The sequence below is a fragment of the Ischnura elegans genome, chromosome 4, assembly GCF_921293095.1.
Source record: "Ischnura elegans chromosome 4, ioIscEleg1.1, whole genome shotgun sequence".
Classification (NCBI taxonomy): Eukaryota; Metazoa; Arthropoda; class Insecta; order Odonata; family Coenagrionidae; genus Ischnura; species Ischnura elegans.
Window position 1 is genome coordinate 7,046,624 of NC_060249.1, and position 72,089 is coordinate 7,118,712.

The window sequence follows — 72,089 nt, forward strand, 5'->3', positions numbered from 1 at the left end:
CACAAGTTGGAAGGAACGACCCATTCCGGCGATGCGTCGCGTTGCCATGGTGAGCGCTTGAATGGGAGGGAGGGAGGCTGTGGTCCATTGTGTCCTCTTGTAGAGAGAGAGAGAGAGAGTCCGAACGAACGCGGAATGCGTCTTTGTGAGTTTCCCGTGATTCCGTGGAGCCTTTGTCTCCGCCGAAGACGGAAGTTTCGCAAAAAAGGAAACATATTACGCCACGGATAAAAATGGAAAACACTCATCGAAGTTACGGAATCGAATTCCATGACGAATGCTGGGAGAAATGTCGCTAGCCATCAACGTCAAAATCCATTTACTTCTTGACAGCTAGAGACAACGCGAACGAAGGGATTTTTCATCTCGTCATTTTGAATGTGAGTTTTCATTTCTGTTGTGTCTCTCAGCGCTTCAAACTGCAGATAGATTTTTAAAAAGTGAAGGGATAGCTCACTCAGGACGAAACCACAGGTGCTTGAATTTAGTTCATTCAGGATGGACTAGTTATTTTCCCCAAGACACGTTACCATAGTGCACGATAATTATAGTTTGAGGCGTTTTTACATTCATTATCCGTGTTGATAGATGCATAAAAACATTCATTATCCAAATCTCTTCGTGTAGGCACCCAAATTTGCACAACTATGGAATAGTCCGTTCTAATTACGTGCATCCACTTATCCAGGCATGTCCTGGCACGGGCTAATGAATCGTGAAAACACGTATTCATAAACGTTCTGTGGCATAATCTGTACTTGAACCAAGTAAAAAGGCATAAGATTTTCCTAGACTTACTACCCGGTAAGGAAACTTGAAGGAAGCCACCTTATTTCAGCGGTCACCTCAAACAAGCCTTGGAGACGAGCCCGAGAAGTCCTTGCATATTAATTACCCGAAAAGTGCTGAATCATGCACGAGTACAAAAGTGACTGCCATAGAATGATTTTCACGATGCATGGGGGTATAAACGTCTTGTCCATTGTCCAATCCATTTATTTTTCGACTGAATTTTAAATAACTACATTTTCCAGCTTATTCCTATAAAAAACGGTTTCCATTTAATTTAATGGCTCAGTGATTAAATATTAAGGCTGGCTATCTTATTGGAGGCTATCTATGGCTCTACTCAAACTTAATGACAAAAGTTTGAGTTTCACGTACTCAAGAAAGGGCTTTCAGATTGTTGCCCTAGCTCGCCTCGCCCTGTGGGAATTGAACTTTGGGATCTTCGTATGGCTTTGGTAGAACCTCAACCCAGAGTACTATGCTCTGCAATTAATCGCCCAAACCCCCGAGATAACCACGCTAAACGCTTTTAAAGGTAAAATTTCAATCATTCCCGAGTTAAAATACACTTATAATAATTGCGTTAAAGCTAGGAACATGGCTGCCACCTTCGAACCAAACGCAACGAGTTGCGTGGTTATTGTTATGAGATATATCCTGTGGTGTTGTAAAAAAAAAAAATGTTTGTGACAGTTCAAAATGGCGTTCGTAATTTGACACCAGTAGGTAATATACTCGTAAAATTACTATTATAAGTTTGTTAACCATTGTTTAAGAATTATTCGTAAGGTATCGCTAAAAAAAACTCTTTGATAATTCATTAAAATAATTTTTTCTTACTTTAGGCTGACAAGGAAACGTAAAAAACGAGAGAGTTTCCTTTTCAAGATAGGTTTTCAATTTCATTTGCCTTCGAAATTCCATCACTTTCAGGCTCCGTAAACATATCCCTCGTCTCCGAATATCGTAAAGCAGCTGCCGGGCGGCGCGACACGGCGTCCCGTAGGGTTATTGTGTCACCGAGTAACCTTGTTACGAGGTGTGTGGGGAAGTAGGTGCCATCGAGCGACGAGAAGGGGTGCTTACTCTTCCATCTCAACCCCTTGGAGTGCAGACGGCGGTTTCTCATTACACACAGCGGCAGAAACGCCAAGAGGGGGGTTGCGAAAAGGGAAAGCACCTAATGACACACACCACAAGAGAGAGCGAAAGAAAACAAGCCCTCGCGCAAGAGTGGGCGAAGGAGTTTGCGAAGAAACATGAGCAAGACAGGCAAGAGAGGAAATGTGGCACGTGAAGTGAATACATTTGGATCCTCGGCACTTCAGCGTAAATAGCAAAATGGAAACAGATTCATTTAATAGAACGTATGCACTCCCACTTTTCCGATCGTGTTTTTTTCTTTCCTCGTGAAGCGTTTTTTTCAAAACTCACGCCAATCTTACGAAATTTCCAGAATGTAGGGAATAGATTAATTTCAACATTTAACTGTATCTCAGGTATTGCAATTTACATCTGACAATGAGAAATAAACGGAGGCGAGCTGCATGCGTGAAAGGGATAATACTACACATGATGAAAATACAAGAACAAATCTCAAGTTTTCACCATGTAATGCGTGACAAAGAGACCAGTCGATTGGGAGTGGCATGTCTTCTAAAAACATTTTTGAATATAATCGAAGCTGGAGCTGATGAAAACTGTTAGAGAAACTTTGGGCATTCAATATTATATATGTCCATTAATCAGCGATGGTGTGGTGTCTTTATTTTTATTCATCTCATAAACATGAAAACCACTTTTAAAAAGTCCCGAAATATTTAACTGTGGAAAGTAACGCGTCTATAGTTTTACGGCTCATGAAGCTAAAGTGAATGGCACTGAAGTGTAGGCAAAAAAATTATCAATGGTTCAGATGACATTATTAATTCCTAACATAAGCGTAAAGCGTTAGATAGAAATTTCCACGTTCAAGTTTTCATGTATTCCCTACATAAAATTACATAGACACATTTAAATTTCAAATAGCATGATTGAGTGATGAGCATAATTATGTTTTCCCGGCAACTTTGTAAGTTTTGATGGAGTCTGAGAAAGTAATGTAATATTCTCTCCATTTTTGAAAACAACGCATATGTATGCTACTTATTATACGTATGATACATGAGTTCCAAGCATGAACGCAGGAATTTGACCTTCCAACCAATGAAAATATATTAACCGAACGAAAATCCATATTATTGAAATAAATACGGTGACATTTAAATTATTTAAGATTCTGGAGATCCGGGTTTGAATTTTAGTCAAAGAAAATGAGTTTCCTTCCTTGCAAATTTCCGCCTCTGCCAAAGCTGTTTCAATGGCCGATGATTCCCCTTGTACACCATGGAATCATCCACGATATTGAATCGGGGCACAAACACTGCACGTCGGAAGGGAGTTAATGGGAGATAATCTTTGAAGCCATGAAGGGGTGGGCCATGTTATACATTCCAAACAGTGCGTGATTTGCTGAGAATATTGGACGGAGGGCGCTCAAAGGAGCACGTCCCGCTACTCGGCAGATGCCGGGCGAACGCGGATATTTCTCACACGGATGGACGCCAGCACCGCATCTCGGCGAAAGGGAGCACTAACCAAATGATTGACTTGCTTGTTTACCATGTTGCCATGGCGAAGCCAAATCCAATTCCTCGCGGCATCTGAGGGCAAATGAAATGGGAAGGAGAAAGAACGAGATAGGGTAAAAATCTACCGGAGAATATAGTTACTCGTAACGTAACTAGTGATACTAGCTTAACTAGTGATATTATAAATTTAAATTTAAATATGTTAATCAGAGTAATTATGTTTAACACATAGTTTTTCATAAAATATATGCACTCTGCTCATAGAACCTCTTGTCCACGTTTGTCCCCGTTATCACTTAGTCCACGAATGCAATCAATTCTGCGGTGAGTAATCTCTGAAATTAGGTAAGTCAAATCTGGTCCTAGACTCTAAACTTTTATGCCACATCAGGTGCCGTTTAAGTCAAAGTGAAGTTTCTTAAACAATCGATGTAATATACTCATACTTCTAGCAATTGATACCTGTGATCATTATTTCTTTCATTATTGCATAAATCAGCGAAAATCATATTATGACCTCTGTCTGTGGTGAATGAGTGTGTTTGTTTACTCACCTCCGCATCACATCACACTGTAGCAAATATCAGAACTAAACGCTGCGAGAGTACAATACAACTGAGTATTACATAGAACTAACGTTAGAGGTCGCGCGATGATAAAATGTCTCTCACACTATAACCGACGGCATTAGAAAAATCATTTTATTTCTTGACATTTTCTTGAAGGTTAGGTCTTTGAGGAACGATAAAAAGTCAGCTAAAATTGAAGAAACACATTTCTATACATGATTACAGTGTAAGCAAAAATTCAAATCAAGCGATAATATCATTGACCGATCAATAATGAATTATGCGTTTTGAAATCCCAACAGTCAGCATTGGCGTAACCGCTGTTTGCATACATGATTTTGTACTCTGTACTATACTCTTTTGTACTGTACTCTATAATTCTTTTTTTTGTAAGTAACGAAAAATATATTTATACTATTTCAATATGTCATTAGGCATCATATTAGCGATATTTTTTGCCTTACACCACATTAGGCACATCGCGAATTTAAAAAAAATCGGATGAACTAAGGACTGTTTCAGTTTCAGCGCACCAGGACATACAAAGAAATAAATCGTCAAAAATTAAAAAACGGAACCTCACAGTGGAATCCAATGCAACGCTTGTTTCTTACTGACAGTACGCTAGGAGACTGCGGAGTACTGGTGTAGTTTTGTTCGAACAAGAAATATTTATGACTGCCAATTAGAGTATTGCAAAATTTGAAATCCGTACTCCCTTTAATTACACCATAAGGCCATTTAATTAGTGGATGACGTGCGGGGAAATTAAATAATAATGACGCTCTTAGGACATCAAGAAGGGCAAACAAAAAGGATCTTATCTAATTAGCGGGTAGGTCGAAAAAGCAAGCAGGCTGAAAGAGGTCAGTTGGCGAGAAAGGATGAGGGGTGAAATAGGTTTCTACTACTCTCGTGTAGCTTGATATTTTCTTTCGAAGCTAATTATCTTTGGTCAACGTAATATGAGCCCTGCGCGAAACATGATCTGGGGTGTCTGAGGTTTGTTGGGTAGTCTCGGAGGGGAGGAAAGTGTCAGTGGGGTGGGCACAGGGCTGATGGGAGGGAGATAGCGGATAGCGGATTTTGTAAGTATCCTACGGCGTTCAGCTTCTTCCTATGGTAGTTTCATCTCTTGGGGGAGATTCACATTATGCGCCTATTGTATTTAATCTGAAGTACCGGTGTAAAGACAAATGAATAATTATAATTGCGATACTACAATATACCTTCAAGAACATTATGATTGAAAAATAAGTATTTACAAAGTTATTTAAATTATTATTTTAATTAAAATAACCCCTTCACAATGAAAATAAATATTAAATCTACTGGTACATTATTAGATCTCACAATTTGGAATGTAAATAATCATGTCTCCAAATTTTCCTTCTACGAATATGCCACCAGTATATGAAATTTCGGATAGTAAGTTGTTCAATACAGTTACTTCTATAGAAATATTATCTTTATGAGATTAAACAGCTTGCAATTCTGTATACATTGCGGGGAAAAGGATAATATCTCCTGCTAATGAAGAGTGGGAAATATTACTCAACTATGTAATTAAGAAATCAATCGTAAATAATTAGTACAAGATTTAAATAAACATATGGACAAATGAAGTACACTTAGCATGCAAGGTCTTAATAATCAATTGCAATAAATTGCGGAAATAATGAACGCCAAAATCTATAGCAATCTGAATTTTATACAGTAAATCATAATAATACTTCTGTTCGATTTTTAAAATTGAGCGGAAGCCTAAAGAGATCCCAAATTTACCTCCTACGGAAGCCAGTTATACTACTCATACAGCAGCTGAAGAAAATTAGAGAGAAAATTCGGAAGGCGGTTATATCAACCAGATAAGATAAAAAGTAAAAAAAAATATGGATAAATCAATATACTTGCTATTAAAGAACGGAGGTTGAGGGAGGATATTAATAAGTGACGTTAAGGGAGCAGGAAGTGAGAACAAAAATCTAGCCATATTGCTGGAACAAAGGTTTTTCGCCATGGGTTACGATACAGAAGGGATAGGGGGAGTGGTAGGGAGGCCGTTATCGTCAGTGTGTGAGAGGGCCGACAGGATGCGTGAGCACAAAGCTTTCTCGGGACAAAAGGGATTCTGCTGAGGGTGGAACACCTCCCGCCCGCCGTCCTTCTCTTGGCAAGGGGATGATGAAAGCAAGGGCGAGGGCGAAGAAAAATCTAAGGGCAAATAATTCCACGGTCGGTGAAGAAACTCTATCGCTACTGGAATCCTCTCACTACAGGATCTCAGAACTGAGCCTACGGTAAGTCAAAAAATAGCATTGGCTCGTTCACTCTTTCTTTATTAGCAGTAAAATGTGGTTCTTTAAAGGTATTGGATATCATTACAGTGACAGTTACATCCAAAATTCATTCGCAGGTCACATAGCGGAGATAAAGTCAGGACCCAGCTTAGAAAATTAGGAAAGGTGAGAGACGAGCCTGTGAAACCCTTAACTTTCAACGTATTCATCGTAAATGCCATTGATGAAATCAAAGAAAAGTCGTAAGGAGTGAAGCCAATAACTACAGCAAAAATATTTCTAAAGATATGAGGCGTTAATTTAAAAACAAATCAGCCATCGGCCACTCTTATATGAACTAACAGCGAACCTCAGCACAAACTGCATTTGGAATTTAGTTTCGTTGCTTCTTAGCTCCCTTGATGCTTGTTGGGAGATTGGACCTCCATCACATGCATGGGCATTCTTATGCATAATGTTTCCCATCCCCATATTTCTCCTCCTGCGATTCAAAGAGTGAGTTAAGAAATACGGACGAATACCTAGCGCATGAAATAAAATGACAACATTGGTTGCTCGAATACTTTGCACCAAGTTCAAATTTACCCAACCTTACGCTTATTTTCCCGTTAGTTTGCCAGTTTTTGCGCTAATATCTCTTAAAAACACCGCACTTGACAATAGGGTACTGCCGGTGGCTAAGCCATGAATTTCATTCATTCAGTCCAAAACCAAGGGGAGGGTATTTTTGAAAAACAGGGTACTAAGTAATGGGTATCAAACTAATTTTAACACTTTTCATAATCGAAAAAACTTCATTTGTTAAAGAAGTATTTTGGGAATTCATGATCATCAATATATTGTTATATATATTGTTTTCTTTTATGAAGGATAGTTACTGTGTATTTATATTTCTGGGGGGGCGGACCCCCCGGACCCTCCCCTAGGCCAAGCCGCTGGGTACTGCCAATTCCAGCTAAGTCCTCTCTACGGTTTATTAATGCCTAATATTTCTCCATAAACCGACCTTTTATGGTTGATAAATATCATTTCAATAGAGAATGAAACTGCTCCAAAGTTGAGGAAATCTTTATCACATCTTCGCTCCAAATGTTTTCTCAGAGTCTCAAGGAACGGGAAACTTTCTTCTCCTCCAGTTGACGCGGCCATTTAACTTTCTCCGGATCCCTGCGCGAAATAATTTCATCCGTTGGTAGTTGCGTGCGCGGGGGTAACTCGCCCAATTGTCGGCCGTAAATTCCACCACAAAGGCAGGGGAAAGTGTTGGCGTGAATTAATTCAGCCGCCGCGGGGTCTAAGTGCATGCATAAAGCAGCGGCAAACTTCAGAAAGGGGCATCGGTAGCACATTCAGTGTGACTTAGCGCGTTAAACTCGCGCCGGAATTTCGTTTCAAGTTGGCGTGGCACCCGAGAGAGCGAAAGCTAAGCTACGCAGCCGAAAAGTTGCAATACAAGTGAAACTTAGCCTTGGTAATCAAATTTCCCCTCTGCTCTGCGGGAGAAAAATAAATGAAACAATAATATCCACGGAAAATTATTCAAAAATAATTCTAAATAAGGATTGATTTCAGGTGTATTCCGAATGTTAAAATATAGAACCGAGCACCGAGATATAAAAATAGCACTGAGAACATAATTTAGGGTAGCATGATCGAAAAGTTGAAAAAAGCCATTTGAATAACGTTTCTTTAAGATAAGATACACTCCTCAATAAAAAGCGTTAAAGTAAAGGGTTAAGCTAAATTAAAAATAAAGCTAAATTAAAGAAACACATTTTGTTAGACAAAGGGGACGATATCAAATGAAGAAACAAGGAAAAAGATGAGAGAAAGCGAATTAAAAGATGACAGAACTCATTATACTAAGAAATATCTCCCTAATAATGCACTCGTAAAATTCGACTATAAATCCAATAAAAGCCCAGATTTAGGAGTTGATATATGAAAGCCATTCACCATGCGTATCATGAGTGTGAGCCACTCAACTGAGCAACCTGCAAAATTTCTAAGTGGTTTGTGTGAAAGAGTGAAGAAAATAGCTCATATTTCATTTTCATTAATAACATTGAGAATTATTTGTTTGCTAGTGTAAGATTTGACGAAGAATTATGAATTAATATTTACATACACTTACCACAACTTAAATTATTTCAGGTCAGCTTTGGATCAGCAAACGCAAAATGCACAAGATAATTGTTTAAGCTATCTAGCTAGTAAAAACATGTAGTAATTATCTTAGGTCAGATCCATTAAAATGATTCCATAAAACTCAAATTCCCAACGAAGGAAGTAAGGCTGCTGAAGTATAGGCTAGATAAACTCTTAACAATATATTAGTAAAAGGTCGCCTTTGGCACTGAAGGCCGCACGTATAGATAGAAAAACACATCGCACCGTCAAAGGGTAGGTACTCCACGACTTTATAATTAATCGCTACCGCCTTTCAGGAAGAAAAGATAAGATGGATTTTCGACCAGCACTTCTCGTAGATTTTTATTATTCGGGGTCGTTCTCCAAATATTTGCGTTCCACATCCCCCGCGGATGAGAACGAGGGAAAGGGGTGGAAAAGGGTTTCTTCGAGGGGGAGGGAATGGGGGGAGGGGGTGGACGGTCGCCCTTTGGCGACAAGAGTCTCCCTTTCGCCCTGTTCCTCGTTTTTTAATATATTTCGCCCCCTTGCAAGGTGCGAGGGGTGAGGAGGAGACGGGGAATGAGGAGCTGTGTGCCAATGGGGTGATCTGAGCTCTCTCACGCCGACCGGAGCGCTTCCTCGGCAGAACCTCTACACTGAAAGACCTCTCTGCCAGCTCCAAAGACTGCGAGGTTAGTAACGACAAGACATAGGCCGTTTTCCAATTCGCAATTATTCACCCTTCGTGCACTTCTCAATCGTCAACTTACGGATGTGACGACAGCAAGGGTGGATCCAATCGGCGAGGGCGCAAGGGAACGAAGGGTAAGTGAACAAGGGAACGCGGATGCTCCCTCGTAGGAAGTGGACGTGAAAATGGCGGAAAACTCAGAAATCTTGAACTGGAGTTGTTAGTAATTTTGTGTATATTATGTGAAGAGAGAGCGTCCAATCGGAGCCGGAAAAGTGAAAATGCTAAGCAGTCTAAATTACAAACGTATAAAAACCGAGGAGCAGGGTGAAATTGATTCTTAAATCAACCACCAGATATCATAACACTACCCTGCGCTTCACATGCCGTTACTGTCAATAGTTCGCATTATTTCTGTTCACACTTTACGGCGCCAGTAGAGCATTAGTAAGGGACCAGGGTGGAAGGGAGAAAGGGAACGAGGAAATGGGTGCATACTACGTGCATTGGAAAACGGCCATAGTGGACAATCACGCCATACGCTGGCGGAACCAATGAAAGGATTGACAGAACGTGCTGAACAAAGGAAAGAAAAAAAACAGCCCTCGCAAAATGATTGCTTGACAAAAGTGTAAAATTGCGATTCTTTTCACGGTTCATGATGAAACATTTTCACTCCGTCTGCCTCAGTGCCGTAAGTTAAAAGATTGAAAGACGGCTGAAAAGAAACATCATCCCCACCGGGTTCCATTGCGAAACGAAGAAGGACCACAACTGGTGACTGACTCCCATCTCGAGAAACATCAGACTGACTATCATTATAAATGCCATAGTATTTGAATTGTGGCAATAGTCTAAACATATATCTTTTGTACTTTACTTCTTACTTACATTTCACTATAGACATGAGGTTGAGGTCATTTATAAAAAATATATTTTCCGTGGCTTCAGAAATTTCTTTTCCATTTATAAGGCTCCTTTTTGGAAAAGATGATAGGCACAATGAATACAGGTCTGATAAAGTCTTAAAAAGTAATTTTAAAGCATAAAAATTATCCAATGAAACATTTTAACAAATTGATTGAAAAAAAAACAAATTGAAAAAAACGATGTGGCAAACATTATATCGATGACTAAGATCTAACAATACGCATCTCAATAATAGCAACTTTTCAGGAGAGCAAAATAAAAGATTAATTTATTTTAGTTGTACACTGAATTAAAAACCAAAAGTTCATAAAACTGAAAAGAAGCATTTATTTTCAAACAAAGAGTTGTTTTTTGCTTGCATTTTATTTTTTTATGGTATTAAACTTTGTTTAAGATAGCTGTCTCAAACCGGCCGAATTTGAGATATATGTTGTTACAACTTAGCCATCGATATGTTGTTGTTTAGTTTGTTTGTTAGTCGCTAAGTTACAATATTTACATTGTCATCAAATTTTATCGCTCACACCACTATTCGTTTAGCTTAAACCATAGTTTTAATCCGGCACTAGGTAGAAATTGTGGAGAGGAGTCCCGAAGAAAACTCTAGCCTTTCCTTCGTCCATACAGATTAGGTGAACGCGCTAAAATAATGCGATGTGCTCTTGATTCTGAAAATTATAATAGAATATTTTGCACATAGATGAGGCGTAAAAAACCGTAACCATCTGGGTTAATATTGTAGTTATGTTTATTAACTAAGTTAAAATAAGTTCATAATATATTTATCATTTCTCTTCAGTTCCAATTCCACTCCCGACAGAGTGCAACTGAAGTTGTAGGATGCAGACCGTTAAAAGGCATAAGTGGTGGCAGACCGTTAAAAATTAAAATTCAAAGTCTTGTTAAAATATTAAATTTTCATTTCTACGTCAAAAATTTACTTTGTTTTGCATAAAAACTGATGCCAAAATATATTTGCGCGGAATTTAAGGGATCTGAATTTAAAATCTGAAAAAAGAAACTGCTGTGGCATGTGGGTACCAGAAACATACCGCCTCGGAATGACGAAAGGTGACAAACAACTCTCCCGTGACGAATCGCATTTTGTCTTTTTAGGTGTCGCTATACTTCTTAAAAATTTACTCTCTCCACTGAAAATTTTCAGGAAATTTATGAAAGACAGCGTAATAATATTTTTCCTATGTAAACAAATGCAATTATGAATATGGCGAGGTGAAATTTTCAAATTTGAAATGGTACCGTAACATTTTAACCAGGGCTAACTTCATGAGCGCTGAAAATTCAAATGTGATATCATAGATTTATTCAGAGACCAAAGAGATTGATCAACCGTGAGGTATGGCTTCGGTTGAGTCGGCCTGGGGTAGTAGCGAGCCAGGTAGTCAGTCAGCCTGTCCTCTGTGGTGGGGTGGAACTGGTGGAGTCCACCGTGGAAGGCGTCGGAGAGAGCCCAGAAGAAAACTTTCCCCCTCCCTGCCGTCCATTTGAGCCCATGCAGAGGGGGGGGGGGGACGCGTTAAAAAGGATGTGATATGTGAGTAAGGGATCGTGAAGTGATTACTCTGCAGCCCCTCTACCTGCGGAGACCTCCACGAGCACGTGTGGGGGAGGGGGGGGGGCGTTACTTTAGGCCCGCAGCCCTAATTCCGCTCCTTCAAGGAAAGGGTCTTTTATATTACACTCAAGGAGATGAAGAGGGAAGGCTTTATGAGGGGGCGGACCCAAGGACGGGCGGCGGAGGCCAAATGAGAAAGGACGGTTGGTCCAAAGGGACGGGGATCCATCCGAAGAGAACTAGAAGACTTGGAGGAGGAGAGGAAGGGAAGAGGCCAGAGGGAGAAATTGGACTGGGGGTGTACCCGCGGAGAAACTTGCTCAAGGGTTACTCAGGAGTAGCAGCGTTACTGTCAATAAAAACTCATCCGAGGATGTTAAAGTAGGTGGAATACTAAATGTGGAAGGGCAAAGGGATTTAGGAATCTTTAACGGGTGGGAGTTTGGAGGGACGAGCTACAAGAAATATTGGACAAATAGATTTGAAGAAGTAACTCCTTGGCTCTGCGGTATGAAATATATGGTAAAAAGTTGCCCAAACAGCCTCGTGTAAGGCGACATTGCACTGCCTATCCAACCAGATATTTGGTGACCATTTTGCAAAGCAATCAGTGTGATGAAAAGATGACGCTTAGGCTTTTCACTATAGTAAAAAGAAGCAATACAATTGTGATCATCGATTAAAAAATTAACGTTACAAAGGATCAAAACGAGACAAGTGCGGGTTTTGTTACAAAAACTTCAGGGAAAGCTGAAGAATGGTTAAACTCAATAAAAATATGGAGGGTCAAAAATCAGAGTGGAATAGACACTAATTGATTTAATGCTGGTGTTCAGAAATCCACTGATAAAAACGGGTAGTTTGCGATAAATTTGATTCACATGCCATGCGCGTCTAAATTCACTTACTCATTTCCCACAAATCACTCAATCTATGAGAATTTATGTGCTGTATGTCTTTGGCTCATTTAGGTTTTTCAATTGTAGATATAGATAATAAAACTAACTGGATTCGAGAAAAATATTTTCTAATACAAGACATTCAACGTTTTATTTTCATAGTTTTTGACGGAGTTAAATGGAGTTAAATAGAAGTAAATGCAAGAACAGAAACTGGTAGTCCCACCGTAACCCTTGTGATTCCAATGCATTAAAAGCGAATAACTATAAATAATCAATCAAAGTATATACAGATAAATCAAATAACTATAATATGTATTAATCAATCAATATCTGTGATAAAATTAAAACCCTTAAAATTATTTGAAAAGAAACTCTAAGCATGAGCCCTACATCATTGTTTGACAAAAATAAGAGTTTATTTAACAATGGGAAGTGGTACGACAACAATGCGAAAAAAAACAAAATTACAGCGAAAAAACACACCTGTGGGTGCCATAGTTGGAATTTACTTTCTCCGAATAATATGCACATTTTCCTTTCCCGCTCCTCCATATTTCCACTCACATTAATTTTCAAACGCAGCTGAGCCACAAGCAGAAAGAACTTCCCTCGAATGGAACAGTGAGTAAGAATACATGTTTTGTGGATGACAACCATTTTACTGCTTCTCATTCGTGATGTAACACAGGAAATAGCCTGAACATTACCACTGCTTCATTCTGATTCGTTAACAAAATAATCTCAGAATACCTCAATTGGAAATGCTGGTTATAAATGCAGTAGCCATTCGCTAAATATTTTGAGTAATCGTAGGCCTCCTAATCATCTGTTTATGTGTTTCCGTTGATTTCTCAATAAATTCGTATCTTTGTATCGAATTTATTGCAACTGCCACGTTGCACTTCTCTTACTTAAATTTTTTTAAAACGATGTAGTTGTTACAAAAATTTTAAATGAATTTTGAAAAATAGCAATAACAAAGCATTACGAAAACCTTGTGTTACATGTGAAAAGGTCCTTTGTAAATGAATATGGAAATAAAAGGTAGGATGCCACCAATTTAAATATTTTTTTCATTGAATCCAGTTACTTTTTTAGAAATTATCTAGGGATTTGTAAAGATAACTGAAATGAAACGGTTTTTTCAAAAAAAGATAGGGATTAAATAAAACATAAGAAGCAATGCGGAAATAAATAGGAAATGAAGAAACAAATGACAGTGGTAAAAATCACGTCTTTGAGACCGTGGGCGCCATAATCGGAATTCTCATTCCCTGCTTAACTAATACCTCCATTTTACATTCCCACCCCTCCCCTCTCATTCATTTTAAAACACAGTCGAGCTCCGCAAAGGAAGAATTTCCGTTGCTGGGAACAATAAGTAAGAGCGAAAGGGCAAATTGGAGGTGGTCTCGTCCCAACGGAGTACAGCGTTAGAGCTTTCCGAAAACATACACCTTGGCGGAGCGGGTATTTCCTCCGATAAAAAGAAGACGGTCGCTCCTAGAGAACAAAGCGTGAAATGGTGAAAATATGTTCTGAACGGCTCCATAAAAAACATCACAGAGTCAGTCTCGAGGGAAGACGTAGGGTACCGCAGATAATGGGTACGCCTTCCTATCGGACTCTCCCGTTGCAGTCATACGCGATATCAAAATCCCTTAAACGACTAGCATGTTCACATGATCATTAAGGAAAATATTTTTTTCTCCTCAGAGTCAAACTAGTTTTTGAAGTAGACGAAACGTGTTCTTGGTGGCGCTGTAACTATAGTTATATGCATAATGTATAATGCGAAATATTAACTCAATTCAACGATAGGTTTTTGCACGCCACTGCCACAGGTCTTCATTGAGGCATTCGCAGTTGATTAAATTCAAGAAATGATATCATGATTAAAGAAACTTTTTCTGGTTTTACCGCGTAGTATAGGTTATCTACCGACGTCTCGCGACCCTTACTAGTCGCTTACTCGAAGGTGGTTGGACTGCTTCCGGCGTAGGTTGAATTTTTAAAAATTTGTTTTTAAATTTATTCTCAAACCACCGAATACAGCTCATGTTGGCCATTTTATTTCGGAGCATTCAACAAATTTAACAATTAAACGTACACGAACAACCGTGCCCTGGACAGTGGAAATCTACCCAGGCGGGACTCGAACCCGCGACCGCTTGGTCGGCAAGCGAGGACGTTAACCCGCCGCCTCCGAGGCCGGCAAATATATACTTTTCAAGTCTGTGGGTTGGGTGTGGTAGTTGGGAAGAGGGAGGGGGGAGAGGTTGTTGAAAAAGGAATCCGGGAATCCGTGATCAGTTGGAGCCCGCCTTTCTTCTTGAAATTGTGTTCTTGTTTCCGGATTTCTATCACCTATCGCAACAGCCGAGTTTTAAATCTGCAGACTCTGGCGAGAACTCTGGTTTTCTCAAAACGGAGCAATTTACTTACTTGTAGTACACAGCTGCACAGCCACGGTGCCATTTATTAATACACTTGGTATATTTTCTGAGACGCACCGCAGGATAAAGATAAAATTTTCCAATGAAACATTTCGTCCTAGGCTTAAGAGTACGCACGACTCCCTTGGTGGTATTTTTCGGTGATGGATTACTCCCATTAAACTGACACCATTGGATGCAGCAGACCATTTTCAACACATTTCTGTTTCTCTGACATAAAATATATGCATCTGAGAAAATACTGAAGTGAATTTGTGAAATTTGAGATAAAGCCAAGGGTTGAAAAGGGTTCGCTTTATGTGATCCGAAAATTTCGATATAAGCACAAGCTTAAAGTGAGCGATCCATGGCCAAAAATGACCTTTGGAGTGGAAGGTATGCGTCTCCGAATTGCGTTTCCCGACAACATTCAACCGTCATTTTACGTTCGAAGTGAACTAGAACGGTGATAAAGAATCCAGTTCTACGGTATATTAATAGGATTCAATTCCCACAAACAGGAAATCGATGCAAATAAATAAATTTTGCGTTAACTTAGAAAATCCAAAATAGTTAAAAAACAAAAATAAATTTAAGTCGCTTCGATCACAACTTTTCTATGCTATAAACGATAAATGGCTGCAACTCACGTAAATCTATATGGACTCACTTCCTTGGAACAGCCATTACCTTGGTGTGATTCATTATTGCGAAGGGTGTGTTTTCAGCGCCGTAGCTCATAGGAGCGACAGCGACGAAGGATGGAATATGAGGCAGAAAATGCTGGTATTTTGATTTATGGCGCAGAAATAATTGAATTCTGACGGAGCTATGATAAAATTGCAATACCACTACAAAATGACGGCGTATGCCTTAAAGTATACTTGGAAATAAAACTTAAAAAATGTATATTCGCACACGCTGCATACTGGGAGGAAAGATGGCCTAGGCTCGTGATCATAAATCGTGATAAATGAGGCATAGAATTCTCCAAAACAGAAGGTATAGTAAACCATTTAAATGTACTGAGTCAGCTTTTATTCCACATATGGGCCTAAGAAAGTAGATAATGGCCATAAATATTTTCATTGTTTTTTATGCATTCCCAAGAGTATAATCGTGTGAAAGAGTTATGAAAAATATCAACATTGGAGAATTTACTACCAATTTTCTTCTCAAAGTCGCCAAACCAATTTAATGCCTTTCTTAAACTTTTGAGAGTGAATAAGCGTCTTAGTCAAGCGTATTTAGCAAAATATCTCTTTTTTGTGGAGAATTGATTCATGAATTACGTACCTACTGTTAAATACAAACCTGATGAGTTTAAAAATATCCTAAATTATTTTTGTGACCTACACCTAATAAACGCCTAATAAAATATACAAATTCATTTTATCTTAATGAAATCTAAATCTGACTTTAGTTTTGCTGAAACTCTCATAATTTCCCAAAAAATAATTTAATGACAACCTAATTTATAGACTCTCTTTTACATTCCGTGTCGACGGGCTCTATTCATCATTATTACGGTTGAAATATTTACGACAATTCTTGCTAAAGGATCTATTTTAAAACAAAGACAAGAATAATAATAATTAAGGCGGAAACATATTAAAAGCATGAGTAAATTACATCGCTACTTCAAATATGACAAAAATCACTGCATGCGCTTGAATAAATGAGATTAATTCCTACGATAGCTCCATTTAAGAAAACTGAGAAGATGAATCAAGATGCACTTGCTTCTGAAGATACTGTATTGAGGGCAATAAACATCAACAGATAAGAAAAAGTTAACACGTACCCAGCCAGTGATAAAGTAGTCCAACGTCCTGTATTCACCGAGCATAATACGCTCCAGCCGAAACTTGGCGAGGCAGCAGTGATGATAATTTTGCGTCACTCGGAATCCTGTAGCAAAAAATTAAAAAAAAGGTAAGCATATTTCGCTTCTACAATATATGAAGGGAGATATTTCAACAGGAATTAGAGCAATTTCATAAATATGAACATTTTTAATAAAACTAAGATTTATTTTTTCACTTCTAACAACAATAAATCGAAAGCGTTACTTTTGGATAGTTATATTTACCAATTTATTATCTATATAATAAGGTTAAAATTTTAAAAAATTAGCCTGGATTTCGGCAGCTCACACAATATCTTGCGCCTAAGTATGGGCAATATGTTCAACTGGAATCTCTGTTATTTACTTATAATTAGAGTTTTGATTGAAGCCTTGCATAAGGCTAATTTCTAAGGCCTGGAGATAATATTACAGTAATAGAAAAGAAATAATGTTCAGCGTTAATTAAAATTAGCCGTTTCCAATAATCCTGGAAAGTTATTAACTGAACCGTTTCGTGTTACCGGAAAGCCTATGAAATTCTTGAAAAGAATTAGAAAGTCCGTTTATCGCCTCAAGTATGAGGTAAATTTATTCGGTGAAGAGTATTAAAATCGAAATATCGTAAAACGAAAATTAACAACGTATATGCAGTTTCACGGTTAGAAAGGGAAAATAAATGTATCCATTAGCGTCAAAGTATCATATTGTATTTTAATATGGCTCTATTATCTTGCACGACCTGCAATTTATTTATCACCAGATGAGAAAAAGGATTATCGATGGCCGAGACATTTGACATTCGGAAATCTCTTGTGAAAAAAATACCACCATATTTCCACTATATAACCTCAAATGTTATTTTTGATAAATAATGTGAAATAAATGAAAGGGCACTGGGAGCAGAGATTTTTCAGCAAATTTTAAGCTTATCCCCATTTTCTCACACATCATTGTCTTACGAACGGCAGTAAAAAATTTAAATTTCGATGGGAAAAGGACTTGTCATTCGCCGATTACCTCGTCGTTGCCTGAGCCTGAAAACAGGAAACTCGACTAGTTTTGCCGATGGCTATCGCTTACTTAAAGATGAGCTGATGTTATATATTATTCTCCTGCGTAATTCAGCAGAACTTTGAATATACACTCGTTTTTACAATAACCAAGAAATAGCTAATAAATATAAATTTTTTACATTTTAATGCTTAAAACATATCAGAAAAATTAATTTTATCTGCTCTTCAGCCATAATTCCCGGATTTTATATATTTCGCTTGGTTAATGTCACAAGAAAGTGACTTTTGATCTTGTCTTTTATAAATAGGTTTTTTTTAGCAGGTGCGTATGTCGTAGGATAGCAATAAATTGCTTGAACAAGGGATGGTTAAAAGAAAGAAAAAATTAAATTAAAATAGTGTGAATTTGCGAATGGGTATGCGTCTAATCATGGCCGTGTTGAACGTGGGGAGCGGACGTTCTAAAAGCCCAGATAAACTGAACACTCGATTACATGTGCCGTGGGCATTCGCTTGATTAAAGGTGAGAGCTAAGGGGCTGGGATGGGATTTTTTTCCTTTGCTAAATGGGGAGGAGAAAGCCGTGCATGAGAGAGATAAACGGGCAAATTTAGACCACCGATTGTAATTTAAAAAGCCCGGGAGGCACAAGGCTCGCCGAGGACGTAACAGTTAATTTCGCACAGAAGTATACCCTCACCCCAGCCACATGAAACTATGGAGAATGCTTTCTGACTCCATGTAGTTAGTACCGGCTCGCTGTGCCAGCTTTATTATTATCAGCACCAATTATACACTAGCACTCTGTGAATAACACATATCAGCAATTAATTTTGTTGCATGACCGGTTTTAATGCATCTCGGGGCGTCATCATCACTGTATAGAAACTCATCATTATATGAAAATAACAAAATATTCTCATCTTTAAGAATTATATTTAAAAAAAATGCTATTTTCAGAGTTTCCTTTATAATACGCATAGACCTATTCGGAAACTAACGACAGATTTCACTCTCACCCGGTAAATTGTAGAGATTAACTCTTCTTAGGCTTTACACCGGGTTGGTGAATTTGATGCTGTCGACGTTTCGGAAGCCGAGCCGATATCCATCCCATCTTCAAGGAAATTGTTAATGAATAATTCATAAAGGCTTTGTAAATACAACCAAAATCTTGCTAAATCACGTTATATAGGCTGGCCTCGATGGTAAAAATATATTATAAATACCCTTTAAAATACTTCTATAGTCGTAAGTAAATATACAAAAGGCAAGTCTTTCCACCGATGACAGCTCGAAATATATTAAAGAGAAATTTTATATAGTCGTCTCCATTTCTGAGCAAATCCTTGAGTGTTCCTTTTTTCTTTGTGGGAACGAAGTGAATAATTACCATAATCTTAGTTATAAAAAACGGATCATATTTAAAATATTTGTTTAATGAGTTGTTGCAGTATCGCATTCAACCCGGAACTAGGAGCAATGTTTGGGGGAGTGGGAAATGAGAAATGGAAGAGTATTTTCAATCTCTCGTCTCAGGAGGATGACGCGGGTGAGCCTTTTGTAAACTCAGAAGGGCAAATAGTAACCCTATGGCAAAATTGACGCATTGGCCGTATGTTTACACCATGAGAACATAGTAACAACGTGGCCTAGAACAGCGCATCTTAACACAGTCTAAATCAATAATTTGCTCAAACTGCGAATTTAAATTCACACTTACAGGGGCGCAGCTAGGAATTAAGGCTGGGGGGTTTAAGTGCAACTAACACCAGGGTGTGTGAGGGTATGGATTACCCACCAGGACAAGCGGTAGGTGTGAGATTAATAAATTGCGAAATTTTAAGATAAATGTTTGAAAATGGTGAGTTTTACGGCTTTCTGAGGGACATTTTATTAATCCTTACTCTTTTCTATTAGTAATATCAATCCAATTAAGTAAAATGGATAAAAATCAAAAATTTCTTTGAGCTCCTGGGGCTCCCTTATCCCTCAAAACCACCCCCCTCGCTGCGCCACTGCACCCTTAGACCAGAGTCGAGTTGGATATAAAAAATGCATGATTTTAGTTATAATTCACGGACCATTAGAACTGTTTTCCACAGTTTCAGGTCAGTTGTACACTCAGACAGTGTTCCAGGAAAACGGAGACATGTTTGAAATTCTATTTGAACTTCTCACAAACTACTTTCTATCTAAGTGTTTCTAGAAAATATCCCTAGTATACCCCGAATGGCACCTACTCCCTTCAAAGAATATCTATCTTTCGAATCCTCCATCATGAGCCCTGTTATCCCATCGCCTGTCACGTGGACACCAGCGAGCCCGAGGCACGTGTATTCAGCCGTGTTCCACGACGAATGGATAGGTTTGCACTTGCGTCACACAGGCGGACGTAAGCTTTCCTCCGTTCGCGGCTTTCGGAGCGATGAGATGGAATCTCGAGTCTTGGCGACGTCACCGCCAGACGCGCCAGTATTCTTTCCCGCTCCTGAAATGCTGTCCTCTTTTCCTGGTGCGTTCAAGATGCTCTTCGTGAAGAGCAGGCACTCTCCGAGGGAAGAGAAGGAGAGAGGGAGGAGAGTGGCGCTAAGGCGAACGGGGAAGGCGGTTGAATTACTGAGACCACATTGCAAAGACATAATGTATAGCCTCAGAATCGTTTCGCTACTTAGAATTTGAATGTACACGAACAGTCAGTGGCGCCGACTCCATGGGGCTTGAGAGGGCTTGGGCCCCCTCAAAAATTCGTTATGGGCGTGAGGAAAAAATGTGCCAGGCTTATCGATTTTCCCCGGAGTGTCCAGATATCGAGATTCGAGTTATCAGGGTTCTCACGTTGATCATATAAAGATCCCCGGTTTGCCCCCCCCAATATTTTTTGTAAGCCGGTATCCCTGCGAAGAGTATAATAGTTAACTACTTTATCGTGATAGCCACAGTTAAAGATGGGAAAATCAATTTCGATTAAAATCGAAAATCGAGTTTAAAATGCATAAAATCGAGAAAATCGAGCCATGATCTTCGTGGTCCAATCCAAACTTGACTTTTCAACTTCGATCCTGACCATTTCGTTCGATCACAGAAGCGTCTCTACCGGCCGAAGATAACACCATCCGTCCTATGTGAAAGACATTTCTCCACGGCAGGTAAAATTGGAAAGGCACGCCCTCCATTATCAAGAAAGCATTTCTGTAAGTTGTTTTTTTCTAAAAAAAATTTAGACAAGCCGAATATTTCCAAGTGGTGATCGCAAAACTTTAATGTGAGTGCATTTGTAATTTTTACTACTGATGATTCACGCATATCTTCTTCGGAAATTTTCAGTGATTTTTATCTCATCTCAAACCTGTATATTGAGTGTTTTTCGTAAATACAATAGACCTTTTTTTACCATCGATTTTTTCGATTAGTCGATCTCTCTGTTCCAATTTCGATTTTTTGTTGCAATTTCGAGCTGTCATTTCGATTCAAATCGATTTTGACCGAAATTTTTCCATCATTAGGAATAGTATCATCCTCCATTTGAGCCTTTGAGCAGCCCTTGTTCTATTCTGGAGACCGTTACTACCTATCGTTTTTTGCATCGTCAATGGGCGATGTGTCATTGGACGAACAAAATTATTTAAATTAGCTTGCTTTCAGATTCGTCGTCAAGTACTAATTAAAAAAATTGTTACATGTGGCTACATTACGTCCCTTTCTACAATGGATCAGTCTGATGTCATTCCTGGCTGCATTTATATCGGGAGTCCTGACCAAATCTCAAGATCTTTCCGTCAAATAGAGGGAATATTAAACGGTCATATAATAATATATATTAATAAACGGTCTTTAGCTTAAGTATTACCTAGACTTCAGTGCATGTTTATCGAGAGAGTGAGCAAGACCACACCACCAAGCGTGGTCACATGGAAATATTACAATAATGTCTATCAAGTCAGACAAAGTCAGACAAAGTTGCACCTTTTCTAAGTGAGCGACGCTTTTTTTTTAATTTCAGTTAGAGGGTTATAGAAAATTTTGGCGTGGAATAGGAGGATATAATGAGGGCTCAAAATGGGTGATCTATTAAAGGTATGGGTTTATCATGCATAGATATACTATAAGTGATTCAGAGTCACGCAAAAATGTCCTAAGATTGATTAAATGCCGGCCTCGGTGGCGGTGGGGTAAAGTCCTCGCCTGCCAATCCGTAGGTCGTGGGTTCGAATCCCGCCAGGGTAGGTGATCCCTAATTAGGGCATGGATTTTTTTGTTGTGCTTTGTTAATGTGGGAAACCCGTTGTAAAGGCCACAATGTGCTGTTTACGGGGAAATTGGAAATAAAGGTACAGCTCACCCTGAACTAATCTACAGGAATAGGAGTTTCACACATGCAGTTGGCGTGGGGGTTTTCCCTTTCCTTGGATATTTCACTCTTTAAGAATATTCTCTGTCGAGTTTGTTAGAAACCTTCATACGTAATTGGAACCGGGATCTTTCTATCAGGAGCTGAGGGGATGACCCACTAAGCTACCCGCCAGTAAAACCTTCGAAGTGTAAATAGCCCTGGGAAAGGGACTGACTCCTCTAAGCTGAATGCCTGAAATTCTCATACGTGTGACTCAGTCCAGGGTGAGCTCCACCCTCACCCATCACAATGCGCGCCGTTTACGGAAAACATCTTCGTAGATTTTATTGAACGTAAATCTGCCGAAGGATGCAGACCGATAGATATTGAGATAGTGGTACGCCAAATGTGCTGAGGAGATAAACGGATGAGAGAGGATTGCAGCACAAGGAGCGAAAGATCTCTGACGTGGCGCTTTCTTGAATGGTAGCTAGACATTAAGAGAACACGCAGTAGGTATTAAAGACTTTGAGGGATACTTACGATTCCTCACTTATAAATGGAGGGATCTAGTGATTCGTAAATACAGTTACAGTTCAGACATAATGGTAACAAATAAGTTAAGAAAGCTTACGCGTAAATTGATATCGATCTTGCATCTTAAATCATCCTATCATATTAGGAGGGAATATTTATCACAACAATTATTTATCACAATGTACTGCCAAAAACTAGACGACGAGATAATATACGTAGGGCCAAATTAAAAGCGAAATACATGCCGTTTTAGAGAAATAATACCGTGTAGAAATTTAATGCGGAACTTTTTCCTTAATATTATTCGAACAATTTTAACATTAGACTAAGGTATATTGACCATCAAATTAAGAAAAATAAGATGAAATTGAACCCAAAAACCCAATGTTATATTAAATAAGTAGATAGAGTGTAAAGATGAATGCAAAGTCGAGAGGTGGGGATGGTGGAGTGTATGAGAGAGTCTTATATTTTTTAAGGAGAGAGGGCTGGTTTAATGAAGGGGGACTTGCTCGAGGGTGAGATGAGGACACGCGCGGAAATAAGAAATGCTCGCTCGAGTCGTTGAGGGAAATCAAGACAAGGGGGAGGGGCAGGGGGGAGGATGGGGGTGAGAGAAAAAGAACGAAAAGAAGGGAAAGTCGAATTGAAAGAGAGAGAGAGAGAGGAATCCGCGATCCGACCTCACTTTCAATTTAGCTCGGACCTGGCGTCCCTCGTTCTCCTCTTCCGAGGAAAAATTCTCACGCACAGGCACATGCATACGTTAAAAGGATATTCGAAGTTTTTATCACTATTACTTGAGAATTATTCCGGTTATGATAGTTTTACAAGGAGAGCGTGCGAATTACTCTGGCACTTCTACCCTACCACCTTGGACTTCCCCATTCAGTGCGCAATAAGGCCTACTCCCTTCCATTGTACATCTATAAATTCAATCCTCTCCCTTCCTCGCCCTCGGTAACTTAACATCCTGCCCTCCCACACTGTTTTTATTATCTGATCCTCTCCCCGTCCACCATGTCTTGCACCTCCTCCTTCCTCCTCCTCTACCTTCACTTTGATTTCTCTATTCTCCTCCTCACCTTCATCTCGAAGTCAGCCACTAAATATTACCTACACATTTTATGAGTATCCTTTTATAACGCTCACTTTTTTAGCCGATACATTAATCCGCCGCAGAGAGTTCATCGAGACAACTAATTTAACACAAATGCCCAAGTCCAACTTGGCGTGCGAATTGAAAAAAAAATTATTTCAGAAATAAGATCTTACGATGCCGAAAATTTAAATCAAGACGCACAACCTAGAGATAACGTTATGGAAGAATTTTTAAATTTGTGGTATTTGCAGCGATCTAAGGTGAGTTAAGACCCATTTTTTATTTCAGTTCGCATTTTGTCTTCAACTACATTCCTATATAATGAGAATTTAGTACGCTTATGTATTTTTCTGATCAGGAATGCACAACTTTACGGTGTAGAAACGTAGGCAAGGATGAAAGAGGAAGAGAAAAGTCTGGAGGCTTTCGAGATGTGTGCGAGGAGAAGACTAGAAAGCTGAAGTGGACGAAGACGAAAAGCCACGAGGAGGCTCTACTAATGTTATTCAGACGCTACACTGATTTGAAACGAATCAGGTTGGAATCCGCTAGAGACTAGGACGTTACCCCCTTAGCTTGATTTTCTTGAACAAATGATAATAGACCTTTAAGAGTAACACGGAGCACATCATTTTAAGCGCCAATATATTTCCAGGTCCGACAGAAGCGATAAACTAAGAGAAATATGTACCGAATGGATAGGAGTAGTAATTATTTTTTCCCCAAACAATAAAAGACATGATGGAAATAAAGGAAAAAAAATATAAGGTTCACCATTACAAGATGTAACTACGTTACGAAACCCGGATCGTGCCCATATTAATATAATAGTGAACGTTACATAGTTTTTTTCCTTTATTTCCAATATGGAGAGGTTTTATAAAGTCAAGCGTGAAGTTATCAGTCAAATAATAAAAGACTATTAGATGCCAAGCGGAATTATGTAAGAAAAAGTGTGAACAATATAAAATACAGAGAATAAAACGATACACAATATTCATACATAAAAAGGTACAATCGGGTTTTTTATACAATATAATTTAAAGAAATATATATATATTTATTTAAATTATACTGTATAAAAAACCCGATTGTGCCTTTTTTATGTATGAATATTGTGTATCGTTTTATTCTCTATATTTTATATTGTTCACACTTTTTCTTACATAGCCCTGAAGATGATTTAAAAAATAAATCGAAACGTTGGCTGAAACTTATTTTATAAATGACCTAAACTCCAAGAAATACTATATTATTTAATGATAATAATAATGACACGAAAAAACTGACAAAATGTTTCATGAGCACAGTTAATGGTATTCGTTACTCGTTTCTATGGTAAATGATCTCGAATTTATGACCAATTTAAACCGTTTAAAATATTGTGTATTCCCACAATGTTTCGCATGAAATTTTCAGCCTCAAAATATAATATGAATCAATAGAAGGTGCAATTAAAACCCGACTCTAAAAAAAAACTGACAGTGCCCGAAGAGTAATTCTTAGAAACAAAAAAACAGACTAAGAAGGAGGAATAGAAATATTTTTTTCCTAATTCCAACGTATTACATTGTTAAGATTTTTTCATATCAATTCCTTACCAATTTTCTTGACTATTCCGAAACCTTTGCCCAGCAAGTTTTCCAAGAGAATAAACCGCCATCCGATTTTAATGCAAATGAGGAGCTCTTGCACGAAACTGTCACCTCGATCGAATTTTTCTTTTTAAATTGTAATCATCTCTGTTTTAGCCTCTATGGCGTTATTATTAAGCTACCAACCATGGCCTCTTCAAAATTCATGCATTGGCCATTAGAATGTAATTGAAATGTCTTTTAAACTGAAGCCGTTGTAATGTAAGAGGAGAAGTTAAATTGGCCGAGATGATTTTCATTTATAAAAAGACTCCGAGCATAATTGGATGAGAGGCTGGGAGTAAAGGAGAGAAAAGGAAGAAGTGGTGAGGAAATCAGATTGGGAGATGGAATGATAGGGATTTCCTTAACAATGGCTACGAAGTGCGTAGGGGACGAAATATCTCAGGCCGTTGCCAAGTAATATGCGAAGATGTTGTACGTACACTTTCCTTCTAGAGAGACCTTGTTATCCTTTCCCACCAACGAAAAAACTGTTATGAACTTCTCTTTACATAGGTAAACGGATAGTCAGGCATTTACTACGTATTTATCTATGATCTCGCCTGGACTATGCTATCAGAAAATACCGTTTTGATTTTCATATTGATGACACCAACTTTTCGATGTTCGAGTCCACGTGATTTCGATTTTAACTCGTTTATGATCAAAAACACGAAAATATGCTTTTGACTTCAAGCGCTATCGAAAATATAGCCTTTTTATAATGTAAAATGCCAATAAATGCATAATTGACCGTTTATTTAAATTCTCGGTTTTTAGAGATATTCTAAAAATTTCTCTTATAAACATAGCATCCAAGACTTTTATATACACGAAAGCTAATAAAGAAACGTATAAATGTTATGTAATCAAAAGGCTACTCAATAAGCTCAGATAAAACTCAACACTGTAGACATTTTTCTTTGCATTACCTTACTCACTGAAGCAGTTAGTGAAGGTCGCACGAAAAATTTAAGCACCTTTAGTATCGCTATTCCATTTGCTACTCTCATGATGGAACTTAAACACAACAATGAATGCTACATGACAAATAAAATATGAAGAGACCTTCATAGTGGAATTTCATTTTAAATTCAGATATTGTCAGATTATCTTTTATACGCTGAAAAATCGATCAAAATGCCTCAGTAAAAGTTTTAGTAAAAAAAACGGATCCCGATAAATTTGCGATTGTCACCTTGTTACACTGGGATTGACCCAAATCTCTTCTCAAGAAGTTTATCGAAAAAAAAGGCACCGATTTGAGTTCGACGTGAAGATGGAGATCAATCGATTTCACATCTCAATCACTTCCCTCGTCTCGTGTCCGTCATCTTCTCGGAAGAAGTTCCTTCGCGCTAGGCCTTCCATACTTCACCAACGTCCGTCGGCTAATCAACCCCCCTGGGATTGCATCCGCCCTACGGAGTCCCTAAACCCTCCGCTGCCATTAAGGACCCCATTCCACTTGAGCCCGTTCATAATCCTCTCCCGCCTTCCTCTCCCCACTGTGCATCGGCCCATCCGGGCGAAGACGAGACCGGGCGACACACACCCATCCGCCTCGGCCAAGATGCCTGCGAGATACCTGCACCCTCCACGTCCGCCCGCCTTCGACGTAAACCGTAAATCCTTTCCGAGATGGAGACCATAGGCACTCCCATCACTCTCCCACTAATCCTCCATCTTCACTACAATTTGGAAGACGGAATAGAAAAATATTTAAAGGGCACCCATTCCTCCCGCCCTGCCGATCGTATTTGAAATAAACTCTTGCAATTTTCCACGATTAAAAAAGTTATTCCGGCCTAGGTTTTGATATTACTACTTCGTCTCCAAGATGAACATATAAAAAACACACATTTGTTTTTATGCGGTAGTTACATCGAAAATTAGGCCGGAATAAATTTCATAGTCGTGGAAAGTTGACAGTATTGAATTCAATTTGTAAAACTTCCACTCCATCACGCTGGGATCTTCGGGTAATATTGACTGTATTTTGATTTTTTTCTGTGACATATTAATATTATTCAAGCGATTGAAGCAAGATGTAGAGGAAGTTTGACGTATTGAATTAAAATATAATAACCCTTTTTCCACGACCGTTTCAATGCGTCCGACGCGTTTCGGCTAAGAGAGTCATTATCTGGTGCAAGACATCAGAGTAGATGAGAATATCACATTTATACATTTGAGGAAGCGATCGGGGGAGGATTTGACAAGTTTTAGGAAGAGGTGATAAACATAAGTACGGTGGGCAGACGGCGAGAAAACAGGCTAGCTAGGAGATACGGAAGAAACTGTAAAAATCGAAAAAATATGAATTATTCAAAGCTTTTCATTAAGTAGGCTTACTTATAAATCTATCATCTTTAATTTCTAGAGGAAACTTATTAATTACATTTTCCTATTTCTCAGATTCAAAAATGTGCATCTGGGGAAATATGTGTGGAAATTTAAAAAAATTTAATATGAAGCCAACATTTTTACTAGGACCTCCTTTTCACTCTATTAAAATAACGAAAAGGTAGCTTATATGTTAAGAGTGTAAATATATTCCTCAACAAATGAGACCGGACGAGTTGTTTTGGGGTTAAAATTTTGGAATATATAGAGTACCCACATTTGAAATTTGTGTTTCTCAAATAGGTAAAATTAGAAACTAAAAAAATACTGGTGTAAAATTTTAGATATAGGCTAATGTTAACCTGGGATCATGTTATGTTCTGAAAAACTCAAGCTGAGAGCTAAAGTTTAACGCGTGTTTTCAAAACAGAGTTAATGAGTAAGACGCATGCATCCCCTTGAGTCCCGCATAATGTGTACGATGGACCTGGTGGTCTCCTCCATACTTCAAGTTATCCACCTCAATTGCTTTCAAACTCTCTTCAGATCGTAGCTAAAACAACTGAATTGATAACATACCCCATGTAAATTAGGTTTGTCGCCATATTTTTCAGTTAGGTTGGACACATTCTCTGCCTATTCCTAAATACTCCGCATGAAATCGGAATGTGTTGTGCGAATTATTGATCAGCTCATACGGAAGGAATAAGTACAAATTGACTATGGAACAAGAATATGGTCAGCTACGTTAAATACTCAAGTAAAAATTGCAATTTACCCAGGAACAATGTCTTCAATTATGAAAGATGCCGAGGAATTCGCACCCGCTTCCTTCCCTTTAGCAGTTGAGGAGGTTCAAAAGAGATGGAAGACACGAGTCCCCCGCCTCCGACGCGACGTCGCCTGCTCCGCCGTTAATCCTCTCTGAGATGGATGTGTGGGCACCTCCATCATACCGCCTAATCCATACACCTTAATTTGGACGCAGGGAGAGAAAATGGGGCACAATGAGAGAGTTGAGGAGCTTCAACGGGGATAAGATGTATACGTGATCTTCATGCACCTAACCAGTATTCTGTCCTTATAATCATTTAACTGAGTAGCAATCAAAGTGATGGGTTTTCCAGTCTGCATTTTGGTGGAAATGGAATATACATATCCGCACATTCGGCGAAGATGTGGGCAATGAGGACCAACTGAACAAATAGGGTGAGATACGATGAGGTGAATATCTAAGAAAATATGACACAAAGAAAGGGAATAGATGGGTACTTAGTGTGAAGCAACATATGCAAGTGAGAAGGTCCCACAGGTGGATATGGGCCATGCCATTTTAAGAGACAGTAATTATGTGAAGAATATGATGGATGTAGAAATGGAACGAAAATTCCTGGTGGAAGTCCCAGAGATATGTGCAATGCATTAAATTCATTCCGAATGATCATTGAGGCATTAATAAAAATATAAAATTGAAAAAAGCGGTTAATTTATCGAGTATTTGAATTCGAAAAGACAAAATGTAAAGTGATACCACTCTTAGCCGGCCACACACCGAACTTTAGAATATTACTAATCATTCTCACGCGTATCAAAAACATAAAATAATTTCAGCAGCTGCAAAATTGTATAATGCTGAAAGTAAATATAATATGCTGAAATTCTATAGTATGAAATGCCGGAAAATATACATACCATTGGTAATTGCCAACATGAGCTTAGTAGCAGTGATTTCTTCTACATAGTTAATTGTCTACAGCTGCCGCCTCAATGGTCTTAAAATATGAATTTTTTGGCTCAGGCTACAGTGGTTAATATCTGAGACCATACAATGAGTGTACAACTTTCCCGCACAGGAACAATTTGATACCGAAAAAATAAACACTTTCCAGCTCAACCTAATGTGTAACTAATGAAGGAGGAGTCGAAAGAAGGAGAAAATCAGAGAACAGAAGGAATTCCGAGGCTCTGTAAAGGGAGAATTGGAGGGGAGTGGTGTATGTAGTAAGTATGTATGTTCTAGGATTACGCCGTGCTATGAAATTGGTGGTTGGATGGGGCAGCATATTTGGGATGATCCCTGGGCGGCATATGCCACAGACCCTTTACCGCAGGGCCGGCAGGGGGGGCGGGAGCGTGGGTTGGTCCCTGCAGGGAGGTGGTGCGCCTCGCCTCATTCCTGAGGAGATATCCGAGTGGTCCGGGCGGCGGCGGCGCGTGGAAGGAAGGGACCGGCCACCGCCCACATCTATCTCGGCGCCCGACCCGCTCGCCGCTCGCGGGACGTGCCTGGGGTGCGGGAGAGAGGCTTTCTGCGGTGCGGCAATCGCGGCGAAGGGCGAAAGGATCTCAATCTGCGGGAAATCGTCGAGAGGATGCATCGCTTCAATGGGCAACAACGACGGCCGGGGAATCAGTGCATCAAGGACCCTTATTTATCAGCATGACCGATGTGGTTTTTAAACGGCTAGGACTCATTTATAGAGTATTATTAAGCTGACATCTCTCACGCAGTTTAACTCAAATTGAGTCCATTACTGAGAATTATCCATGGTTCTATAATCTTGCCAGCGTTTCCCAAATTTTATTTTTGCGTCGTCAGAGCTTAAGAATATGTTTAAAATAGCACATATCTGAAAAATATTTAATCGCCTTCTGGTAGATTCATTATCATCAGAGCTTGAAACTTTATAAAACCTATTAAGCTCCAACGCAAGCAGCTTCTTCGTAAATGTTGTGAATTTTATTATTTCATCATCAGAATGATTAAATTGCTGGCAATATAATCGTTTGGTTAAAAGTTATATCTACCGATGTCCAATAACCTCAAGACATGTAGATGAAAAATTCAAGGGAAATTAGCCCTTAGAAATAGCCCTCGCTTTGTGGATAATATAAATAGGTGTGAGAATCATTTTACATTGTTACGATACGGTACAGCATATCATGATTATCTTTTCCTTGAAATGGAGTGCATTGAATCCATTCCTATAAAGAAAAACATTACGTACTAATACGAGCAAACGTAACAGCAGTAAAAGTAACAACAGTAAACGTAAAAAAACACGTTTTTGTATAAATATGAACGGGACTTTTTCGCTGTCTTTAGCAGTCTCCCGCAAGGGGTGGTTGTTCGCCATTACCCTCCTTATGATAAGCTGTTAGCTGGGGGGGATGAAGGAGCTATGGGGGGGGGGGGGGGGGGGAGAAGTCTTGCGCGTCCTTGCCACGGCCTTCCCACTGCACGCTCAAAGAAAGGCTCCTTCCCAGAGAAAAGAAAGGCACAGAGGGTAGAGGTCGGGAAAAGGCTCCCCTTTCTTTTGATAAGACAGACGGCCACTCGTCAAGACCTTATGTGCGCTAAGAGCAACTGCTGGGCAGGGGGAGGGGAGGGGGGAGAGGGTGGCTATAAGCATAAGAGAGAGAGAGTGGGTGGTTGAAAAAGAAAAACTCTGAAAATGTACGCCTTTGGTCCGACTAGCAGAACGAAACATTTGAGTGAGACAGTTGGAATGATAGTCACAGAATACGCCGTCTTATGCGAACTGTAATATTGTTAATTTCTCTCAAATCATGCCACACATCTTACGAGACATTTTTCTGTATTCTTTTCTGGCTGGGTTTCCGCTGTTACAGAGGTAGATATTCTCTGACTTCAACTGGTATATATCGTATCACTTCGATTTAAATAAGAAGAAAAATTTGTAAGAAAATTCATGTTTTATTCGAATCTTAAATGTAAGTACAAACTAATCTAATTAGATGATATTCATATGAAACGAATTTGGAGATAAATTCTTAAGAAGATGTAAATCTTGTAGCTATCGTCTCAATTTCCTCACCCAAATGTTCTGTCTCCTGTCCAAATGTTCTCCTTCCCTACCACCAGTATTATGGTTATTTTTACTTGAATCTCAAGAATATAAAGAATTGTTTCACGCTTAATCTCTAGAAAGTCTAGCGTACATGAGTTACAATCCTAAGATTGGCACACACTGCAGCCCTCCATCTCTCCCATGCCAGATCTTTTACCTCCCTGAAGGCCATTTCCTCCGTTATCCCCATGATCTGTCATGGGCATTTGCCTGTTGGTTCTCCATTTGGGACTTTTCCACTAATTTTTCCTTCCATTCTGTTACCAATGTAACTACTTTGTCTTGCGCAGCCAATCCATTGTTTTCATCTTTTGAGCGCATTCGTCTAATATTCCTCCACTTTTCTCAGCCGTATCACTCCATTATATGTTTCGCATTGTCCTCTAATACCAGGTCTTGAAGGCATGTATTTACTTCCGAACACTTTTTTTTGATAAAATTTTAATTTATTAATAGAATATTGGAGTCAAGTTCAAGTCAATAGAGTCAGAGATACACATTAATTATTAGACGCAACAGTCTGTAATTTTGGGCAAATTCACTGAGGGATCACTTCCAATCATTTTTATTCCACTGAAATATTCCAGCAGTGTCAGGAGGTGGCTAATCTTCAAGATTTTCGATGAAAAATACAAAAAAAATGCCATTCCTTAAATTCTTTTGCTCCGTTCTTGCTTTTATGCCTCTAGGCAACCTCGAATCAACATAGCAACTGACAATTATCAAATATTTTTTAAAATTTTTGCAAAGTTTCAGGTTCCTACCTCGAAAACTGTCAATTCATTATTTTTTCCCTTTCTTCCGATTCCAGTGTGCGTCACTGTAAAGGGTGATTCTGGTCAGTCCAACAATTTTTTATTTTCATTATTAGTTTAATAAGAAATACAATATTTCCATTGCATTTATTTCGTGTTTCGATATTACAAAAGTGGATATATTGTAAATTCCTCTATTTAAAAGAATTAATAGCTTCCATCACATCATTTCACACAACATACAAGATGTTTTTCTATATTTTCCTCTGGCTGGGTTTCTTCTGTTGCAGAGGTAGATATGTCGCAACAAACTCCCATGAATCTTCATTTTTTCCGCAAAACTATGGCTGGTGAAAGAAAAAAAAACAAACGGGTGGAAGACATTGGAGAGGAGAAATTCCGTGACTGATCTTACGTATCTCCCAGCGGTGGCTCTCCACGGAACTTCGCCTCCGTCTCTCTTTCTCTCGACTGTAGCTGTGACTTATATATATATAAAGACGGAACAGAAAGGGAAAGTGGAGGTGAGGAAAGCGAGGGGTGAAAAGGAAGAGAGGGAAGAAAGGAGACGATCGCTGGGAAAAGATACGACGAGATTAGAGCGAAACGTTAATTGAAGAGTCATCGAGTGCGCGCAGAACTTTATCAGGATGTTTGGAGAATGTGCCATCGAGATAAGTGCCATATTCTGAGGGAATACGCTACAAAAAGATCAAATACGTTCGGCAGGGTAAGTATAAGCGAACCATGGGATATTAGAAAATGCCCAAGGAGAAAGCATCACAAAAATATTGCCAATGGAAAAAGAATTAGATATGTCAAACGAATCAGTACATATGTGATGGGGTGCATTATTGCACAAAGTAGAGAACACATTTAAACCTTATGTAAATGCAAGCATTATCATTATGGTATAATATAGTGAAGATACGTTTTAATGTAAATAGGTCAAACTAAAAGGCCAAAGGATGGCCCAAAAGTATCATTATCTTGGTTTTCGCGATTCCATTTATACTGGTGAAAAAATATATCATTTGTCACAAATAGCCAGAGATTACACAGACGAATAATTGATTCCAGCTTATGAATGATATTTGATTGTTAGAGGCTAGACATTGATCTGATGATGGACTACATCTGTGTTATTCCAAATTCTCACAGAAGCCCGTAAATAGATGCCAATTTCACGTCTGCTGTATCCTCTCGTAATCACTTTTCCTTGCCTTATTCATGAAAAATGTATTTCAAATATTTTTTGCTTAAATATCTTCGTAGCTATTTTTATTAGTTTTAGCTTTTTCGTGTGGCAAATGTTGCGCTAGATTAATTTCCCAATGAACGCTTCACTGGGAGCGCTATCAACAAACTGAGTAAATTGGCGCCGTGCCCGTCATATGTAGGGGTCTGTGTGCTCGTTTCCCTACTGTTGGGCCGAATTGAAGTCCGTGCCGAGGAAGTTGACTGCTGTGCACTAGAAGGGGTCAGGGCACCTTCGTCTCAGGTTGAAGCCATTCTCTTTGTTGAAAAATTTCAGCCATTTAGCTATTACTACTGCTTCCCGTATCAGGCGCGGGTAAGTAAATCATTTCAATGCCCGCATGAATCAGCTGTGTGTTAAATATCATCTCAGAAACGTAATGGAGCAAAAGTGATTATTGGTTATTACTGAACCTGGAGTTACAAAAATGTAATCACCGATCATCGATTTACATTTTTGTCACGGTGAATAATACCTAGGATTCTCCTCGAGCTCTGTACCTGGTCATTGGCTTCAGTCTCAGTCCAGCCTTCGAGCAGTGCGGATCGCTGTCTGTCTCTCTTGCTCGTGAAAGCTCTTGCGAAATGCCTAACTGTAGTGCTTGCGTGAAACCCATTAAGCGAGACCAAAAATCGCTCACTTGCGGCGAATGTGGTGACTTCTATCATCCAGTATGTCTCTCAATATCCGATGATGACTTCAAGTTACTTAGTGAGAAGTGCCGACAATGGTTCTGTGACGCGTGTCGTACCAAAACGCCGGGTCATCCTGGGGTAGCTGCACCGAGACCTGAGTCTACTGAGGGCACCTCTTCCGATAGTCAACTTGTGCGCACGATGCTGCAAGAAGTCCTCGATCGCATGAACGCTCTGCAGGGCAAGCAAGAGGAATTAATTAATCTGGTGAGTGCTAACAGTGCCTCCTTAAGCGACCAGTCGAAGCGCTTAGAGTCGGTCCAGAAGGAACTATCAGTGATGTGTAATAAACTACAGACAGTGGAAGCCGAGAATAGACGCCTTCAAAAAAAAATATGTGACCTTGAAGTTAAAATTAACAAAAACGAACAAGACTGTAAAAGATACGTTCTTGAAATTCGTGGCGTCCCGGTCAACACCGGTGACAGCTTAACCGGTGCAATCCTAAAGCTAGGGTCGGTATTAGGTGTCCAAATGAAACCTGAAGATATCGACCAAATTTTCAGACCGCGCCCCTCTCACAATCCGGAAGGTCTCACTAGAATCCCACCTATTGTTGTTCGTTTCACAAGACAACTTGTTAGAGATGAGTTAATAAACAAGCGACGAACACGCAGGGATCTCAATACCCGAGACCTTGGCATGGACTCCTCCAGCCCAATATACGTAGATGAGTCACTCACAATGGTCAACAAAAAGCTGTTTGCGTTGACGAGAGATTTGAAGAAAGCTGGAAAAATCAAGTTTGCCTGGGTTAGGGGTGGGAATATTCTGGCAAGGAAAGAGACGGGATCCCCCGTAAAAGTTATTTGTAAAGAGGAAGATCTTGATCATTTTTTATAGATACTCAAATAAGGGTACCAGTACAATTACCAGTAACATCCACCTCCCATGAGGAAATGAGAATTTCTCATGTCAACGCCCAGTCATTGATTGCTCACATCGATGATTTCAGACATTACTATTGTACAAACACTTTTCATGTAATCGGTGTGAGTGAAACGTGGTTAAACGAATCGATTGACTCTGTAATGGTTTCCTTACCTGGGTTTGTACTATACCGAAATGATCGTGAAGGAAAACGAGGAGGAGGGGTCGGTATATATGTACACTCATCATTAAAAGTCAAAGATTTTGGTCGATCTGCTAATGTAATTGATAATCAACTGGAGTATATCTCTCTTGAAATTAGCAGTCCATATTCAAAATTATTGGCGACTGTTGTATACAGACCAACAAAGACAAACGGGTTGCCCGAACTCGAAAGTTTTCTTGTTAATACTGTTCCTAGTTATGTAAATCGAGTAGTCATGGGTGACTTCAACATCAATCTTTTAAAAGAAACAGCTGATAAAGATGCCCTCCTTAACCTATTACAAGTGTGTGGTTTGAATATTGTACCAACTATGCCAACCTGTCATACGAAGAGCTGCAGCTCTCTCCTAGATATTATCTGTGTTGATGACCTTAATAAAATTACGTCCTCTGGTCAAACACCGGATCCGCCACTCTCATGCCATGACCAAGTCTTTGTTACTTACAAAATGTTAATTCCATCATTTACGCCAAAAATTGTAACCTTCAGAGACTTCAAAAATTTTGACGAGGAAAAGTTCATCACCGATCTACGCCAGATTAACTGGTCTTCTATCAGCAGACTGATTTCTGTGGACGACAAAGTTAACGAGTTAAACTTCCTCCTACTCAACACACTGGACTCGCATGCTCCAATCCGAAGTGTACGTGTCACCCATCCCCCGACACCATGGCTCACACCGGAAATTAAACTGAAGATAAAAGAAAGAAATATTACTCGAGCAATGTTTCGGCGATATAAAGATCCGGCTACTCTCACTAGATACAAAACCCTACGTAACCAAGTGAGGAGTATGATACGCAATGCAAAAAAAATTTATTTCAAACGCACTCTAGGAAAAAAGGGCGATCCTAAATCTATGTGGAAATCCATTCGTAATCTTTGAATCTTACCTCCTAAAACCAATAACAATATCTTAAATATCCATCCAGATGTCCTCAATAATCAATTTGTCAAAAAAGAACCGCAAATCTCCCTCGAACCTCATATCCCACCTCCAGCGAATCATAATCAGTTCTTCTTCTCACATGTCTCATCGTCCTCAGTTTTTAGCGCGTGCAAAAAAATCACCTCCAATGCCAAAGGACATGATAAAATTCCCATTTCTTGCATTAAGAAGGCTCTACCTGTCATTTTGCCCTCGCTCCTAAATATAATAGATGCCTCACTTCAAACGGCACACTATCCTGCGACCTGGAAGCACTCTCTTATACACCCAATTGTTAAATGCCCCCAGCCCTCTACACCTGATGACTTCAGACCGATAGGAATTTTATGTGCTTTTGCCAAGATATTTGAGCGATTTGTATTTCAGGAAATAAGCTCATATACATCCACTGCTAACTTACTAAACCCCTTGCAGTCTGGCTTCCGTGGTCGACATAGCACTCAAACTGCACTCTTAAAAATTACCGAGGACATTCGTGAGGCAATGGACAAACGCCAGGTGACGATCTTAGTATTATTCGATTTCACCAAGGCTTTCCACTCCGTTTGCCATGAATTGCTCCTCCGCAAGCTGAGTACCCTAAATTTCTCAAAGAGTGCTGTTGACTGGCTTAGATCTTACCTCAGCGGTCGCACTCAAGCAGTGGTGGTCAGTAGTAACCTACAGTCAAACTGGATCCCTAATCCCGTGGGGATGGTACAAGGCTCAGTTCTTAGCCCACTTCTTTTTTCTCTCTTTATAAACGACCTCCCTGATGTCCTCATGCATTGTGACTACCACCTTTACGCCGACGATTTTCAAATTTATCGTCATTCATCCCCGTCCAATATTATTAATTCAATAGCACTTATCAATGAGGACATCGAGAGAATTAACAGTTGGGCGCAGGCCAATCATTTGGTTCTCAATGACAAGAAAACAACAGCAATAATTATAGGGAGCAATTATTTCTTTTCCCAATTAGACCATGAAAATCTACCAAAAATAAGACTTGGTAGCCACAATATACCTTATGAGGAAACGGTAAAAAACCTTGGAGTCATATTCGATCGAACCCTTAGCTGGAAGCCTCAAACAAATTATGCGAGGCGTAAATTTTTGGGATCACTGCATCAACTTGTCAGAGCCAGAGAAATACTTACACCCGACATACGAATTTCATTAGTTAAAACACTAGTCTTCCCTCACTTGGATTATTGTACAGCCTTATTCACTAACCAAGACGACGCAAACAATAACAGACTCCAATTGGCCATGAATTCGGCAGTAAGATTTATTTACGATTTAAAAAAATGGGACCATATTAGTAACTATTACAACCGCCTTAACTGGCTTAAGTATAAAGAGCGTCGCACCCTTCACATAATAACTCTAGCCTTTAGTGTCTTAACGACCGGTTAACCGCCATACTTGTACGAGAAATTCGTTAGAAAATCTGAGGTTCATAATATACCTACCCGTAATCATAACATTGACCTCCATATTCCAAAACATCACACGCCTCATATGAACAAATCATTCATAGTAACCGCCTCACGAATATGGAACTCTCTCCCAGCCCAAATAAGAAGCAGTACAAACATCAATAGGTTTAAACACAGCACATATGGGTTTCTGAAGAATGCCTCCTTATCCCCAAGTTAAATTTCTTTTGTTTATGTTCACTTTCTTATGTTCATATTTATTGTTTATATTCACTGTCTTATGTTCATATTTCTTGTTTATATTCACTTTCTTATGTTCATATTTCTTGTTTATATTCACTTTCTTATGTTCATATCTCTTGTTCATATTTCTTTTGTTTGTCACCTTAAATTTTGTAATTAGTGTGTTATATCTAATTGCGATTATTTATTTTTTTGTCGAAAATATTGTATTGTTTTTTTTTTCATGCACTAGGCGATATGCACTGTTCACATTTGTCTGTATATGTATATATATTTATTTACTTTTTTCTTTTATTCATCTATCTCAATGTGAAATGTAGAAAGCTGTACTTATATTTTCTCATGGGCCCCAGTGCCTACGAAAATAAACGATATTATTATTATTATTTCCTTCGACGTTTAGGAAAACGACTTGCTTCCAATTTCCAAGGCGCGCCTATCTCATGGCATCAGATTTCACAATGATAATAACCCAGGGTAGAGCCAGATAAGATTTCCTACATGTACATGAATTGCCATGAAGAAACATCGGGAATCGAACCATGGACTTTTCACTTTCTGGACCAATGCGCAGGCCATTACGCTATCCAAGTTTCTAATCTCCCATGGCAATTGTACCGAGACAACGCGCTTCACGCGGCAGACTTCAAAATATAATTATTCGACTGCAATACATATTCCTTTGCTAGGTAACCAACTAGTTTAGCTCTTGCTCATTGTTAAACTCCGATATCACCTTTTCTAAGCACGCACGGCAAATCCTCCTACCTTTCTCTACTTTTCAGCCGTTTCTCTCTTGCCTGCCTGTCGCTAACAGTTAGTGTCATAATCGTCCATGGCTCAGCGCGGCCGAATCTCAACGCAGACGATGAATGCCTTCACCTCCATCACCCACCCTCCCAGCACAACCTTGCAGAAACAACCCTCAGTCAAGGAGAAAAAAAAAATGCCGCCATACGGCGGTGCCAACACAACAGTCTTGCCTTCCCATCCCCACCCACTCACCTCCCATGACCCCATTTCAAATGTCCCGCAGAGCGTGGCCACAAACCAAGGTAGATCGTAGAGAAGAAAGGCCCACCAGGTCCCGTTGAAGCTTAATTTATGTAGTTTACCACTTTGGGAGCATTGTCATCGCTATTCAAAAATGTCCGAAGCAAAAAAATGATTGTAGAGCGATCCATTCATTCTTAATTTTTACGATAGAGCATTTCCACTCGCGAGGAATAATATTAGGAATTTGATTAATCATATCATCACAAGTATAATTTTCGTTCATAGCCTAAGAAATGTTTATCAAAATCGTGTTTTCATCTACTTGCAGAAACTCGAGCAATAAAGATTTATTTTGGTACCTGTACTATTAAAACATTTTATACTTCTTTAGAAGTTTGCAATTCAATACTTCTTGCTCGAAGTTCAGCCACGAGTTCGCATTTTCAAAAGTGTTCACGGAACTTCTCCTCTCTCTATTCACCCAATCCTGTTCGAACGTGCGAATTTCTCGCTCGGTATGATCACTCGGGACTAAACGCAGACGTATGACAACGCTGAAGATACTTAATGATGATATAATGATCCCAAGTTTTGTCCTCCCCCCTGCTCTAACTGCATCAACTTGCTCTAACTCATCCCACACCCGAGGAGAGAGAATAATAAGAAGCGCTGTCCCCCCTACACGCCGACACAAAACAGGTACACACAAATGGCTATTCTTGTACAATAAAGATGGTTACATTCGTCAATAGGGTGGTTTCTTATTATTTTTTTATTACCTAAATCGAAAGATTATTACTCCTGGAGTGCTCCTTTCTCTTAGGTTTTCGAATGACGATATCTATTATTCACGATTAAATGAAAAGTGAAAAATTTCAAGCGCGCGAAAACGCGACGGCTAAGTAGGAATGATGGGAAAAAGTCCGTGTGACGTTATTCTGGTTCCAGCTAGTGGCTTGTGAGGTGACCTTGAGGCGAGGCTTGAGCGCTGATACGACGCAGGCTGCTAGCAGGTAGCTGAGTACCCTGCTAGCAGGTAGCGCTTGGCTCAAATAAGGATTATTATTCCCCTATCAAACGAAGGAAACTTTCCAAACTTAGGTATTTCTAATGTGTGATTATTATGAGATGTTTCCCTGAGCTCTGTGCCTCAGGCATTCAATGGTAATCTGAGACAATGTAAAACTCCTATCTACTCGTATAGAAACTAGGTCCCTGTGACGTCACGTGGAGTGGAATCCCATGGGCGCCCATCTAGCCTTTGTCAAATGAGGTTAAAATTGACCGTGGCCATTCGTCTAAACTGGGATTTCTAAAACCAAATAATTTGTATATTATGAATACACTAATGGTGGGTAAGGAATCGCAATCAATGCATTTCGTATTCTTTGATGAAGGAAACTACCATATTGTCTTTTATTTTCTATTATGAGAGAATTTCAAAACCGAGGCACTCCTATTATTCTAAATTTTGCTCCGTCGCCCACCTGTTCCCCGAACCATCCACGACGAAAAATCGACGTATAAAACCCTTTCTGACATAAGTTGATGACATCACGAACCTTCGCCTGGCGGACTAGCACTTCTCTGCCAAACCTCTGCCTCGGCAATCGACCACAAGTTGGTCGTCGTGGTTTACACTCTTGTGAGCGATTCTTTACCTCAATTAATGATTCCTCCTAAATGAGTAGAATGAACCAGAATTCAAATGACGTCACCAACTGATACTTGGGCGGCAAACTTCCGAATTTCCCTATTTTAAACTTACAAGATAGGCTGCAATGTGGACGTTTATTTTTTTCGTCGAACACATCTTTCCCTGCCATCTATAGTATCTAACGATTTGATCGTTGGATTATTCTTCCTCATAGAATAATCCTCCAAGGTCGTTAGTATATTAATTGCGTTTGCTTGGTTTCGCTTATAGTAGGACCTGCCCGCCTTGTGACGGTGCAGGATTCCTCGTCCCTTCCCTTCCTTCCCCGTCCTTTCCCTGGAGGCGTCGTCGGGCTCCTATCGCGGCGGCGCCTCCTTTCCTTGTTCCTTCCGTCCTCCCCCTTCTGGTGGCAGAGGAGAAAAGCTGATCGCTTATAGTCCCTGCCCCAGGAGTGTATCCCGCGAACCCGACCCAAGGGTTTCGTTTCCACTGCCATCTATAGTTCAACAAAAGCATTCTTGGAAATCCTCCACACTTCTCTTCCTGTTAGATTTCAAACTTTCCTGCTCCTCACTAGATGTCATCGCGCAGCGCCAAACACAGCCGTACATCAACCTAGACGACGATGGAGGCATTATGCCTTAAAGTTTCTTCCTCCCTCTAACTACACCACCTTGCAGAAGCAGCAACCTGAGGAGAGAAAAATAAGGGGTCTCACATATGAGGCGCGGCGGTCCCCCCCGCCCCCTCCCTCGCCCCACCTTCCCCCAACCTCCGCCCCGCGACCTCATTTCGAGGGGCCCACCTCGCGCCGACATGGCGTTGGCGTACGTAGGCAGTAGGTACACAAGGCTGGAAATTACCCCGGGGGGAGGACCGCGCGGCGGTTTTGAATGCATTCGCTTGCAGCCGCACTAACTGCCTTCGCTCCTCGGATCCAAAATCGTCTCGGAATGCTATCGCTCACACCGCCCCGGGCAGAGCGGAGAAAAATAAAGAGAAGAGAGCGGTGCATTATGGGTGGAACGGCGGGATGCAAAGTCATGCCATTACTCCTTCCCGACCGCAGAGGCAAAAAGACGGCCGCAAAATGTTATACTTAGCATGAAATGATGGCCATTTCAAGTATCACACAGCATACACGCACAAACAAAATCTCGCAATAGTCCTCCAGCATTAAAAAAAATCAAAATCAAATTTATACATACACTCTATTGAATGTCCCAATGACAAACGTTTTCAGTTCTATCCTCACCGAGTACGAAAAATGAGGTATTCTATACCAATCCGAGCGTTTTTACTCTCTCAGTTTAAGTCGTGGATAAGTTTTAAAGCCTAAATTGAACAATAAAGACAATTCGTCCTGAAAAAAAGAAATGCGAAAGAACGGAAAAGTAAATTGAAATAATAGTTCGAGCGAATTTTAGTGAATATTTTTATCTATCATTTTAAGAATTTTCTGGCATAACTATCAATTAAATTTTAATTAATACCTAATGGGCTAGTATGGGAATCGAATCATAGAAAAACGTCAGATAATTCACTACCCCGCCACCAGTGTCTATTTACTGCGTGTACTTTGCTTCTCGTGAGCATACACATTATAGGCTGGATAATTCTTCAAAACGTGTAAAATAACCAACTAGCACTGATAAACCTGGACCTAGCAGCGTAGAAGCAAGAAAATAAGGAAAGGAGTGAGGCAAAGGTGTACTTTGTTCCCTGAAGTTTTACAGTTTTCATCGAGAAAACTATAAATGAAATTAAAGGGGAAGTGACAGGACTGAAAAGCCCTGGTGAAAAAATTTACATCCTGCGATTTCTTGATGACACAGTAGTTATTATTTGAAATTTAACACACATTACCGCAGGAAAATACCGCATATCTGACGCCCTCTTCAGGCAGCTCTGTCGCTCATCCACACAAGGAAACAAACAAAAGCAAGGATCCGTCTATTCTGGGTGGAGAGACGCGATCACTGATGTGTAGTCACGTTATTGCTCTCCGTCTATGGGCCACCCGATTAAACAGGTACATGGCTTCCAAGGTGACAACGTGCAAAGAGTCCATCCCGTAGAAGTCATGTCACCACGTCGGTCGCTTTTCAGTTTTTTGAAGAAGGACCCCACCAGGTGCGAAAGCAGGTGATGCAGAGTAATCCATTTACCCCCAATATTTGCAATAGAACATTTGCCCGCTTAAGTCTTATTAAAACCACGTGCGTTAAATTTAACATGATGCAGCTGGCTAATTAAACTTAAAAATAAGGTCTCCAATATTTTTAATCATTGAATATGACATTTTTTTACTTTGTTGTATACATCTTTGGAAAGGTTAGACTGGCTTCAGCTATTTTTCGATGTAGTCACCCTATCGCTAGATTACTTTCCTCATCCGCACGATAAACTTTTGAATGCCGTCGTTATGCCAACTACCGTCCGCGTTCCTATGATGGGTGTTGATTTCCTCTAATACCTCGTCGTCCGGCGCGAACTTCATTCTTCCTAGATGTTTCTTCAGGACGATCAGCATGTGGAAATCACAGGGTGATAGCATCCCTTTCCTCTTCAAAATGGCGCAAAACTTCTTTCGCACATTCCACGCGCTGCCTCTGGTTGTCTTCGGTGAGCTGTTTAGGCACCCACCTGGCAATGGACGATTGCGTTGCCAAAAAGTAACTTGTTTCGCCACTTTTGAGCGTTTTTAGCATCCATACATTTATCACCGTAAACTTCAACCAATTGGTGGTCAAAGTCGATAGGTGCCACATTTTTCCCGGTCGAAAATCGTAATATAGACCGGATTTCAAACGTGTACGGAGGCATGAGGGGAAGCTTCATGGAGACGGCTGCTATGCCTACAATGGGCGGTCGACAATACCTCGCGGCGGTCGAGAGTGGTAGTGGAGGAACCAAGGAGCACGGAGGAGTCTAGGATTGCGCCTTGCTTGCTTCATGCGGTGATTCAACGACTTAGGAGATTTTAATTTTAAGTTTACCGTCGTATTATATGTAATTCATAATCTCAAAGACTTCAGTTATCGATTCTATCGCTAAACTTTAATAAACTAAAACAAATCAGTGGTCAACTCGGAATACCAACTCATATTGCGCTGTTCGCACCCGACCGCCTCTCCACCGATGACGGTGCTGCCGCCATTGGCTATCTGAACAACATAATTTAAGTTCAGATTAAAGAGTAATTGGGCTTTTGCCGAAATATAATGCAAGGTTGAGCACAGGAGGGGGTGATGAGTTATTCTGGTGTGTAGTCTGTGTATTCGTCCGTTTAAACCTGCGGAAATCATTGTATTTCCATTAGTAAGTATTCTAAGGTGAGCAATACTTTTTATAAATTTCTCAACGTGTGTTGGTAATCGTATAGAACTTTAATTTAAATTAACACATGCTTCAGTAAAACGACGCCGTGTAGCTAACACCAGGGGTGCAGCAAGGAATTAGGCTAGGGGGGTTTCAGGCGCAACTAATACTGGGGTGCTTGGGGTATTGCATACCATCCAGGGTAAGCGGGAGGTGCGGAGGCCTTCCGCCGGAAAATATTGAGATAAATGGTTCAAATTGGTTATTTTTACGGCCTTCTGAGGGATATTTTACTAAACCTCACACAATTCTATAAGAAATATTAATCCAATTAGGTAAAATAGATTTATCTTAAAAATTTCTTTGAGCTCTGGGGGGGTTTTATCCCCCAAACCCCCCCCCCCCCCTTCGCTGCGCAACTGGCTAACACTCTCCGCAGAAATCTCTATGTCACAAGGCAACAATGAAGGAGGGAGGCAAGGCTCCATAGCAACCTAGTGTGAAGGGCGGGAGCGGTGATGTGAAGTTATGTCATTGCTCCTTCCCGACAACCCGAGTGAGTACGCAGCATCCTTCATAAGCCGAGAGCTTCAAGATACACGCGACTGCCTCTAGAGGGCGTCATTCGATACGACATCCGCGCCGCCCGCGGGCATCGCTAGCATCATGCCTCCTTGTGTACGTGCACGGAATCATTTTGGAGGAACACGTGCAGTCATTCTCGGGCGGAGATATGTTTTCTCGTATGAACGTCGGCCCGCCAAGCTGCGGTGCCACTTGGGGGAATGAACGCTTGAACCGTAATGAGTTTTCCGTCTCCTTGCCGCGCTGAAAGGCGTTTTAACATTCCCACAATCCACTAACATTGATCCCGTGCATCTGTGAATGGGTTTCATAGTCGTCATACTCTAACAAATGTTATCTTAAAAATACACGATAATAAATACTCTCTAAACTTTGACCCTAACACACGAATATTTATAAGTGACTATATTTCGTTTTAATGCGTCCAAATAAGCATTTGAAGGTAACTTCTAAGTCCTCGTGACTACTTTCTTGTAATGATTTGAAGACATTGGTAACAATTAGGTTAACATTTTTTGCCCCTAGGTTTGTCCATGAAATACGTATAACGCAAAATTATGATTGAGCAGTTGAACAAGCATTGAATCTTTTTTTGGACAATATTTTAATAATTGCGTGCTAAACTTACTGAAATATTCTTTGCACATGCATACTTTGAAATAAAAAATCCAAAAGAATCTATTAACTCTGTATTAAAGTCTCTGCTAGAAAGAATCTCATCATATTATTAATTCAAATATGTAGTACCTACATGTACGTTACGGGGAAATATACAATGCCCTCAAATTTATTGCGAGCTGTGGTTGCAGTTGCGTTATTTTGAAACTAGCGATTCTACTCTGGTATTTCCAAATGGAAGTTTAAATGGACCTTGTTGCTCTCTTACTCCGTGCACCAATAAAAAATAACAAATTATTGGCTCCATCTACATTCTTAGGAAGCATTTCAAGGAGAAAATTGCCTGCGAGCTCCTATGCTCGGCTAGGATGGGAATAAGAAAAAGTTTCCCCGTTCGTTCAATTCAAAGTTTGCCGGGGAGGGTGCGAGGCCTTTAAACCTGGCGCTTCAGTGCGGATTTCGGGGGAATCGGGCAGCAAGAGGCGCCTGTGTTACGTACTACGCCCTGTCGCCTTCACCCGCCCCTAACTCCCAACTTCCAACTTGCAGGCCCGCCCGCCAGGCCCCACGCCGAGAAGGAAGTCTTTGAGAAGGAATTAGGTCCGCACAAACTCGCGCTTAATAAAGGGATGGGTGGTCTAATTATTTTAAGAGAGGGCGAAGTTAATATCGAGTAGATAGGCAGCAGGTAGGCATCTCCTCCGCTCGCTTCCTTAACTCCCATCAGCGCTCCTCTCCTCCTGCTCCGAACTCAACTCGCCTTGCGCGCACCGCCCCCATATCGCACTCACGAAGAACGTGAAACTTTCCCTCGCGGAGGGCTTCACACCGCTTCTTTCGCACGTCCAAATCCATCCTCCTCCTCTCGTAGATAAAGACGGCAGCGTCAGTGCAAACTCAGCCAGGCAAGGTCCCGGAAGCACTCGGAATCTTTACTTGAGCTCAGAGTAAGATGTGCACAGAACTTTTTTGACACCGACGAACTTTAAACTCATTTGTAGCCGGCAATGCTTTTTCGATCTCTATTAGGTATTTTATAAGAACTGGACTCAGTAATTTTCGCTGAATTTCAACAAATTAGAACACGAAGTGAGTGGCTAAATTTAACTGTTAGTATGATTCACGCATGCCAAAATGACCCATCCCGTCCGTAATGCGTTAAATACAAGTTTAATTATGTCTATCTTGTGCCTCTGTAAAACAGAGCTCCTCTTCCTAAATATGAGTGTACTGTGACGTTATCAGTGGAGCATGTAACTATTTTCCGTCATTTCAATATATTAATCATCCTGATCCTATCAAAGTTTATTTCACCCTTTGGTACTCAAGTTCAATTGTTAACAGCATTATTAGCCTACTACTCCTTGCGCCTCAATTCAAAATCACCAAAAGAGAGCATCTCTTAGCATGCCGTGTGGTGAGGAGAAGCGGAAGAAAGGAGAGGGTGTGTGGTCCGTTTTTGTTGGAACCCATATTGGTTGGGCGAGAGGGAGAAATCTGTCCCTCATCCGTGAAAGATCATTCCCACTCGAGACAACTCGGAACTCTTCAGGGTACCCTTCGGATATTATATAAGGAACTCTTTAGGTTATGTACGTGGTGAACAAAATTCATAGCTTTTCCCGCAGATGGAATGCATTTGCCATTGTGTATGTAACTAATGTAGGAAGGAACACTCTTAATCGATGGTGAATATTTTGCGCAACCGCAGATTTATTTTTAATGATGCGCAAGCACTTATCGTTTGAGGGATCTTACTGCAATGTGTAGAATGGTCGACTGATGGCTACATTTATCAATTCCTACAATGTAGCTATGGCTTTTCTCCCTTCCAGTAACATTAGCCACTCGAATTCTTCAGGTCAATGAGTTTAAAAAATTAAGGAAGCTATATAATGCCGTTTCTTGACCCGTAGCCTATAATTCGAGCTAAAACAGAAAATCAAACCGTAATAACCCTTTCGCTGATAAGTTGATAGCGTCACAAACTCCTCATGCCGAGCAGATCACCGCGATTCCATGGCCTCGTGTATATGGGTGATCGTCGTATACATTCCTGTGAGGTATACCTACACGAAATACTCTCTAAATTAGTGAATAAAACGAAACCCTAATAACGTTTTTGACTCATTAATGCTGGACGGTAACTTTCTTGTGTTTTTATTTTTAATTATGATGGAATTGGTGAGGGGGGAAGAGTTCTTTTCGACGGACTTCATCTTTCCGTTATGCTAACAGTTCTATCGCCAAGCTAAGAAAGGAATAAACAACCGGTTAGGTATTACTTGTTTTAATTCCCTCATTCGATCAATGGCTTTAAAGCCTTGAATTTCATATTTAATATAATGAAAGCCCTTGCCCATTACCACACTCTTTAATTCAAACTGTCCCCGGTTCTGGCACATAATGCCGTAATGCGTCAAAACTTGGGTCGATTCCATGTAAGTGTGGAATTATGCAAGGACTTTCATTATGATAAATATCAAAGATTTCCACAAAATACGCTGGAAACTGTATCTTGCATTCAATAGTTCACCACAAGAAGATGTCAGGTCAAGAAGACGTGAGTGTAAGAATGAGATATTAACTAAAAGTGAAGTTTCGAGAAAATAAAACAATTTTTCTCGCACTTAGAAAGGAGAAAATAAGTTTTCAAGAATGCCTACTAAACTCATTCGGAATTTATTGGTGAAAAATGCTGGAAAATGAGGGGGCTTCTTTTAGAAATCTAATTTGTGCAAAACATGTTCATTATCTGGTACTTGCACTCTGGACGTCAATTGATCGGCGATTCCTTGTGCCTCAAAACCCATACACCAAAATGGAGAATCTGAGAAGGGATCTATGTTTGACTTGTGGTGACAGTGAAGCGGGTCTATCTTTGTCGAAAGCCATGTGGTAGGCGAGGGTTAGAGATCAGTAGTGCCATTTTTGGAAGGATATTCCCGGTCGGAAGAGTTCTGGGCAGTTTGTTTGTTTACAAAGAGCGACTCGGATTCTTTGCAGAGGAAAGGCCTCGGGGGGGGGGGGGGGGGGGGGGGGGGGGTTCGAGAAACCACCGACTGACATATTGGCCATGGGAAGAGCCATAGCATATAAATGCCACGGGAATAAAAGGATGCCCTCCGGTTAGGAATGCTTTCTTTCATATTTTCACCAAAAATACATACCTAATGATGAGACCCAAGTATGAAGACACGGTTTGAGCAGAATAAAAACAGCCGCATCAGAAAAAGTGTAAATGTTTCTATTTATCGAATATGATTATTTTAAAAATAGGTACCTAAGTACACCATGACCACGTTCCCAGAGAGCTCAAGTAACGAATGAGTGGGAAAAGTAGTAACTGACTTTTAATGTAGAAAGCATGTTGTAAACCAAGGATCAGGTGAAACAGTCACAATCGATGTATGAATATTAATCAGCCTGAAAATTTTCATGCCAGCATGTTACTCAGCATTGCTACTGGTTACATAACAGAAGTAGTCGTTTGCGGGCTTAAAGGAAATTTTTAGAAATAACTCATTGTTTACCCGATATATTCAATTAAATCCTTTGAAAGATAAGGACTTAAATAACAACATCCTGAGAGTACCGGAGTTATGAGCGACATAGCAGGTGTTTATGTTTTCATTGGGGAGAAATACAAGTCATGGGAGCACAAAAAGTATTCAAGCACAATTTGGTAATTTTTTGCACTTAATACAAATAATGTGATGAGTTGACTCAAAATTTTACGTGATAAATAAATGCATTCAAAGAGATAAAACATTTATTGAAAAAGTGCTTCTACGCTAGAATACTCTGGAAAGGGTGATTTTTGACTTGATTCTGGAAGTAAACACGCGAATTTCAGTGATGCGGTTAGGAATGATAAAACCATGATTCGCATACATCTTAATGGTGCAGCGGAAGATATTTCGCCCCTTCAGTATCTAATGTGGTTGACAAGTTCATGGGACGGAGTCACAAAGCCATCTCAGTCTAAGGGCATTAGTTGGGCCCTTTGTATGCCATTTACCACTCGACGTAAAGGACGATGAGGGCAATAGAGATTATGAGAAAGCCTAGTTTAAAAGTCCTAAAAAGGCAAGACAAGGCAAGTGGGTAAGGGGAAGAGAGGTTTGAAAGCACCTTCAATGTAGCGACAATGACAACAAAGGTGTCGCCATGGGAGCAGCCGCGACATGATGGGGGGGTGAATGCCTAAGTTATCCCTCCTTCGCAAGTTACTATCATGTAATAATCTTACGTCATGGAAAAAAACTTCTTATGCTGATAGGCTGGTCTTTTTTGGTGCCTCATTACTCTCTTTAAATCAACACAATCATCTTCACATTTTCAGGGTATAAGAATTACATCATATTCAAAATTTGATTCTATACAGTCGGTGAATAGTGGGCAGTGAATTCTTCCCGGGATTTCACCCGGGTAATCTCCTGAATCTCCATCGCTGCCAACGTTTCGATGAAATCCTTTTTCTTCAACAATTGTTTCATCGACTCTGATGACAATGGAAAAGGATTTCATCGAAAAGTCGGCCGCGATGGAGATTTAGGACATTACCCGAAAGAAATCCCGAGAAGAATTAACTGTTCAAGGTCATATCATAAGTTTAACGTTAGTGATTCTTCACCAAAATGGAAAATTTCGTGATTGTGGTACAATTCCCCCTTAGCATGGCATGCCAGACTCCCCCCGAAAGAGGCGACCTCTACTGGCGGTGAGAGCTTGCTGCCGTGGATGCGGACGGGGGTGGTGGTTGGGGGGTGGGGAAGTTTATGGAGTGGGTGGGGGAGGATGGGAGATGGGGGGGGCGGCATATACGGTCGCGATGGGGATCAAGGCCGAAGTTGAGAGAGCGCAGAGTTGAGGGAAAGAGCAAAAGCCAATGGGCTCTCTTTCTCTCTCGTCCGCACGGGATGTGCCTTTCTGCAAAGTCTGGAGCAAGCAGAAGACTTTCCTAAGCCTTTCCTCGCCCACCACGTCAAGAAGAAAGGCTATCCATGGTAATGCTATGGCACAATAAAAGTCTTGTATCATTTTGAAAGCAGAGCAACCTTATTATTTACACGATAAATGCTATTCCTACGGGGTGGGTTTACATGGGAGGCTATCCATCCAAATTCACGCATGAATTGCGTTGTTACCATCATCGATATGTCTTAAAAAATTTATCTTTTAGACCTAAAAGAATAATTAATGAACTGGCCAGTCACTTTTTCATGAAGTTACAGCGCTGAAAAACACCGAAACCTGGGGAGCAAGTGGAAAAATGACGATTTTCCAATGTTCATGCCTTGGGCAACAATAATGAAACAATCTTGACTATTTTCCTTATTACTAAGTAAATTCATTGCATTTTCCCTAATTAGCAAGAAAAAAATGAAGTTGATTTGGAAGTGAAATTTTAATTTCACCGTTTTTTCAAATTGAAAAATGAATCAACTTTGGCGACTAATTCGCAGCGTCCGTGAGAAGTGCTGGAGAGTAAAAACTATCAGTGGAGAATCAATCTCTTTGGCGCAACTTTAAAATTCACCCCTGCCGGCCCTCCTACTTCATTCAACTTCCCTCGGCGGTTCAATTTAAGGCCTATTTGCTTTCATTATCTGCTTAGTGTCTATTCCATTCCTCTCCATTGCGAATTCGATTGAAGTAAAGGGTGAGTATCCATAGATAAAAACCGTAACACTTTAGCGGGAACTTAAGAGCAATAACCGCGGCTGTAAGTCAAAGCACTTTGATTAATTTTTTGATTTGATTAATTGCTCACAGACATTTCTGCCTATTTTTTCAAACAGTGGCATAATAAGAATGATAAACAGTAGAATAATTTATATAAGTAAGTAGTTTAAAATATTAACAAAACATGAGAGACAAGATTACAAAATTAAAATTAAAAAAAATCAACGAAAATATCAAAGGGGGAGAAGGTGGAGCTCAGTTTTTTTTTTATCCAGTTACATGGACATAGCAAGGTTGATGAGAGAGTCGGATGAGAGCAGGAAAATATCGACATCATCTGGTAGAGAGTTAAGAAGTGAGGAGAGGCGGAAACTACCGGGGTCGTTTCATAAGAGAAGGTCTGAGCATAGACAAACGGAGGAAAGAATAGGAACGAGTGGAGCGGCTTGGGACTCGGACATTGACGAAGGAAAGTAATTCAGGAGAATCAATATTCACATTGAGAATTTTATTTCCACTTTAATGGAAAAGTAATGGAGAACACAAGGATAATGGAATGTAAGCTGGCAAGCGAATTGGTAAAAAGAATGATTCGGGTGATAAAGAAAGTGCTTCTGCCCCCTCGAACATTTTTCCCTGAGTGGCGACTACCCACCATACACACCCATCCATACAGGGCCAATGAATCATATGAATTTCTTTAAACTATTAAAATTTGTGGACTAGGATAAATGCATTAAATGCAAAATTTTCCCGAAATCGAGCTGTAATATTTCCACCGCCTTTGCCTTATGATATCAAAGTTTTTCGAGAACTAAGGACACCAAGCCATAATAACTACGTTCTTATCGGTGATGACCAACAATAACTATACATTTCAACAAATTGAAAACGAAATCTATAAATTATTTAGAAAAATTTACGCTTTTTAGATGCTTAGGAATTAAAAAAAAAGTGTGGGCAACCCGCATTCCATCCGCGTAATGCCCCTGCAGCTAGTTTCTGGCTCCGTGCCAGCATGGCGTTGATTAAAAAACTTGAGATTAAAAATATCTATCCATCGGAAACTTTGGTCGCCCACTGCCGTGGCGACGCTATGACGTCACATCTAGGCTAGATGACGAAATTCCTCCGAGTCAAACATTTGACTTTATTGCTCCTCAGGATTCCAGCTCGCATTTACGAAATGAAAAAATCATTGAGTTTTTTTTTATCGCCGACTACTCTCTATCAGCCTCCGTTTCGATCGAGAGGATTATTTTCAAAATGGAAAAACAAGAGTGCCTGTGTTTTCTGATCGGTAAGCTAAATGCTAACGAAAAGAGGGCCAATTCTAGCGATAAACATGCTTCTGCATGTCATGAAAATGGAAATAAAGAGACGTTTGATTACAAATTAGGAATCAAATCTATTTTTTAAATGGATATGCGTGAGATTATGTTATCAGTCTATTCCAGTTAAATATCATCTAACATTCAGAGAGAATTATCTATCGAATAAAAAGCGCCATATTCTTTCTGTGGCATCTGTGCAAAAATGATTTTTTCCATAGCGAAGCCGATATTCATTAATTCACTTTCTAAAAACACAGAAAATTGCTGAAAATAATAAAAAAATATGACGAGGAAAAAAGCTGAAGCCACTTTGCCACTAGCTACCACTCGTGAATTAAAGCTGAAACTAAAATAAAGCAAAACGATTATCCCACTAATGTGTAATTAAAAAAGAGAGAGAAAAGTTTACATGAAAAAGGCAATGAGTCAGATAAAAAAGCAAGTGAAGTAACATATAGGGAAAGCATTAGTTTTTTTTACATAAGTGTAATGATTATTTTTACCGTAGCGAGATCAAGTATCAATAATGTTAACATATCATCAAACCGAATTGAAAGTGATTTAAAAATTGAGCAAAGATAAGACAGAGTTAAAACATTAATGGAACTACGGGTGGACTTATGCCAAACGGATAATTACTATAACATTTAAGCATAAAGGAGTCAGGAAAATCAGGACGGAAAAAGAGAATGTTAATAAAATTCCATAATTAACACATACTTAGGCAAATGAATAATTGAAGAGGTAAAAAATTGAACCTTTAACTAGGCAAAGAGGAGGGCTACCAGATTCTTCGCTCGTCAATGCTAAAACATAGACAGCTTCCGCCCATAGTGAATCATTATTATCATTGAGGTTTCGGCAGAGGGCCTTAATGCGTAAAAAGAAGCAAGCAAAAATGAGTGCTTGCCTATGCGGTACCCAAGGTGAACAAATGCGCTTGCTGTGTTTCGCGATAGCGTTCGTGTCAAATCAATCGCCAATTTTTTTGCTATCCCAGACTTTGGAGGCATCGATAAGCTATGCTGCAATTGCATGTTTCATCAATATTATGAATAATTAAATTAATTTTACTTAAAATTAAAAATAGGTATACATATATTTTAGGTTACTCATCTACCTAATCTTCTCCGCGTATGCGTTGAAAATGGATTTTCGCAGTGCCAATTTTGAAAAATATTGATTCATCGTATCTATATTAACCGTATTTTAGCCATTTCACTGCTAATATAAGACACGGTCTCCGGCGTTACTTTTTGGAACTGCTTCATCATAAAATAAAAATACTTTGATCTATTCCACACTTTATTTTAATCTCCTTCATTTTGATTCCCTGACGATAGCATGAAATGCAGAAACGCGGGTCGTACTATTTAAAATAAAGAGTGGAATAGAACAAAGTATTTTTATTTCATTTTATCATATTACCGCGTTTTCACTTCACCGGGCAATTTGAAAAACCTGGAGACTCATCGGCCAGCGATACGAGGCGCAGCCGAACGACTTTTCCAGTATCCTCCGTGGTCATTACCGTTTCTCTTCAACTCTCTCTCTCTCGCGTGAAAAAATCACTTTCCTTTCGAAATTCCCTCCACGATGAGCTGACAACAACGTGTTTCTCCCTCCCCTCATCCCCAGTGTGATATACGCCTCCTCCGCCCAATCTCAATTCTTATCCATTTTTTCCCCTTTTTATTACTTGCTCCGCCTTTCGCCATCGCACAAAGCCCTCTTCACACCCTTACTCCCATCCAGAGGATCACCTGCGGAGGCGGCGATTCGAATCCCATGGGACAATGGCGGTGACAGTGGGCTCACGGGCGACAGGGGAGGGACCCTTTAAGGGCACGCATCACTCCCTGGAGAGAAAATGTATTTAGATTTTATTTCATGACGCGTTCGTCTTCTATGCATTGCACTATCATTGTGCTATGGTAAGCAACTTAAACATCTGTAAAATATCTGTTGTCATTATGATTTTCTTTTTTATTGCTATTTTGCCCTTATTTTGATATTTTTGCATTAGCAAACACTTGCCTGTGCATGAACTTGCCTCGCCTCTTAGAAATATTTTTGCTTGCCTGTGCTGCCAAATGCATCGGATGCAACCCCACCAAAAAGCGCTCCTCTGGGTGAATTTCATTCTATATCAACTGATGGTTGGTGCATGCAATGAATTATGCAAATGTAAATAATTGAAATAAAGTAATCTAAAGTAATATAATGAAACTGATAGTAATTATTACTTCTATATTTTCATTAAGAGAGCTTGAATTAAACCGCCTTCAACATTTCCATACATCGCAAGTAAAAACTTAAAAATTAAAAAATTAGACACTCTCACCATTGTTCAAGTAGAAGGCTAGGTATGTTATCCTTTCCTTTGCAATTAATTGTCGGATGTTGGTATGGAAATACCTGTGCGATTTATATGCAAGAGGTTGAGAATTTTATTCCAGTTCGATTTCAAAAATACCAATTTATAGAATTTCACCTCCTCAGTGGTTCAACCCGGAGGTTTGCTTGGATAGGTAAGGGTAGACCTCACCAAAAACTAACGCAAAGCCACTTAAGGGGCTTGGGGGCAAGTGCTTTCCATTTGAATATCACGCATTCCGAGGATTTTATATGTTGAGGGCGTCTCAAAACATCAGCCGGTTTTTGAAAATAGGAGACTCAAGTCAGCATCCAAGCTCTACCCACTAAACCACTCTTGCCACCACGAGAATTTTGACTAAAGGGTGTGCGAGGGCTGATCGTGGATGAGAAAATATTGTGGTGAAATTTTCATACTTGAGATGTATGAAAAATATTAATGTTTTCTATCCTACGTTCCCTGCAAACTTCGCCAGGGTAGCGAGGGTTGTTTAGAAAAAAAACGCAATGATTCACGAAAAAGAGAAGGGAAGTGACGCGTCCTCTTAAACTCTTTTGCCGCCCCTGGCGGGAGAGTACACTCCGCCCCCGCTCTGTATCTTTCCCATTCTGACTCACCAATGTCGTTATCTCTTTTTGAACGAAGGGAAAAATAGGAGCCCGTATACGCCAAGGGACCAAATTGGCAGAGAAAAGGTAAACAAAAGAAAAAAAATGATGTATATGAGCAAAAACAGGAAATATATTGAAAAGGCGAACACAAAGGGGGAACACGAAGCGAGTGGAATTATTGCATTTTTGAATCAAATCAAGCGCAACGTGGAGAGAAGGAGCCGTTACCAAATAAGTGACGCAGGTGAGGTAGTCATTAAAAAAAAAACCGGGAGGGATGAAAGGAGTGAGATTGGAAAGGAAGCATTTTCCACGCAGAAGAAACTGGAATCAACTACAGAAATGAGAAAAATGAAGAATTTTGCTACTTTGTATGCCGTAAGAAAACGAAAACTTGTAATTAGTTCGAACTTGTTGATCCATATGTTATAGCAATCGGGAAATAGAATCACACACACACACACATAAGATTGAATTTTTAGCAATAAAACTCAAATAAATAAAACTTGAGTAATATTAAGCTGACGGACAAGTGTTTGTACGACACCTTAGGCACGTTTAGAATACTAATAAGACAAAAACTGGACGTATTGACAACTTTAAACCTTACGATTTTCAAGAATAAAGATGAACCGCTAACTGCTAGACGCTTGAATATGAACACATTTTTAGGAAAAATACATATATTTATTTACATACTTCGTAAATACACATTTATAAATTGATTTCCGAAATATATCTAATAGTAATTATTTAATTAAGTGTAAAATATAGACGTAAATATTCCGATGCATCCCAAAAAATCCAAATTATAATTGAATTTAAATGTGAATTCAACAGAGAAGAGGTTGAAAGAAAAAAATGGGTTCTGTTTGGTATGTTGAGAAATCACGTGGAACGTTAAGCAATACAAATAAATAAATGTTAGAATATGCTTTGGTGTGAGATTTTTCCGGTGTCCTCATAATATTTCGTGCAAACCCAAAGGAAAACCACTCAGATGAAAATGCATAGTTCAGTAGGCATAGCAGCAGAGCTTATATTTTTTTTCCATCTTATATACCAGCGTATTTTTTTAATGCAAAATATATCCATCTTTTCCCTGCCTTCGTGAGAACTCTTTTAATGCACTCACATTTTAACTTATCAGGAACTTATTATGTTAAAGCCATCCCATGAATATTTATCACCATGAGTTAATTTTTAATGAACATAATGCTCTCAAAAAAGAGACCCTAAAAATACCCAAATAAATTATTTTCCCAGCGAGAGGAAATGCCATCAGAGACTTTATTGAGGCTTATGTTTACCAGATGGCGATGAGTCTCCACGATGCGCGATGGGTTTATTGGAATGGGAACATGGACAGCCCATCGTCCTCGGCTCTTCAGGCCTAACTTCAAGAACTTCAAAGGTCGTAAATATCGCAATTTTCAACTCCACTTGTTACATTCCATGATTCAACTTATTTTTCCCATCGGGGTCCTTGTTTTTTTTATTCACGTCGTCACCCATCAAAGTAGTTCACGCTAAAAAAAACAAATGTAAACTATTTCAGCGGATTATTCCGCCGGAAGCGTGGTCTGGTGTCGTTGCCGATGCTCATACATTTTAATGGGAGTGATTTTCCCATTGAGGTAATCAAAATGAACGATATTCCGTCGATATTCTTTTTTTTCCCTCTCCAGCGAGCTCCTCGGTTTCCGGGGAGCGGTAAACACCGAATTTGCCACTTCGCTCACATCACCATGGTGAACGACCATTGATTCCGGAAAATTATGCTTTTTTTCTCTCATTTCTGGGCCGTTTTTAGCGGGGCGACCCGAGAGCGCAGTTTTGTTCGCCGGCAGCGCTCTCTACATCATGGGCGACATTCATCCATTGTAAAAGGGAGGGCGTGCCGTGGTTTTTCAAAGGGCTGTCGAAGCGCCATTAACATCAGTCATCGATAAGTGAATGGAGTGAGCTCACCGACCACCCGAGGGTTCTTGATCAAAACACATCGCAATTGAAAGACAAGGGATTCGACCAGCAAAAAAAAGATTGAATTATGACCGAATTCGTGGCGAAAAGCGATGTTGGAGGTACGAACTCACCACAAATATTAAAGCTTTATCGGAAGAGATGAAGCATTGACGCTCAATGCATGCCTAAATTCTAGTGTTTATCGTTACTTCGCCTAATACAGTCACACATAAACTAATTAAATGACAGAAACAAATGTTTGAATTTCGAACGCACATCATTACGAAAAAAACACATTCTAATATTCACTGAATTTTAACAGGCACCATCCGGATCCTCAACTTATCTATTTGGTCAGGTAACTAAGCAATGACACCTTGGTCACACATTTTAAATTTAGTGAGTCTAATAATTATTTTCAAAAAAGGATAAGTTTCACTTAGTTATCTTGGAAATATACTTAAAGCACATGCTTAAAATGTTAATCGAAAAAAAAATTATGAAAAATGATTAAACTACAACGACGGCGAGGTATTCTGATGCTGCAAATATCTGGAATTGGCATGTATGTCACACACTTCAATTGGCCTTACAAAACATAATGGCTGAATTTTAAACTTCTGAAATTTATACCGGGTTGAATTCTAGCTGTACGTAATCAGATCAAGTACTGAGATTGAGCTATCAAATGTCTTCCGTTTCACACAGCAAAATAGGTACGACATCAAAAACGCAAAGGCTTAAAAAATAGAAATAGTTGTTTCGGGATTGATCTGGTGGAATTCTAGCTTACGGGAAAATTAAACATTGAATGAAATTTTCCGAAAAAACTTCAACCTTAACTTTTACAACTACCTTTCACAACCGGTTTCAATATATTTTTAATTATCATCATGGCCTTAAAGATAATACAAAACACATGAAGTGGGCCGGGAAAGATAATTTGAAGTATTTTTGGAAAATCGACAGGAGCATATAATCAATCAATTCAATTACAAAATAGGCAGATAAAATATCATGTAAAGCATACAACGCTTAAATTAAAAAAAAAAAAACTGTTTTTGGAGTCAAATTATGCCTCTCGTTCGATCGAACTTTTCTGTCTGCGAATTTATGGCCTGAAACTTACGCAATCATCTTGAAATATTCAGGACGTAAGATTTAGATCATGTTTAAAACTTGCCCATATCTCATATTTGAAAATTATACTACATATATCGTGTATTACACAAATACACAGTACTTTACGAGATGATTTTTTCAGATTAATAAACTGGGAAGTGTTGACTAAGGTCTACCTCAAGCATGCTGAAATTTTCAAGGTTATATTATAAGGTTTTTAGAAAGTCATTCGTCTCCAAGAAAGTACAATGAGTGGAGAGGGATGGGTTCCATTCTTTTCGTCGATTTCATTATGTTGGCCTAACTAACATTAGATTCTCCGGTAGAAAATTAACTAAATTTCAGTAATTCAAGGGTGTCGGATCAAACTACAGCTCATTTGATTCCCAAAAGTGGAGCACAACATCGTTAAGGTTCTCTCGAACCTTGGTATACGAAAATAAAAATGGATATCGGAAAGGAATTACAGCCAACTTCGCCGACAGCGGGAAGGGTTTGTTAACTGAGGAAGAATGTACCGCTGGGGATGAAAGTGGCAAAGAGGCTTAGCGGAGGTCGAATGGGGGGGGGGAGGAAAGGGGTGGAGGCATATTGGATGCGTCGGGGGAGGAAATGGCGAGGGAGGAGGAATCGGAAGCCCACGGCTGCCAACTTGATAGTTTGGAAGTGATGCGAGCATCGCCAGGAAAAGTACCGCTATTAGGAGGATGTAGATAGAGTCATGAAACATGGATAATGTAGTATGCGGGCCACTACCATAATCGTGAAACGTATAAAACTGCAGTGCTAATAGCATTCCACGGGGAAATAAATAACTCACTCTACGAAATGATTTCTCAGAGTCGAGTTTTGAATGAAAGTTTAAGTTATAAAATTTTAGGTTTTCCCGGCGTATAGATTGATGAAAAATTTCTCGGGATTCCCACCGTGTGTGGCATTGGGTTTATTCTCCCAACGTTCTTCTTCAACTGGCCGCACAATCGAAAAACGTCTGACGGAGCATGAAAGATACATACGCCTGTTTTATCTGCTAAAGTCGGCGGTAGCGGAGCGTGGCTTGGACCTTGGTCATAGAATGGACTTCAAAAATACGAAGGCTTTATGCCGCACTAATAACTATTGGGATAGAATTGTATAGGAGGCAATTGCTATTAGCCTTGAGGAGAAGAGCTTAAACAAAGATAAAGGCTACCAACTGAGCAGTGCCTGGATTGCCATAATTAATCGCTACATTCGCGCACAACAATGACGGCAACCAGGGATATGAATAAATAAATAAATAAGTACCGTAAAAAAGTACCATTAAGAGTAAACCCCTGAAGACGATGGCAGACTCAGCCATTGAAACGTTGCGAGAATTAACCCCATACTACACCCGGTGGGGATCCCGAGAAAATTTTCATCAAAGTTCAAGTTACTTTCCAGAGTAAGAAATATGGAGGGAGCAAAGAAAACGTACATGTAAGTAACTTAGAAGAAAATATAACAGTTTATCAAGGCCATATTAAAGCTGAGGGCATGCGTGGAATTCCACCAAGAGTCGGTCGAATCAGTTCAATCGATACCTTCCGAGAGTTCTCACATGTCTCTATTTGACTGCTATTCGACACTCTCCTATACGATTCGCTCCCACTTGACCGATCTTTCTTCTTCAAGTATCACTGGTTAAAAACTTAAAACTTCAAAATTTGAAAAGTTTTAATGGTTGCCCACGTTTGTCTAGAAATAAAATTTGAAAATTTCGCCGCAAATTTTTGTGGTGTAAAATTTTCTATTGAGGTGTAAATATTGGTAACGGCCTGCGTACCGTGAGAAGGAAATACTTGACTGCATTGTTACGGAATGCGACCGGTTGAGAGGGGGCCTCGTAACCTCCCAAGTAAGAAGAGGGTAGGTTGACAAGCTGAATTGAAATGAAAGGAAAGGAAAATGGAGGGTAATGCGTAGATTTTATAGCAGTTATGAAACACGAACACTGAAATAAAAGCGTGAACCATTATTGCTGAAAAATTGAAACTAGGACACTATATATATGCGGCAAGTTAATTGAAAATTATTATAATATTGGCAATCACGGAGAATAACATTGGAAATAAGATGGATCATATAACTATGCATATGCATTCGGTTAAAAGGCATGTGTATTGGCTTTTTCCGCATGAAACTTGGATTGCTCTGCCTTTCAACGACACAATTGGACTTTTAAAAATCCATTTAGTTGTGGGGTGAGTAACAACACATCTAATGAACCACTGGAGAAGCCCTCAGAGTAATATGCGTGAAAACTTCATTCATGCCGTGAGTTTCTTATCCCTTAACTTTTCATAGGTAGCATTTTATTTTTTAAGATGCAAGTTAATGTTGAAAAACGGTGTTTTCCTCACCCTTGCAAGTAAGCACACAAACAAGCATACTCAACGGGCAGAAATAAGACCGGTTGAATGGAAGTGATACCCTTAAGTCAGTTAGGTGTGAGCTGAGAGAGTTTCAAGGGGCGGGGATAATTGGGGGGGGGGGAGAGGAGGGGTATCGTACCCTATATGAATCATGATGGCATTTGAGGTGACTCTTTATTCTCACCCGACTCGTCTGTTTCACACAATCCAATATTTAATTCCATTTTCAATTTGAAAATCCTATCCCTTTACTTTTCATAGGTAGCATTTTTAGTTTTTAGATGTAAGTTAATGTTGAAAAACGGTGTATTCTTCACACTATGGGCATTTGAAATCAAGAGTTTGAATATAACTGAGTTAGGAGGAACATCCTGAGATAACGAATAAGTCATTTCACTTTTCGAAAAGTTTATTGCGTACCTTACAACGTGTTCAAATCGTTCACTGTGTTCTCAGTAACTTGAGAATGCTCTAACTGTCAAAACGAGCTGTAAGGTATGCGATAAATTTGTGGAAGTGTGGTATCTCTTTTACGTTCACTAAGAGCTTTTATTGGGTTAATTAGTTTTAAACACGTTAAACGAAACAGAAGAAGCCAACACGGCTTCTATAGCGGGAGAGATTAGTGCCTCGCGGAAGGGCGTTGAAAATGTCTCGCGACAGGAGGGGTGGAATTGCAGGGGTTGGTCCGTTCGTGCATCGGCCGCCCCTTTATCTAACTCCCTCCCAATTCCACCCTACTCCCTTCACTTCGAGCGGCGCTTGCCTGAATGGCCTTAAAAGCACCCTCGTGTAGTCACCTTCACCTGCCAATCACCACACGCCGGAGAGCGCACAAAAAGTCAGGGAGAATGAACGAATATTTCATTAACTTTAAATATATGAAGTAAAGTTTTCTTACTCCATATGAGTGCTTCTCACTCTATTAGCTAGCTGATTGATGAGCAAAACGTACCCTTTCACCAATCATTTCATGAAAAGAAGTATATTGGCACGTTTTGTTGAGCCATCACGTGCCATTTTGTCAGGGCTCTAAAGGTCATTCTGCCTCATTTGAGCATTACTAAAGGATAAAAATTTTACTCAACTTTATTGACGGGAACCAGGAAAGATGAATGCCTAGAGAATTAGATTACTAGAGAAGATAACCAAGGATGTAAACGGGAGGAGTTTTGCTGATAAAAGAGATGAAGACCCGCAGGTAGGAAAATTGAGTGGAAAGTGGCGTCAAACCAATCTTCGATTTATTGCCCACCAAAGATGAGCCCGATATCATACTGGATTACCAATATTGGGCGGAAAGACTAGAGATGGATATATAAGGGTATATGAGGGCTTCTGGATGTAATAAAGTGATTGAAAAAAAGCTAGAAGGCGAATCGTATTCATCGAATTTCCTCAACGAGCGATTCCCTCTCGGGACAGCGGCAAATGAACAGAACGAGATGATTGGGCGTCGAGAGGGTCAAGGATGGGTCCAGAGCGAAGGAATATGAGGGATAAAGAGGCAGGAGGTTCCGTCTCCATTCGAGAAACTCATAATGGAGTCGCTCCCAAACTCACCACCATCCAATAAAAGAATTAGGGAAAGTAAAGATAAGTAATGGCGAAATAAAAGCTTTAAGAGAAAATGCGGAGTCAGTTATGCGGAGAGGATGGATCGAATGACTCAGCACCTTACTTGCGGCGGAAAGAAGGGGCAGTTCATTGGGGGGAAATCTGCCACTGATCCAAAGAGAAATGTTTCACACACATTCACTCGCAATAAAGAAATCCAGAAAGGCAGGCAGCTCCATAGTCGCGTGGCAGGTGTGAAAATGCAGTTCGGCGTGAGAGGCATTGATTGTCGGGAGACCATTCCGATGCCGTACCGTCCGTTCATGATGGATTTTATGCGTGTCCACTGTTGCAACAATTCAAGTCTCGGAGAATTGTCACATGTTGTATTGGAAAGTGGTCTCGCTCCCATCTCCACTTGGGATTCAACTTTAGATACTCATTATCGGTTCTTCTCCTCTCTCGAGAAGACTCCAGTGGACACATATCTAAAGGAGGGAATCCCTACCAGCCGAGTTAAAAACGAAAAACAAGCCCCGCGAAGCTCATGCAAAAGATCGAGGAGTTGCTGAAAAGCGGTGACCCGCTTAGTGTAAGCTTGTGATGTCATCTACTCAACTGCCGAAGTGCTTGAAGGGTGTCGAATAAGTTACTCGAGGAGTATGCGACGGATTGTAAAACGAAAAATAAACACGCCATTCTTCATAACTCTGTCGCAATCGACAACGATGTAAATTGGTGTACGAGCCACTTCTTTAAATGAATAGCGAATTCGCGTCTCAGCGAGCGACCCCCGTGGACTAACTAAAGGGATAACAAGGCAAAAGTGGCAATGTATCGTCTCCTCCTCTCGAGAAACTCATAATTCTGGCCTCCTATTAACGGACTTATGAACTTTGGGGCTCTATCTGGGCTGAGGATCTTCAATGAAAGTGCGGAGGACGTTCTGCGGGGGGGGGGGGGGGGCTCTTGTGCCACCCTCCCCCTCTCATGATTTATCTCAACTTCCCAAGAAGGAAACGCGGCCAGATATAAATTCAAGCGACTCGGGAAATTTTGTCTTCTTGCCAGGAACAGACAACCAACCCAACATTTGGCAACAAGACCCGATTATATTACGGCAGTGTAGCGCTGACATCATATTAAAGGTTACCGTCTTTATCACCCTTTAACTTCGAAATTGGACTCCATCTCACAATCGCTGATTTGACACTGATAATAAATCGTCTATCAGTGAACGTTCTTTTAAATAGCTCAAATTATATCGTTTATTGCTGTTTCATAAAAATGTATTCTTCACATTCAGTGCATTTTATATCAATGTCACAATTGAAAAGTCCACTTTGAAATAAGGTAGATATTTTAATTTCTACTAAACCATTATATTTCACTATAATTTTCAAACAAATTTAATCAACAGATGAAAATCACTAATGCACGAAATACGCAGTTCATGTTACAAATATACATTTAAATAAATATTACGAAAAATACATATATGATAATTGAAAAAAGTCAGACAAACGAGTATTGTCATATGTACGAACATGCTAGCTTCAAGCAAATTTCCATTGGCGTATAGCGGGGGATGTGGAACACCAGCTGTTAAAAAAAGGAAAAGTTAAGAAAGGAATCGCACGTACTATCCCCCTTAGCATTTACTGAAGTCCCTCATTTTTCGGGGGAAACGAATTCCTGTACCGATCCCTTTCGCAAAATATCTCTCGTGATTTAACTTTGCCATGGGACCTATAAATATAATAATATAATGAAACAATAATAATATAATAACTAAACTAATAAGCTTTAAGAAGCATATGTTTTGAAAGCATATGATGAAGGCATGAAAGCATATCATATTGAAAATATGATATATTAATTAACCTTTATCAGTTTATTCTACTTTTTAAACATTAAATTAATAAGATTAAAATAATATTTTTTAATCATATTAAAAAAATTGAATAGTTTAAACATACTGGAAAAAACCTTTTTCAAGCCAAATATATTAATTTATCATAGCGATAAGGTTCTTAAATGAAGTTCTCCGTGTTGCCCTGAAAGATACAATATCTTTTATTCATTCTTGCCCAAGAAATCTAATTCTAGCGCGTATCCATAGAGGCTGTAGCAGCTCCCAGACTAATGTTTTACATCTGTGTAACGCTTTCTGTACTCCTGCAGCAGCTTTGACAGATTGCGCAGCTTTCCTTCGTTTTTATTAAGTTCGCGGATTAAATTCTTTGCTGCATATTCACGGTGTGGCCGGACGAGAGGAAAATAGCAACTCCCTTTGACTTTATTCCTATTACAATTTCTATGCTATATTAATAATTATTTCCATCTCAATTGAATTTTTATTAGCCTTATCACCATTTAGAGTTTGATTGACAGTGCAGTATGGGTGGATAAAAAAAATCAGCACTCTCTTTATTGGCGGTGATGGCCTTTAAAAGATATGTTTGTTTTATACGAGATTCTGAAGTTCTAAAGTTAAAAGGAAGAAAATAAGATGCATGCTACGGTGAATGGATTTTCTTCCAAACGAGGTAAAATACACAAAAACTGCTAAAACGGCTTGCTGAAAATAAAATATTTGATTTAATAATATTTGAACTGTTTAAGCCAAAATGACTTGCTTCAAACAAAATGTATCTGCAAAAGAAATTCAGCAATTGTAATAATTTTTATTCTAAAATTGAAAGATATCATACGAACCTTAATTTAACTTCTTTAAGAAAGCGATTCAATTCGTGAATGCAATTAATCTTTAAAAATAAATCCAATTTTTATACTCGCTCATTCAATGAACGAAGAGAAAAAAGCCGTAGAGTAAATGTGATAGCTAATATAATCACTATTAGTCCAGGAAATGAAGCTCATAAAAGTGAAAAACCTTGCAATTTTTTCAAACTGAATCGATTTGCATCAAAATTTGGGATTAGTCTAATTATACCCCCTAATTCAAAATCTATATTATGCCGAAGGGCGCTTTTTATTTTTTAGGGGTGAAAACTACCCCTAAAACCTGGAACTTAAAAAAACATTTTTCAAAGCTAAATACGAGTAAAATTTAGTTTTTTATCAATGGAAAATAATATTAAGGTGTTTCAACCTATAATAATCAACCCTTTTGGGGGTTAATGTAAAAAATAATTTTCAAACTGAATCGATTTGCATAATAATGTGTGTTTATACTAATCATACCTCCTTTAAAAACTTTTTTCAAACCGAATCGATTTGCATAAATATGTGGGATTAGACTGATCATAATCCCCTTCTTCAAAATCTATATTATGCCGAAGGGCGCTTTTTATTTTTTAGGGGTGAAAACTACCCCTAAAAGCTGAAACTTAAAAAAATATTTTTTAAAGCTAAATACGACTAAAATTTAGTTTAAATTATTTGTATAATTATTTTTTTTGTTTGGAAAATAACTTTAAGGCGTTTCAACCCATAATAATCAACCCTTATTGGGGTTAATGTAAAAAAGAATTTTCAAACTGAATCGATTTGCATAAAAATATGTGTTTATACTAATCATACCTCCTGTAAAAAATTTTTTCAAACCGAATCGATTTGCATAAATATTTGGGATTAGACTAATCATACCCCATTCTTCAAAATCTATATTATCCCGAAGGGCGCCTTTTATTTTTTAGGGGTGAAAACTACCCCTAAAAGCTAAAACTAAAAAAATTATATTTTAAAGCCAAATACGGGTAAAATTTAGTTTAAATTATTTGTATAATTATTTTTTTTTGTTTGGAAAATTTTTTTAAGGCATTTCAACCCATAATAATCAACCCTTATTGGGGGTTAATGTAAAAAAAATTATTTACCCTAAAAATAAAAACTATTTATCACATTGTATCTTCTTATTCACTTTCTTGCTCCTTTTATTATGTATTCACTGTTTTCTCTCATGATTTTAATCACAGCACAGAAAAGATATAACATAAGGATAAACAGAACAAACTTCTTCATGGTAACATAAACAAATAAATGTATATTTATATAGACATTACATGAAACACAATCAAACGGAGACTGTATGGCTTCCAGTCTTCCCACCACATGCAAGCTCACAGGTCACTGTGAGCGAGAGCACACATACTCACATATGCGTATGTGTATATACATCTTATGGGTATGTGTGTTTATTTTGTAGCAAATTTGAGTGTATCGTTAGCTTCTAACGTAAAGTACACAAAGTATATGCTAATAATGAGGAATATTATGCTCTAGATTGTGGATTTCGAATTTTTCGAAAATAAATTTGATTGGTATTTCAAACTTAGCTCCTTTATTTTTTATGATAGAAAGTTCATTTAAATTGTATTTTGTAGGGTTTTTACTGACTACAAGGTCATGTGAATGAAATTGTTTTCGAGTCATTAATTTTGAAAGGGGAGGGATTTAAGGGTTTAAATAAGGTGGGGCTCCCTTGGAAATAGGGGTTTTAATTATCAATATCTCACCAAATATTTATTGTATAGAAAATTAAAACACACTAAAATATTTGAAAATAAAGAAGCTACAATTTATTACTCTTGCATTTTTTTCATATCACCAGTTTTTTTGGAGTTATTTTGAAAAAAAGAGCATTTTTAACGAAATGGTGAAAATGACTTCACTTATTCCTCCAATTTTTTCAAAATTTAGAGTTGTAAATTAAAAAAACTTCTAGGATCAATTAATAATACTTAAATAAAGAGAAATACTGAAGGGCATTGATCAATTTTGTCTAGTGTGGTAATAAGGAGTTGTTTTCACTGATTTTTTCGTACAAAAAAGTAGGGACTGATCTTATTTTTAATCATAACTCGCTCAAATTTCACGATAAAAAATATTTTTTCTCAGAATAAGAAAGTTTTTAAAAAACACTTTCTAACAGTTTACATAATTTTTCCTCGAAAATTACATTTTTCCCGCTATTTGGTATTGAATCTTTCAAATTTAGCGTATGACAAACAATAGATAACCATCAACAAGTTGTAGCTCGGTCCGAATTGGTCATAAAGGAAGTATAAAATAAGATTTTTATTTAATTTTTTACAAGCTACAGTTTTGTAATTCACAATTCCCTAATAAAATTAATACTTTTCAAGTTATTTGCCTATAATCGATTAAAATCGTTGATTTTTTCGTCAAAAAACTGTTACTTTCAATCGCAAATAACTCGAAAAATATTAATTTTACGCAAAAAATAAAAAGAACATTTTATTCTTAGAATTTAATCTTCTATCGATTCCTGTGGTTAAAAAATATTTAAAAATTTCCACCCCCGAGATGGGGTGGAAACCACCCCCAGGGTAAAAGCGCCCGTCGGCATGATATAGATTTTGATTCTTGGTATATTCCCTACTTATTGTGAAAATTTCAAGAAAATCGATTCAGTTTGAAAAAATTGCAAGCCAAAATGCTTCATTTCCTGGACTATATATACATAATTAGGAGAGAACCTGACAGTAGGGGTGCGGCAACCATGAAAACGAGGAAGGGGAGAAGAAAGGAAGAGGAGATGTTATGTGAAGGGGAGAGGGATATGGGACGTTGGGCGTCAAAAATATTAAGTAGCGAAAGATAAGGGCCGAGTGAGAGACACGAAAACAAAAGAAAGGAGGAAAGTCATTAAATGTTAAATTTAAAGTAAATATGAGATGGCCGGAGGTCATGGTGGAAAGAGGAAATAGACGTCTCGGGGTGGGATGAGGGGGGGGGGGGAGGGCTGAATGAATGAGAAAAGAAATGATAGCAGAGAATGACGTCTCGAGTTCCATCCGACGCGGAACGAAGCGATGATTCAGGGAAGAGATTGTCTCTAGTGGGTTGGGGGGGGGGGGGGCGGAGAGCGACACGGAGGAAGTGGAAGAAAGAGAAGTCGTGTTCCTCATCTTGGCTTTGTAAAAGGGTCCACAAAATTACGTGTATACATATCATCGAAACTTTTCATGCGGGCAAGCGGGAGTTTTCATAAGATTCATCCAAATATTATTTGAGAAGGTAAAAGAAACTCGGAAAGATTATCAAATTTTCATGTACCAACTTCAGCAAGGAAGCAGGGAACGAAGCAATTTTTCTCCATGGCAAACGAGGAAGAAGTAGATGAACAGGAAAAAAGCATCTTCCTTTGCAAAGAAAAAATTGTGAGCACTAATCCATTGATGAAAATCGAGTTGTTTTTTTTATTTCCTTGCCAATTACGTTAACATGAAGTTAAATTATATACACAATTTTGCTATTGACACAGCCGTCTATGAGAGCATCGAGGAAAAGTTAAAGTAGGAATATTGTTTCATTGACATTAGGCGTGGAATTACCGAAGAAATATATGTTATTTGGGACTTTTGCATGCTTTTTTCAGGTAAATATCAACGGTTCTCTTGAGTTCACGGTGATCTTGAGTTTTCAATCTCACAAAATATCTTTGAAGTAAATAAATCCGAAAATATAGCTACGATTTATAAACGGATATACCCAAAAAGCAGCCGTTGTAAAAATGCTTTTATGCATATTATGCACCTTAGGATAACTTGAAATGCGGGCGGAAAATTTGAGCAAAAACTAAGGAGTATACTAAACTATAAAACTGATATGAAAAATTTTCAAATGAGGCAGGTTTTTCTTTTGCATGCCGTAAGGTAGAGGTTATCTCTAAAAGTAAACATTATTATCAATATAACAGTAAAACATAATAATATGTTATACGAAGTAACTTATCAGGCATTACCAATTTAGACATAATTCTATAATAAACGTTTATGCCCTCTCAAATTTTATATTACTTATAGGATAAATAAACACATTTAGTCTCTTTAGAATACACTTTAGAATACCCAGGTATCTATTTGACACAAGTTCAATAGTTTAGAAAATAGAAAAGCTAAAATGACAGTAAATATCTGTTTAGAGCGATTATCATATTATTTTCCACCTTGAATGTTGACGATCCCATGGTTAAAGAAATGAGATAAATATAGCATGTCCAAATTCCATGGGGAAAATATTAATGCTTACGTAAGAACATCACCAACCACACATTCGGTATGGTGTAATACTTATATTCATTACTAACTCTATCCAATTCTTCAACAAGAGTTGAACATAGGTATATTTCATAGTCATTCTCCATCATACCACCGTGTTTTACAATTACAATTTATATCTATATGAAATAAAATAAATATGAAGCTGTATATTTTTACTTTTTCTCAAATAATACCGTTTTCATTACTGCATGAAATTACGTCCCTCCCTCCGGGAAAATTTCGCGTGGGAGTATCCATTTTCTGGAACAGAAATAGCACAATCACTTGGCAGCTGCTTCGCCACATGCACTGATTCGAATTGCTTTGAAGGGCCCTTCAGACTTTCTTAGTACGAATGAGTTTGGGCTAATATGCAGCAAAAGTTCGCCCGCGTGGTCTATTTGTTGACCGACAGACTTCCGAACTTTAATGCCCAAAGTTCGCGGTTCTTGGAGAGCAATAACTGGAGTCGAATCAAGACGTGGGAGACTTATTGAGGACCTATTCCTTATATCGATGTTTTATTATCCTTTCAACTGGTTTAACACCAGATAAAATGGGAAAAAAAGGTTTTCATGCAACAACAAAGCAATAATTTCATAACTGCATAAAAGCTAGAGCTATTTTATTCAATAAATTTCCTCCCTCAGAGTGACATCTGCTTCTTCAAAATTTTTAATTCTTGTCATCATTAATCAGCAATCCAAAAAATGGTTTGTCGCAACTCTGCTCTTCTATATGCTAATCATTTAAAATATGATTATTACTTCTCTTTCGCGTCAGCAATAACTTATCCTTAGCGACTCATTCAAAGCCATCCTTTGTCTTTCTTCCCTTCCACTTGTACTTCGACGATTGTCTTCATCAGGTCATTATGCCTCATGATGTGACCGACTGAGTTTTAATTGGTAACACAACACCTTTTTTTCATAAATACTGGTGGGCTGAGTCATGGGATATTTGGTGGTATATCCAGGTACTTCAGAAGCGGTACCATTGTGGAAACCTTCTGCCATGGGATACAAGAAAAAGCTCTTATATTGCTACTATAAATCATCACTAGTTTCACTAAAGGAAAAAGTTTGGTCAACGCCAGTGATAACCCCTCCTCCGAACCATCTTACCTTCGCTCACTAAGTGATTAAACTCGTTGTTTGGTCTGAATAGGTTAGGGTAGAGCTAACCCCAGAATTTTCCACGGCCGTGAGTTGTTCTCACATTCTGGGGAGGGGGTTGGAGGAAGTTTGTTTCGGGGTGTACTAAGGCTTCACCTGAGCTATGAACCCTGGACCTTAGCAGGACATGGAGCATAGCGCTCTCACATCTTGGCTATTTCCCTAACATCAATTATAGGCAAGATACTTGAACATATCGTTGTTAGTAATATCATGACTTTCTTGGACAGACGTAACTTCCTCCATGACTGTCAGCACGGATTCCGAAAAAATAGATCCTGCGAAACACAGCTCGCGCTCTTTCTTCACGACGTTATAAAATCTGGTGAATCGAAAAGACAAGTTGACGCACTATTTCTTGATTTTAAGAAAGCTTTCGACACTGTACCTCACAACAAACTTTTATACAAATTACAGTCATGCGGATTAAACGAAACAGTTGTAAACTGGATACGCGACTTCCTCAGAGATCGTAAACAAAAAGTAGTTCTTGACGGAATTAGCTCTGATGTTGTAAAAGTTACATCAGGTGTTCCACAAGGTAGCGTAATCGGCCCCCTGTTGTTCATTATATACATTAACGATCTGTGCTCCCGCATTAGCAGTAAAATACGTTTATTTGCTGACGACGCTGTCATCTATCGCGAAATTAGTGATCACTCTGACTATGGAAATCTATCATCGGACTTAAACAACGTTCATTTGTGGAGTCAAGAGTGGGGACTCGAACTTAATCTGAGCAAATGCATGGCGGTACATTTTTTGCGGAATTCGTCCAACACTAACAATGTTTATGCAGTGGATGGCATTAACATAAAGGCAACAGACGAAGTGAAGTACCTGGGAGTTACGATAACCTCGAACCTCACGTGGGGAACTCATATAAAGAATATTTGCGGTATAGCCCTGAAGAAATTAGGATTCGTCAAGCGTATTGTGGGAAGATTTTCGGATGAGAAAGTAAAAGAAAGGTGCTATTTCGCTCTCGTCCGACCGCACCTTGAATATGCAGCGAGTGTATGGGATCCAGTGCAGAAAGACTTAATCCGCGAGCTGAATAAGATACAAAGGAAGGCTGCGCGTTTCGTCAAAAACCGCTACGGGCGTACAGACAGTGTTACCCAGATGTTAAGCGAATTAGGCTGGGAGCCGTTGGAGACTCGGAGGCTGCGCGCTAGGCTTAGATTGCTTGAACAATTAGGAATGGATATATTTAAGAGCGACACAGAGAACATAATCTTAGAGCCACACTATATTTCCAGGTCCGACAGAAGCGATAAATTAAGAGAGATTTTTAGCCGAACGGATAGATATAAGAATTCGTTTTTCCCCCGAACAATAAAGGACTTTAATAAACGCTTGTCCCAACCTCGTTAGAGCACTTCTTTTTTTTTTTTTTTTTTTAATAGCTGTAAACGGCTGGTGTCCTAACACCCCCTGCCACACGCCTTTTAGACGGCTTGCGGGGTATTATGTAGATGTAGATCACTTTCTCCTTTTTTTTTTAACGCTACGTCTTCTAATTTCTCAAGGTGAGTTGAAACAGACGATAATTTATGATACTTCGAAGTGATGGCATCAATGATGGAAAA